This window comes from Vitis riparia, chromosome 7, assembly GCF_004353265.1.
Source record: "Vitis riparia cultivar Riparia Gloire de Montpellier isolate 1030 chromosome 7, EGFV_Vit.rip_1.0, whole genome shotgun sequence".
Taxonomy (NCBI): Eukaryota; Viridiplantae; Streptophyta; class Magnoliopsida; order Vitales; family Vitaceae; genus Vitis; species Vitis riparia.
The window spans coordinates 17,403,269-17,475,357 of NC_048437.1; the positions used below are offsets into that span (position 1 = coordinate 17,403,269).

General features: G+C 36.8%; 1 protein-coding gene across 1 annotated transcript; it reads left to right on the forward strand.

Moving 5' to 3' along the window:
* Positions 1–22,329: 22,329 nt before the first annotated feature.
* On the forward strand, positions 22,330–59,144 carry LOC117918104 (pentatricopeptide repeat-containing protein At5g48730, chloroplastic-like). The gene is made up of 6 exons (XM_034834629.1): positions 22,330–22,475; positions 24,380–24,510; positions 25,086–25,228; positions 49,461–50,018; positions 57,530–57,936; positions 58,300–59,144. Exons 1-6 carry the CDS (start codon positions 22,330–22,332, stop codon positions 59,015–59,017), a joined length of 2,103 nt encoding a protein of 700 aa, XP_034690520.1. The 3' UTR covers positions 59,018–59,144.
* Positions 59,145–72,089: the final 12,945 nt, after the last annotated feature.

Here is a 72,089-nt window from a genome sequence, read left to right on the forward strand (position 1 = left end):
AATTTGGATTAATAAGAGCTTTTCCTTAAAAGAAATATTTTATTCTTAGAGATCTCAAAAAAATTGAGAAGATTTTAAATAAAATTAAAATCTCTAAGAATTAATTTTTAAAAAGGTAAGAAAGCTCTTAATCCTTTTCCAACTTATCTTTTCTTTAAAATAAAATTTCCTAACCATGCACATTCTAATTTAGATAAGTTTTCCAATTTTGAAAAAACATGAAAATCTATTTCCAATAAAGAATACCAAAATATCTTGAGGGTACATATGCAATCAATCAAGAGCATATAATAAAAACAAGGGAATAAATAAATAGAAACTTTTTCCATGGCCTTTAGGGATCCTATTGTATATTTGGTAATTAAAATTTGGATAAAATCCAAATTACCAAAAATAGTCCTACAACAAAAAATAGGATTAGTGAAAATAGAAAACCGAAAAGGCACAATTTTCACCAAAATTCAGCCCAAACTACCAAAAGAATTGAGGCAATCCCGTAACAACATGCTTCTTGCACAACATTGTTTGAATTGGTCATATCTCACTCGTTTCAACTTCAAATTGTGATCCGTTTGAAGCATTAGATTCCTGACTTCCTAAGCTTCAACACCTAATGTTATTTGCCCCAAGAAGCTTACTGTAAGTGGCCGATATTTTGGCTCAAAGTTGACATCACTGTGTTGCCATGCACTTGGCGCAACCTTGATTCATTCGGCCATATCTCTCTCATTTCAACTCCGAATTGCAATCCTCTTAAACCATTGGATTCGTGACTTCTTAAGTTTCAAATCCATATGTGGCTTGACCCAAGAAACTAATATAAGGTAGTTCCAATTTTGAGTTCAAGTCAACATCACTATGCTGCCATGGATCTCAAACCAAGAACTTCTAAGAATGTTTTTTTCTTCTTTAACCACCATAAAATCTCAAAAAGAACTTTCAAGATTCCACCTTCTCTTGGGTCACCATAGATGGAAGCAAAAAACTGAAATTTTGTACAATAATAAAAGTTCCTATGCTCCTTTAATGGAGCTTACAACCCATCTATTGAAAAGAAAAGATTTTTACATTCAAATAAAAATCTTATACCCCTTATGGGGTGTACAACCCAATCTAGAGAACAAAAGGCATAAATCATATTCATTAATTAAATATATGAATAATTAATAAATAAATAAATAAAAGCATTCATCCCTTAGGGCCATGGAATGAAAAAGAATTATCCTGGAAAATAGAGTTAACAACCTAGAACATATTTAGCACACCATAAAACAGATCTAACATGCTAGAACCTACCCTAAGGCTCTAATACTAGTTGTTGGGAACCCCATATTACTTTGTTCCCATGCCCTAGATTGCATAGGGTGCATGCAAATCTATCCTAGGTTCTCTAAATCTATTACATCAAATAAACAAGTATTCAAAAACAATAAGAATACCATAGAAAGCATAGATCTAGAGAAAGCATAGATCTAGAGAAAGCATAGATCTAGAGAATAAAGCCACATACCTTTGATTTGAATGTTCTCGGATCGATTCCAATTAATGTAGATAACTCCAAAGTCGTAGTAGATCTCGTAAACACCATGACCTTCCACCCGACGAATCTTTCTTGTGTCTAAGCACTAAGATGGTGGAGATCTCAAGGGTGGAGGCTAAGAATCTCTCTCTAAACTGAAGGGGAGAATAGCAAGACTTAGAAACTTTAACCCATAAAGAGGTATTTAATGGCTTCTTATTGGGCTTAAGTGACTTAAGCCCCTCATGGGCTTGGGTCACTTAATCTAGCCCAAAAGGGTTGCTAATTGATTAATAAACCATACAAGGCCTAATTAATTAATTAGTCTAGTCTAGAGATACCACTCACTTATCCCTGTGCAATCTTACATAATTACCAAAATGCCCTTATGCACAAAAGTGAACTAAAAACCCATCTAACCCTCATAAGCCATGCCAACAAGGAATATGAGCTCAAAGCGGGGACCATTGGGACCCATAGGATTATTGGTTCCCTTAGAATCAAATTCTAAAATTAACTCAACTCCCACAACATAGAGTCAATTGCACTCCCTATGTAAATTACAATAAGACACCAAATGCTTAGGTCCGTGACCTACTATTCACTTAATGGAGACTCCCCATAATCTAGTGTTCGTACTCTAACAAGGTAGTACAATCACATATCAAGATTACCTCTTAAGTCCTTGAGTTACAAATCTCACTTATTATGTGATCAACTGACATACTCTAGCTCTAAGAAGCATATGTCAAATTCCACTAAAGGAATTATTATGGTCATAGATTTCATGATCACATGTCCTTTGGATCACTCAATGGGATAAACTGTCTTAATCTCATAAGATATCATGGTGCCTCTATTGAGAATACCCGTTACCACTAGTCTTCATCAATAGTGACCCAATCCATAGGGATATATGACCACCTTAGGGTCTCACCAATAGGTCAAAGTCTCCTGTTGATTTTGACACAGGCTCAATATCCTCTCAAGGTTGAGAGTCCATGCAGTATAATAGCTTGGTGAATCATGATAATTGATAGCCTTGCATTATGATTCACCGTAGGTCCTGTCCAGTGTGCATCACATATACTAGTGCACTCACCATAAGAAACTCATCCCAACGCCCATGACAAACCATCCCTCCAATTAGGAGGTGGTGCACTACAATCTCTACTGTATTGCTTAAATCCATAAACCAATTGTGGACAACTTATTTACTTGCAAGGAACCCTTGACTTGTATCTTCTATGCAACTTCTAATGCGCCCAAGTCATCTACAATATAAGAGACATGAGTTGAATGCTCAAATCAATGTCAATACACCAAAGGGACAACAATGGGATAGTTAAGTCTAACTTTGTTACATCATGTCTTGCTTTTAAGGGCTCAATCCCAACAAGTGGAACATGGAAGTAGATAGAAAGCTTGAGTTTTATGTGGTTAAGATGTGAAAAAACAAGTAAATGATAAGCTTGAGTTTCATGTCATGATTGGAACTCTCCTACGCTGAAAAGGATACTAAACTGTCAAGACTGATCGAGTAGGGTGCGGTCTATGTTGAAAACAACACACGACAGTGACATAGTTGATTGAATAGGTGTGGTTTACACCATAATTGAAACTAAATTATCGAGATCGATCAGGTAGGGTACGGTCTATGATGAAAACAACACATGACAATGATGTGACCGATCGAACAGGTGTGGTCAACACCAAAAACAATACTGAATTGTCATGAATGATCAGACCGAGTGCAATCTGGGATGAAAACGACATAGGACAATGACTTGATTGATCGTATAAGTGCAACCTACGTTGAAAACAAAATTGAACTATCAAGACCGATCAAACAGGGTGCGGTCTATAACAAAAACAACACAGGAGAAGGATGTGATCGATCATACAAATGCGATTTACGCCAAAAAAGGAAATTGAACTATAAAGACTAATCGGGCAGGGTGTGCAGTCTATAACAAAAACAAACAGGACAAGGACATGACTGATCATACAAGCACGATTTACGCCAAAAAATGAAACTGAACTATCAAGACCGATCGAGAAGGGTGCAGTCAATGATGAAAACAACATAAGATAATGACATGATCGATCGAACAAGTGCAGTCTACGTTGAAAATGATAGTAAACTATTGAGATCAATTAGTCAAGATGCGGTCAATGATGAAAACAACATAGGACAATGACATAATCGATCAAACAGGTGCGGTCTATGCCAAAAATGATATTGAACTATCGTGAACGATTGGGCAGGGTGGGGTTTATGACAAAAAAGACATAGGACAATGACGTCACCAATCATACAGGTATGCTGAAAACAATACTGAATTGTCGAGACCAATCAAGTAGGGTATGGTCTACACTGAAAATGAAACTTAACTTTTGTGAATGATCGAGCAACGCGCGATTTATGACGAAAATGATAGAGAGCAATGACATGAGAGATCGTACAAGTGCAATTTACATTGAAATTTGAGAAAATAAAGGTTATGCTTAATTAAGAAAAAAACACCCAAAAGGGGGGTGAATTGGGTTTTTTAAAATCTTTTTAAACACAAGTTCAAGCACAATATAAACAAAAATAAAGAGATAGAGTTAGAGAATTCAAACTCGGGTTTTATAGTGGTTCGTCACTTCCTTGCCTACATCGACTCTCCTCAATCTCCTAACCAAGTGAGGGTTCCACTAACTTGAAGCTTCAACCAAGCTTCCAATCTTCTTACACTTGGATTCCGGCTCCAATGGGCTCTTACACAATCTCTTCAAGATTCAAACCACTTGAAGGCTTTAACACTCAGCTTTTACAAGAATGAATCTCTCAACCTAGCTTAAGGATAGCTCAAAATACAAGACAAAGCTAGGATGACACACAAGAGTGCACTAAAGGATATGCAAGTGATGATTTAATACACTAAGAAAGAAATGAGAGCTTTTTGGTCATGAACAGGTAGGTAGACAATTAATTACAAGTGTTCTTTTTTCAATAAATGAAGTGGAGCTCTCAATTTATAGGTTTCTAAACTCAGGAGCCAAAAATAGCAAAAGGTAACCTCGATTAGTCGAGCTAGGGGTAGATCGATTCACTAGCCGTTGGAGCATTTAATGTTTGATAGGTTACCGTTGCCTCGACCGGACCTCGACCAGGAAGAGATAAACCTCGACCGAGAAAAGAAGGCTACTGGGAGAGAGAGAAGATTTTGGGCATCCCTCAACCGGACCTCGATCAGACAAGGGCAACCGGTCGACCGGTTCCCCAACCGGTTGAGCCGATTGGCCATAACCTCGACCGGTTTAGCCTTTTGGCCCTGAAAACCTATCTTTTTCAATTCCTTTCTTTTCTAACACTTAGGCAAGGTCTTTAGGTGAATTATTATGCCAATTTTAAAACATTTTGCCTAAGGTACATTTGTTAAAACTCGGGTTTTAATGAAATAGAAGTTTGAAAGGATAAACCGAGTTTTCTAAGTTGCATGAAATGGTATGAAAATCCTAAGTGCACTCATGCATTTATCTTACATTCGTTTCCTATGATCACAAGTCTTCCAAAAGTCTCAATCTTGTATCCATTTGGTCCTTTGATGAATTTTTGAGTTTATGCCTGAGATTTTTAACCATTAAACCAATTAGTCACTTAACCATGGTTTGTTATCATCAAAACCCGATTAGGAGAACCCTTGGGCTAACAATCTCCCCATTTTTTATGATGACAAACCTTGGTTATCTAGGAGAGAAAAAAAATCTCCCCCTCAAACCAATCATGGATCAATCAATCAATTTTCAATAGGAAACAAAATTTGAATAGGAAACAATGGATCATGAAAATAACATATCATATATATATGGTAACCTCACATGTACACGAAAACATAACATATATGCTAATCAAGATAGATATGACAATGATATGCATGAGGGTCTCCTAGATCCTAGACATTTCTCCCCCTTTGGCAACATCAAAAATAGACTGAGGGGGAACTCTAGATAAACTCAAGGCTGAGGAGGTGGAGGTGGAAACACGGAGCAAAGGTAAGCCATCATCTCATCATGCTGACTCTCCTAGCGACTCTCAATGCGCTCAATACTTTGTTGGAGATGCTCGAATGTAGCCTGTTACTGATCCATATGCTCCTCTATACACTCAAATCTCTACTAGAAGTGCTCAAAACAATAAGTGAAGCCAGTCTGATACTAATCTATGCGATCCTCCAAAGAGTAGAATCGAGTATCACTTACTAAAGCAAGCTCTTCTATACGAGTCCCAAGTGAGCTGATCTGAGCTAATACATCCATCCAAGGCACATGATCAGAAGCGTGAGGTGCTTGAGATGGTATCTCTGTGTGATAAAGCTCTGTGAATGATGGCTGAAAGGATGGTCCCGTTGTGTAAGATGGCTCAGTCATCATAGGCTCTGAGAAAGTGGCCTCAAAATGAATACCCTCTGACTGAAGTGGAGGAGGAATGTCAAGCTCGAGCCCTCTCTACTCAAAATCCCTCTGAGGGTCTAACCCACCCTCCATCTCTCTAATCTCAGCCTCCTCCTCTACTCCAAGATGCATCTGTCCCTGTCCCCGGGCCTATGTTGGAGGTCGCTCAGCTCTCCTAATCCAGGAGCCATCGGGGGCCTTCTCGAACTTCATCCATCCCAGGGACTACTTATCGTAAGTGTCATAACTAGTAGGGGCCTCAAAGTCCGTCTCTCTGCTCAAATCGACCCCGACATCCTTGAATACTCGAGTAAGGAAAGGGTCGTAGGGGAGTACTTGGTTCGTGCTCTCATAGTAGGATATCATATGCATCATCATTAGATACCCCACGTGAATCCGTCTCCCCATCAGAAGCGAGTCCACAATGAATGCCTCAAGGTAGGAGACCTCGTCTTGATGTCCGTCTCATGGAAATAAGATGGAGCAGATCATGTGATGAAGGACTCGACTAGTTACGGTCAGGCTGTGTGTCGATGGTTTGCTCATCCCCTGGGCGTCTGCAAGTCCGTACAACCTCTTAATAGTCTCTCTAGGCTCGAAACCCAGCACAGTAGGCCAAACCTTGGACTCATACACCTGGAGTCCAACTAAAGGGATGTCGAAAATGTGGCAAATGCTCTCCGGGCTCAGTCTTATCTCAACACCTCTAACAATGGACATGACCGGTCCTCTAAGTCCATAGGCCACCCATGATAAAATGAACGCACCAGAGTTAGGAAGATCGACTTGAAAATCATCACAATTGGTAGCCATCCCATCCGACTGAAGAGTCCCTCAAACCCGAAGTACTGAAGTTGGGAGAAATTGATACTTCTCCCTAGAATGACTTTTCTCTAGGCGAATTTTTGCTTGTATCTCTGATATTCTTTGACAGAACTGAAGCGGGTCGTGTCATACCTCACCTTTCTGCGAGCCTCCATCTACTCAAGCTGAGATGGCTCAGGAGGGCGCTTGCCCTGAGCCCTAGAGGTAGTCCTCTCTCTCCTAGGCGCCATCTGAAAAGCGAAAAATGAAGAAATGAAGTCTGAAGATAGAACAAACCCAAACAAGAGAGAATGAAAACCAACCAGAAGCCCTAAGCACATGGAGAAGGATTTGTTTTACTACACTTAAGTGAGATTCTTTAGGATAAGATTGAAATCTAGCACATAAGCATACACTATACATGATGTCGGGTCTACTAGCGGTCAAATATAGCAAAGAACTTATCATGCCTATATACATAGTTGAGTCAATGGATTTACCTTTCTCATCCTTATCAAGCTTGATAGATGAGCTCATTGAAGACTTCATTGTTTTGGCTTCTTCCATGTTGAACCTTTTGAGAATATCTTTTATATATTTTGCTTGATTGATGAAGGTTCCTTCCTTTAGTTGCTTGATTTGAAGTCCAACAAAGAAGTTGAGTTCTCTCATCATGCTCATTTCGAACTCACTATGCATGCATTTAGAAAATTCTTCACAAAGAGAGACATTAGTAGCTCCAAAAATGATATCATCAACCTATATTTGCACCAAGAGCATGTCATTTTCTTTGGTTTTTATGAAAAGAGTTGTGTCAATTTTTCCCATTTTAAAACCCTTTTTCAAAAGAAATTTACTCAATCTTTCATACCATGCTCTAGGTGCTTGTTTCAAACCATAAAGTGCCTTTTTAAGTTTGAAAACATGATTAGGAAAGTTAAAACTTTTAAAACGGGTGGTTGTTCAACATATACTTCTTCATTTATAAAGCCATTTAAGAAATCACTTTTCACATCCATTTGATATAAAACAAAGTCTTTAAAACATGCAAAGGCAAGTAGCATCCTAATGGCTTCCAATCTAGCTATAGGAGCAAAGGTTTCTTCATAATCTATCCCTTTTTCTTTATTAAAACCTTGGGCTACCAATATTGCTTTATTCCTAACAATTATGCCATTTTCATCCATTTTATTTCTAAAAACCCATCTAGTTCCAATAACACTTTGATTTTGAGGTCTTGGTACTAATTCCCATACTTCACTTCTTTCAAATTGGTCTAACTCTTCTTGCATAGAAATTATCCAATGTTCATCAACTAGAGCATCATTTATATGTTTAGGTTCAATTTGAGAGATAAAAGCAAGATTATTGCAAATATTTATAAGAGATGATCTAGTTCTTACCCCACTAAATGGATTACCTATAATTTGATCTTGTGGGTGGTTGATGACAAACTTCCAATCTTTAGGAAGATCTTGGCTTGATTCACCTTGCATTTGTTGAGAAGGAGGTGGTGCCAAAGGTGATTCTTCTTTCTTGGGATCCTCTCCAATTTCTTCTTGTTGCCCTCTATCTTCAATTTGTAATTTTTCCATGGAGGTCTCCAACCTAAATCATCATCAAAACTCTCTCTCTCTTGGAGAGAATTGTTAGATTCATCAAAAATAACATGGATGGACTCCTCTATAGCCATGGTTCTTTTGTTAAAAACTCTAAAGGCTTTACTTGAAGTTGAGTAACCAAGAAAAATTCCAACATCCGATTTTGCATCAAATTTTCCAATATTGTCTTTGGTGTTTAATATAAAGCATTTGCACCCAAAGACTTTGAAATAGCTAATGTTGGGTTTCTTGTTTTTCCAAAGCTCATAGAGAGTTTTCTTAAGAATAGGCCTCAATAAAATTCTATTTAAAACATAACAAGAAGCGTTAACCACTTCGGCTCAAAAATATTTTGGTAAATTGTTTTCATTTAGCATGGTTCTAGCCTTTTCTTGAAGAGTTCTATTTTTCCTTTCAACTACCCCATTTTGTTGAGGAGTTCCAAGAGCCAAAAAATTGTGGTTAATACCATGCTCATTGCAATAGTCTTCAAAATCAATATTTTCAAACTCTCCCATATCACTTCTTATACAAGTAATTGTAAACCTTTTTCATTTTGAACCTTGTTGCAAAACTTTGAAAACTCATAAAAGGCTTCATTCTTTTGACTTAAAAAAAAGATCCAAGTGTACCTAGAGAAGTCATCCACAATAACAAATGCATAAGATTTTCCTCCAAGGCTTAGTGTCCTAGAGGGACCAAATAAATCCATATGCAACAATTCAGAGGCCTAGTTGTTGAAATGAAATTTTTGTTTTTAAAAGAGTTTTTTATTTGCTTTCCTATTTGAAAAGCTTCACAAACCTTGTCTTTTTGAAAATTTATTTAGGGAAGGCCTCTAACAAGTTCATCTTTGTTGAGTTGGGAAATGAGGTCCATGTTAGCATGTCCCAACCTCCTATGCCACAACCAACTTTGATCATGCATGCTTGAAAAGCATCTATCATGGCCATCATATTTTGAAATATTTATAACATAAACATTATCATATCTATGGCCCATGAAGATGGTTTTATCATTTTGAATATCTTTGATGATGCAATGAGATGCATCAAAAATCACTTTAAAACCTTTGTCACAAAGTTGACTTATGCTCAAAAGATTATGTTTTAAACCATCCACTAATAAAACACTTTCAATAAGAGAGGATATGTCATTACCAATGTTGCCTTGACCAATGATCCTCCCTTTTGCATTGTCTCCAAAGGTAACGTATCCTCCATTTCTCTTTGTAAGGAAAGCAAACTTGGATTCATCCCCGGTCATGTGTCTTGAGCATCCACTCCAAGAACCACTTATCCTTCTTTGAACCCTACAAAATAAAATTTATGTTGATTTAGGTACCCATATCTTTTTGGGTCCTTGAGGATTAGTGACCTTGGATTTCTCAACCCAAACCTTTTTAGCTTTAGCATTTGAATTCTTTTGAGAACCATTTCTTAAGGGACATGTACTACTAATGTGCCCTCCTCTTCCACAAAAGTTGCAAGTGGTAGAAGGACTTGCACTTGCGAATTCTCTTACAAAGTAGTTTTTAAAATACTTTTGATTTTTTGAAGATTTGAATCCTAGCCCTTGTTTGTCAAAAACACATTTTTGGCTAGCTAAGATCATTTCAAAAGATTTTTGTCCACAAGAGAAAATTGAAAGAAAAAAAGTCAACCATTCATTTTTCTTTTTCAAAATCTCATTTTCACTTCTCAAAATCTCATTTTCTTTTTCAAGATGAGTTTTAGATATTTCAACAATTGAAAATTCTTCTTTCACTTCTTCAAGTTCTTGAATTTTCTTTTTATGAGAATTATTTTTCAAACTAAGTTTTTCAAAATCCTCATATAATTCTTCAAAAACATCATCCATATCTTCATCACTAAAGTTAGAGTTTACCTCATCAAGATCATCTATTGCCATGAAGCACATGTTTGCCACTTCTTTCTCATTTTCTTCTTCGAAGGATTCTTCACTTCACTCCAAGTGGCCATCATTGTCTTTTTCATTCTTCTCTTGGCTTCACTTTTGTAGAGAGGACAATCATATTTGATGTGTCCTAGATTTTTGCATTTGAAACACACCAAATCTCTTTTCTCTTCCCATTTCTCCTTGTCACCATGAGATGAGGATTCCTTTTTAGAAGGGTCTCTTCTAAAGATGAATTTTCTTCCTCTAAACCTTTCACTCCTCATGTATTTGTTAAGCTTTCTCATGATGAGGGCTAAATTATCATCTTCCTCACTTGGTTTTTCTTCTTCAACATCTTCTTCTTCCTTGGTTGTAGCTTTGAGAGCTATGCTCTTCTTCTTTTTATCTTCACCCTCTTGTAGCTTCTTTGTCAAGTTAATCTCATATGTCATCAATGACCCTATGAGCTCTTCCATAGGTAGCTTAGTCAAGTCTTTTGCTTCTTCAATTGCGATGAACTTAGTATGCCACTTTGATGGGAGAGACCTTAATATCTTCATCACCTTCTCGGATTTCTTGTAGGTTTTTCCCAAAGCTTCAAAACCATTGACAATGTCGGTGAACCTAGTAATCATCTCAACAATAGTCTCATTTTCTTTCATTGAAAACAATTCATAGTTATGAACAAGTAAATTAATTTTTGACTCTTTCACTTGATTCGTTCCTTCATGAGTTATTTCAAGCAACCTCCAAATTTCTTTAGCAGATCTGCATTGACATATTCTATCATATTCATTTCTATCCATATCACATTGCAAAGTAAAAATAGCTTTAGCATTTAATTGAAAGTTTCTTCTAACAAGCTCATTCCATTCTTGCTTGGGTTTTGGAACCAAAACTCCATCAACTAGTTTAGTGGGAAAAGTTGGGTCATCTTCAATGATGTCCCATACATCTAAATTAGTTGATTGTAAGTACCAAGTCATTCTAGTTTTCCAATAGGGATAGTTAGTTCTCGTAAAGAATAGAGCTCTATGTTTTGAAAAAAATTTCAGTTTCAGATGAGCTTGATGGAATAGCAATTTCCTCTTAGATGATTAAGTCTTTAAAACAAGAGGTCTAGCTCTGATACCGATTGAGAAAATAAAGGTTATGCTTAATTTTAAAAAATAACACCCAAAAGGGGGGGGGTGAATTGGGTTTTTTTAAATCTTTTTAAACACAACAAGTTCAAGCATAATATAAACAAAAATAAAGAGATAGAGTTAGAGAATTCAAACTTGGGTTTTATAGTGGTTCGACACTTCCTTGCCTACGTCCACTCTCCTCAATCTCCTAACCAAGTGAGGGTTCCACTAACTTGAAGCTTCAACCAATCTTCCAATCTTCTTACACTTGGATTCCGACTCCAATGGGCTCTTACACAATCTCTTCAAGATTCAAACCTCTTAAAGGCTTTAACACTCAGCTTTTATAAGAATGAATCTCTCAACCTAGCTTAAGGATAGCTTAAAATACAAGACAAATCTAGGATGACACACAAGAGTACACTAAAGGATATGCAAGTAATGATTTAATGCACTAAGAAAGAAATGAGAGCTTTTTGGTCAAGAACAGGTAGGTAGACAATTGATTACAAGTTTTCTCTCTTCAATAAATGAAGTGAAGCTCTCAATTTATAGGTTTCTAAGCTCGGGAGCCAAAAACAGCAAAAGGTAACCTCGACCGGTCGAGCTAGGGGTCGACCGGTTCACTAGCCGTTGGAGCATTTAATGCTTGACAGGTTACCGTTGCCTCGACCAAGAAGAGATGAACCTCGACCGGGAAAAGAAGGCTACTGGGAAAGAGAGAAGATTTTGGGCATCTCTTGACCGGACCTTAACCGGACAAGGGCAACCAGTCGACCGATTCCCCAACCAGTCGACCGATTCCCTAACCGGTTGAGCCGGTTGGCCATAGCCTGAATCGGTTGAACCTTTTAGCCCTGAAAACCTATCTTTTTCAATTCCTTTCTTTTCTAACACTTAGGAAAGGTCTTTAGGTGAATTATTATGCCAATTTTAAAACATTTTACCTAAGGTACATTTGTTAAAACCCAGGTTTTAATGAAATCGAATTTTTAAAGGATAAACCGAGTTTTCTAAGTTGCATGAAACGGTATGAAAATCCTAAGTGCACTCATGCATTCATCTTACATTCGTTTCCTATGATCACAAGTCTTCCAAAAGTCTTGATCTTGTATCCATTTGGTCTTTTGATGAATTTTCGAGTTTATGCCTAAGATTCTTAACTATTAAACCAATTAGTCACTTAACCATGTTTTGTTATCATCAAAACCCGATTAGGAGAACCCTTGGGATAACAAAAATGATACTGAACTATCGTGAATGATCCAACTAGGTGCAATAAAATCAAATTGAACACCAAAATGACTAATCATACAGGTACGATCTACATCATAAGAAAAACTAAAATGTCGAGACCGATCAGGCAAAGTGCAGTGTACGATGAAAATGACATAAGACAATGACGTGACTATCATACATGTGCGATCTACGTCAAATATGATACTAGACTATTGTGAACAGTCAAGTAAGATGCGATTTATGATGAAAAAGACACAAGACAATGACGTGACCGATTGTATAGGTGCAATATGTGCTAAAAACAAAACTGAACTATCGTGAATGATAGAACCATGTGCGGTTTGTTATGAAAACCAAACAATGCAATGATGTGACCTATCATAGAGGTATGGTCTGTGTCGAAAATGAAACTAAATTATCGAGACCAATTGGGCAGGGTGTAGTCTATGATGAAAACAACAAAGGACAATGACATGATCGATCATATAGGTGCAATCTACATCAAAAACAAAACCGAACCGTCGAGACTGATTGGGTAAGGTGTGGTCTATGACGAAAACAACACATGACAATGCTATGATTGATTGAACAGGTGTGGTCTACGCCGAAAATGATACTAAACTGTCATGAATAATATGATTAAGTGCAGTCTTTGATGAAAACTAAACCAAACAACAACGTGATTGATCGCATAGATGCGGTTTACACCGAAAATGATACTTAAAAGTCGTAAATGATCTGGCTGAGTGTAATCTATGACAAAAACCAGATAGGACAATGACCTGATTGCTTGTATAGGTGCGGTTTATGCCGAAAACAAAATTGAACTATCGAGACCAATCGAGCAAGGTGTGGTTTAGATGAAAACAATAAAGGATAATGACATGACTAATCGTACATATGTGGTTTATGTCGAAAACAATATTGTTCTATCATAAACGATCGGGCATGGTACAATTTATGAAGAAAAAGACAAGGGACATTGATGTGTTCGATTGTATAGGTACGGTCTACATCGAAAATGAAACAAAACTTTCGTGATCGATCGAGTAGTGTGTCATATATGACAAAAATGATAGAGGACAATTACATGAGCGATCATACAGGTGTGGTCTACATTGAAAATGATACTAAACTATCGTGAACAATCAAGCAGGGTGCAATTTATAACAAAAAAAATATAGGACAATAACTTGACCAATTGTTGTTCTATGCCGAAAATGATACTGAATTGTTGTGACTGATCAAAAAGGGTGTGGTTTATGACGAATACCAGAAAAGAAAACGACGTGACATCTCGTACAAGTGCAACCCACGCCGAAAACGATACTATACTATCATGAACAATTAGACAAGGTGTGATTTATGACGAAAAATGTTATGATAGAGCCCTTAAAAGCATGACCTTATGTAATAAATTTGGAATTCATTATTTATTTAATGATGTTACAATTTCACTTTTATCTATCCTTATTCCATGTATTATACTTTATAAGTATTTTTGCCTGCATTTTTTGCATTATACGTGACTTAGGTGCATTAGGAGTTGCATAGAAGATCTAAGTCATGGGTTCCTTGAAAATAGATGATTTGTTCACAGTCAGTTCATGGGCTTAGGCAACCCATTAGAGGTTGAAGTGCACCACCTCCTAATTGGAGGGATGGTTAGTCTTAGCTATTGGGAGGGGTTTCCCATGGTGAGTACACTAGTGTGTATGGTTGCACATTGGACAGGACCTATGGTGAGTTATGACTTAAGACTATCAAGTAGTCACGACTCCACTAAGTTGCTTCATTGTATTGTCTCTCAACCTTGAGAGAATATTAAGCTTGTGTTGAAGTAAGCAATGACTTTGACCTACAAGTGAGATCATAAGTTGATCACATACTCCCTAAGGATTGGGTCACTGTTGATGGAAACTGGTAGCAATAGGTATTCTCAATAAAGGCACTATGATATCTCTTGGGATTGAGATAGTGTGTCCCCTTGGGTGATCCTAAGGAGGTGTGTTCATGGAAACTATGGTCATAGTAGTTCCTTAAGTGTAACTTGACATAAGCTATTTGAGAGCTAAGATATGTCAATTAAACACACAATAGGAGGATCTATAACTTAAGGATGGTAGGGGTAGTCTTGAAAGACTGATAGCTTTCACCTTGTTAGACTACGGATACCAGTTCATGGGAGACTGAACACAATGGATAGCAAGTTATGAACCTGAGCACTTGGTGTCTCATTGTTATTTATATAGGATACTGGAGTTCAGCTAATTCTCTATAGTGGGATATTGAATCAACTTTAGAATTGGATTATGAGGAATCTAATATTCCTATAGGTCTTAATGGCCCTCGCTCTGAGCTCATATACCTTGTTGGCATGGGTTATGAGGGTTGGATTGGTTCTAGGTTTACTTTTGTGCATAAAGGCATTTTGGTAATTACACAAAGTTGCATAGGGGTATGTGAACAAAGTCTCTAGATTGGGCTAATTGATTAATTAGTAGGCCCTATTAGGTTAATTAATTAATTAGAACCTATTTTAGGCTAGATTAATTGACCCAAGCCCATGTGGGCTCAAGTCACTTAAGCCCACTTAGGAACCCAACAAATACCCCTTAAAGGTTAGGGTTTCCATAGCTTTTGTCTTCCACCATCCATACAGATAGAGTGTCATAGCCTCCACTCTTTTTTCCTTCCCATCGGAAGTGTGCCAAGATCAAGGTTCGAGTCATCGAGTGGAAGGCTTTGGGTTTACGAGACTTTTATGATTTCAATCTTCATCTTCACCATGTGGATTTGATTCGAGAACATCCAAATCTAAGGTATGGTTTTCGTTTTCACTTTCTGAATCATTTTAAAGTATAAATTTTTTTTTTCCATTGTGCATAGAATTTAGAAAAAGCCTAGGATAGTTATGCATGTTCTTAACCTGATCCAGACTTGGAAAACGAAGACATCCAAGTTTTTTCCTTCAACTGGTATCAAAGCCATAGGTTAGTAATCGTGCTAAAACCATTCTAGGGTGTGCTTACTTGTTTTTGCAAGGTTTTTGTTTATCCCATGGCCCTAGGGATAATTAATGTGCGTTATTTATTATGATCTTGTTATAATATGATAGTTATAATTGTGATTGCTTTTTATTGGGGATGTAATAATTACTTAGATTGGTTTTTACTTTTCTTAGATAGGTTGTAAGCCTCATAAGAGGCATAGGATTTTTGTTCTTTTGTAAAAATCTTATTTTTATCTTAGAATGATATGTAAACTCCAGATCTTTGGAGTATAGGATTTTGTTATAAAAAAAAAATCATTTTTTTATCATTCTTTGTAACCTATAGAGAGTATGGAAGCAATCTGAAGCATCACCAAGTGTTTGTACACATTTCCTTGCTGGAAAAGAGAAAATAAGGCTTCTTGAAGTTTCTTTCATAAGTTCCCATGTTGATTTAAGGGAAAAGAAAGATTCTTAGAAAATCTTGATTTGAGATCCTTGGCAGCACAATTTCATCATCTTTAAGTTAAAATCAGGATAACTTACCATGATATTTTTGGGAAAAACCATATGGTTTTGAAGCTTAAGAAGTCAAGAATCCAAGGTTCAAACATATCACAATTCAGAGTTGAAACGAGGAAGTTATAGTCGATTGAAGCAAGGTTACTCAAAGAGCATAGTAGCACAGTGATGCTGACTTCAACTCAAAATCGGGGCTATCCACCATGAGCTTTTTGTGGTAAACCACATATGGTTTTGAAGCTTAGAAAGTCAAGAATTCAAGGCTTTAAACAGGTTGCAATTTGGAATTGAAGCGAGAAATATATGACTGATTGAAGTAAGGCTACGCAAAGAGCATGTAATTAGAGGATGGAGTTCCAACCAAATTGTTTTTGGTTGTTTGGGCTCATATTTTAGCCTCTTTTTGGGCTAATTATTTTTTTATTTTTTATTTTTTGCCCATTGGGTTTTTCTTTTTTCACTAACCCTATCTTTGGTTGCAGGGCTATTTTGGTAATTTGGATTTTATCCAAATTTTAGTTACCAAATTTGCAATAAGATCCCTAAGGCCATGAGAATTATTTATTTAATTTCATTTTATGTCTTTTATGTTTTTTTTATTTTTGACATAGAATATATTTTGATGTTCTTAAGTTAATGAATTTTCATTTTTTTCCTTTTTTAGATAATTTATTAAATTGGATAAAAAAATATGCTCGGAAATTAGGAAATTTTTATTTTAGGTAAAGACAAGTTGGAAAGAAATAAAAAAACTTACTTCCTTTTTAAAATTAAACTCTTAGAGAATTTTTTTTTTTTTTCAAAATTAATCTTTTTAGATTTTAGATTTATAAGAATCTTTTTATTTTAAGGAAGAAGTTTTATTTTTTCAAGTTTTTATGAAATAAAATCTTTCCTATTTAGCACAAGATTCTAATTTAAAGAAATAAATTATTTTTGGAAAAATATATGATAGATAATTCATGATTAAAATAGCTTAGCAAGATATTGTTTCAAATAAAATAAATTAAAATTGTAATTTTAGAATTTCTTAAAAAAAAATTCATAAGTTTTATTTCCACTATTATTTATTTAAGGAATTAGTTGTTGTCATTTAGAATTTCAAATTCCTTTTGGGACTTTCCTTTATTTGAGTTAGGTGGTTCTCTAGGCTCTCCTCCCAGAGAGAAGGAGAATGACATCTAAATTGGTCCTCCAAACTCTCCCCCATTGAGAGAAAAAGGAAACCGTTTAATTTGAAAAGGAAAGTTCAAGGATAAGGAATATGGAAGATATCTCTATTTGGCATAGGAGTCCCAATTCAAATAATAAATAAAAGTTTTGAAAATTATCTTGATATATAATTTATTTTAAGATAGTTACCAAAATTATCTTAAAGTCTCTCTTCCAAAATAAGTGGGAGCAGGCCATAGGTAAGCCCATAGCCTCCAAGATTGAGCCCATCTTGATTTTGGGCCCATCACCATCCTAAAGATGGGGTGGCCAAAGGAATCAAGGGATATGGACTATCCTTTATGGACAAGTGTGGACCCATATTTTTCACGTGCGTCCCTAGTCAATTGATGAGACTCATTTTTATTAGGTGAAAAAATAGTTTTGAAAAAGTTGGAGTCGCCACTTATTTTATTTTTATTATAAAGGGAAAATAAAACAAAAAAAAAAACCCCTAAATAAGTGACTCCCTAATTTTGGAAAAGCAAGTCTTGAAAAACCTGAGTCTAGGTCCGGGGATCAGGTTACCTATTGGGAAGGTACCTCTAAGCCCTAAAGAGGTCTCTAATGACTAAGTTGAGGGGAATGTGATAATTAATTAATTGGTTGAAAATACCTAGGTAGACTAAGTGATTTCTGAATTAATAAGCCAAGCCAGAAAGTCAAATCATGATCATAAAGGAAAGTCAAAGTGTGTACCTGGACTGTTTCTCAAGTGCTATCATAAAACATCAATTGTTAGTTTAGTACACAATATGCTCTTCTCTCAAAAATAACCAAACGATCAAACGTATATTTAAGCAATCAAGCATGACATCAAACAAGAGCACAATACACAAAGACATGGATATTTGTGGAATTTTGAAAATGAGGTGATAGAGAGCATACCTGTAGACCCTCAATTTTGTCCCTTTAACACATGTCTTTAAGTTCGTTTTTAGTGCTTCACAGTAGTTCCTTGGTGGCCCAGTACTACTCATACTACTTACCTTTTTTGAGTCACATCGGAGATTTTGGTTGAGGGATTATTTGATCCCTCATTGTGACCTTTGGCAGCTCTAACTTAGACTTAGGCTTTTCTTGTTTTTTTTAGGATAGCTTTTAGATACACTTGGCCCATTAAGCACCACCCTAGGCCCACTTAGTCTCATCATTGGCCTATTCGGACATTTTTAGCGTGACTTGTATGACTTGTGTGGTTGCATAGCTTGTGGGGCCCATTTTTGTATTTATTTGTTTTTATTTGTTTTTATATTTTTATTTTATTTTATTTTATTTTTTAGTTTTAGTTTTATGATTATCATTAACTTTTTATTGGTTATCTTCCTCTTTATATTATTTTCCTTAACTTATTTATTTATTTATTATTTATTTATTTTTACCGTTTCCTAATTTATTTACTTACTTATCTGTTCATTCAATTATTTAACTTCAAAATTTTCATGTTTTTGCAAGGAAAATTACCATTGGAGTTTAAGGAAGGTGGGACTCTCCTTGGAAGGTTTTGGAGGGGAATTTGAATTGGAAGATTTAAAAAAGGAAAAGGAGAAAAAGAAGAGGGGAAATAAGAGAATTTGCCTTTTTTAAAGAGATGGAGGTTTTAGGTGTCAAAAGACAGCTTTGCTGTCCACACTTCTTTCCTTATTTTAGCCCACAATTCTTTCCTCATTTTAGCCCACAATTGTTTCCTTATTTCTCCATATATTATTCTGTACAGTTAGCATATATTATTTGACAAATTATAGTTTACATGTATAGGGATAGAATCATGCGGGGATTTATTTACTTTTATTTGCTTTCCATGTATAGCATCTTTGTAAAGTCTATATATAATATACAAAACTCAAGGCTAAGGAATTCGGTCATTCACACAATATTTTGACATTAGGGGGTAATATATGTATATGTGAGAAAAGAAAAGGAGGAGGAGCACGTATTGGAGTTTTGATAGGGAGAAGAGGGAAGATAGCAGGAAAGGGGGATGTTATTTAAAGAAACTTTCAGCACGCATTGGAGAAGGGAGAAGGAGAAAGGGGTATTCTTTCGGGGGATTCCGGGATTGTCTTGAGGAGAAGTACAGAGGGAGGGACTGGCAGCACGCATCGGAAGATTTCAGAGGGAAGAAGGAAGAAGGGGTGACCGGGCAAAAGAGGATTCTGATCTGGGAATTGTCTTCAGAAGGAAGAGGAAAGATAGCCAGAAACCGAGCCATTGCAGCCAAGACAGCCCAGGTGCGTTTTCAACTATTTCCTATGCTTCATCTTATTCTATTCTTGATGATTCTTTGATGGTTTTGAGTATTTATTTTGTTGATTGGGTGTGAACATTGGATATACGGACATCTTGTTGCTTGTTGCTTTCTAAGTTGTGGATAGACTAGATCTTACCCTGTTCATATACCGCATCTTTGGTCTTCCTTGAGATTCATCTTCAATATGATTTCATCTTCATTACGTAATATATGAGAATCATGTTTTTGCCCCCTGCCTCTTTCACCTGCTTTTGGCCCTTTGATTAAAACATGAAAAGGGACCTCATTTAGTAGTTTGTTTGCCTGCTTGGCTCCTCTTGGGTCATATCTGTCCTCTGTTCATGGAAGCCATGGGGTCAGAATTTAAAATCCATTGGGTTTGGGGGAAATTCTTGGTTTGTCTGGAGGAGAGGCACAGAAGAAGGAACAGGGCATGGGAGTGTCCCAGGCTCACAGGAAGAGGTCTAACCAAAGACGAAGATGATGACCAATCGTTTGCAGAAGAGGAATTCTTATTTCTCCTGTGAGCAGTACTTTCAAGCAAAACATGTTGCATCGGATTCAGCTTCAGATGATCCTATAGGGCTGTCAGTGACTGAAATGTATGGGAGGACTGAAGAGAATGATTCAATAGCTCGATATGATGGACAACTAATGGATGAAGAGGAACTGAATTTGAGGCGTGCAGAATTTGTATGGCAGGGATTTGTCACTCAAACAAACGAACTTATCATGTTAAAAGATGGGAAAGTTATGAATGATTGTGAGAGGCCAAGGCTTGATGATAATTGTATGGACGAAGATCAGTGGTTCTGTTAGATCGATTGGCATAGGGATCAACAGTGATGCTGCTGACATTGGCAGTGAAGTACGAGGAAATTTGGCAAGGCGATACAGGGAGTATTTGGAGAATTTACTGATGCTCAAGTGCTGGAATTCATCTCTGATTTTGAAAAAAACCTACTGCACTTCTTCCTGCTGCTATTGTTGCCTGTGTTCCAACAGGAGCGCGTGTTGAAGAAGTCGAATTCAAGATTTCTCCAGGTGATATCACAGTCGTTATAAAGCAGGTTTAGAGGAACTCATTGAAACTGAAAGATGAAGAATCTGCAGGTTTCAGTGAGTCATTAATTTCAGCATTTTAATAATTCAAGATATGAATAGATAGTTCAGATTGAGAGCTAAAGCATAGCCTTGCATTCGATAACGAACTTGATCCTCAGCCAGTTATTGATGTTAGACCATTAACACATTGTGCTGAATCTCGTGATGGAAATGCACATTACTACAGGATTACATTGTTCATTGCTACCATTAGATTCTATTATGGTGAACCTTGCTTGCTTCATGGTGTGGAATAAATGCCATCTAAGGGGGTAGTGTAACTAAAGAACAAATGCTGAAGTGCACAGGAGTAGTGTAACAGAGGCAGTTGCAATTAATAAGACCTGGGCTGCTGCCAATTAGGATGTTGCTATGGCATTGCTATTTGGAGTGGGGTATGCAAGAATAGTTATTGAAGAGTCTTTAGCCTTTAATAAAAGCAGAGTGGGATTATTGATGACTACAAGCTTGTGGGTCACAAGAAACATCGGGGCACCTTGCATTTGCTGAGGTTAGCGAAATAGTGTTTTTTTCTTGCTTGAGGTAATGACCATTGCTGAGACTGTTGATGCTCAAGCAGGGGTTTAAGCTGGATACTGACAGTATAATTGCTCTCAAGCTATGAAACTCTACTTTAAGTGATTGGTTTTACGACTTTTCAGTTCGTTCTTGTTGACCACCTATCTCCTAAGAAGCCTTCTGCCTTTCAAAATTCCATCATTCTGGTGGCTAATGCCAGTGCCATCATGGCTGTGGGAGAAAGATACACGGGCACTTGGGAGGAAAAGAGATTCCCAAAAGGATATGATTGAGAGAACTGTTCAGAAGAAGAACATCCCAGTTGCAGTTGATAACCCATATGCAATAGCTTTAATGATGGAAAGGATCCTCTGATCATGGGGTCCTTTCAGAAGGTGCTGGGGCAGGATAGAAATTGGGAGTGATGGACGTCTTAGCAGAGGCATCAGGCATAATCCGGCAGTATGGATCAGTGTACTTACGTGCTGGTGATCTTTCAACAGCATTAGAATATTACGTATAAGCAGCTGCAGCAAAGGGAGGTGGACAGTTGTAATGAAATGGAAGAGACAATATAGATCAGCAATGGCAGAAAAATCTGGTGCTGAAGCAACTCCTCACTGAATTGTTATCAAGGGATGGTGGGATTTATCTTTTACTTGGTCCGAGAGGTGCTGGAGGAGAAGGTGAACGGGTTCGTCTTTTGACCGACGTAAAAGCAAGACAACAACTTCTACTTGAAACTTTTCGCCAATGTCAGGATGCTGGGCTGTATGATCGATTTATAGAAATTCAGAAAAGAATTGCGGCATTTTCAATGGCATTGGAAACAATTAATAAGTACCTCTCCGAAGCAGTTTGCGCTTTGGCTCGTGATAAATTGGATGGTGGGAGCCGAACTGCTGGGCTAATTCAGTCTGGCAACGAGATCCTGGAGATATATAAATATTATCCCGAAGTCAGTCTTCAAGAGTAGAAGTATCTTTTGACGCCTGGTTCCTTTAAAAAGAGTATTGAACAATTTCGGTAAGCTTTGGAGATCTCATCTAAAAATGTATCCGCATACTATAGTCTTGCTTCTGGGCTGCTTGTGTATGGAGATGAAAATTGAGTGTACAGTTGAATCAGTCCCTGCAGCTCCTTCAACTGCTAGTTTGGGTCGTGGTATCCGAAGCTTACGCCAAGCGTCACAGGCAGTGGTGCAAACTGACAGCAATAAGATACAGCAATCTATAGAATCCCTGATGTACATTGAGTGCTTCCACATCAAAGAGCTGTGGCCACCTCAAAGAGGGTCTTCATCAAGTTATCAAACAAATTCTACTGAAGATTCTGCTTCTTCAGATCCATGAGGGATATTTTGGCATTGCTTGAAGGAGTATTGTTGGAAAAGCAAGTGGTAGTAACGTGTTCAAATCTGGGTGTTCTATTGGCCACAGTGTTATCTCTTATTCCCATGATTTGTTCATTTGAATGGCGGAGCTTATTGCTTCCTGTTTTACCAAGGAAGATGTTCGATTTTCTTGGTGCCCCTGTTCCTTTCATTGTAGGCATGCAAAAAATAAAATATATGATTTGAGGATGAAGAGCTCATGATCAGATAAGCAATAAGTTTGAAAGACATCAGGATCTTCACCCCATTCTGTAATTGGTGCACGCATGGGCAGTAGGCTTGAGGTCATCACTGGTCTTTAATAAAAAAAAGAAAAAGGATGTTAGATGGGCAGCAGCTCAAGAAAAAAAAAATGAGTTCCTATAAGCTCCAGAAAATTAGAAACTGATTTTCATGATGGTACAACGACAAAAAAAAAAAAGAACATGAAACTTATAATGGATATGACAGCAGAAGTCAGGGCACAAATCAAATGAGAGTGGGAAACGAAAGAGCTAGGATCGGGAATTTACCTGGTTTTCAAAATTGCAATTCTGAAATGAGAAGGACCAATGCTTCTAGAAGTATTAGGCTTGATATTGAAGAGCACCATCACAACTTGAAATCAAAAAATGTACTTGGAGAAAGCTCTATGAAAAACCTGATATTCAGAGTCGCGATTGGTCAGTTACTGCTACCTGTTACAGAGACGCAACAATAATTTGGCCAGATAGTGGAAATCCCCAAAATTAGTTGGCTGTATTGGCGACATATGATGAGTTCCTCGCTCTGCACCACTGTGTAAGAAGTTTAGTTGTTAAAGAATCTTTCCCTGACGCTTGGGAGGACCTCTATTTATTGCTTGAAAAGAACAGGTTATTCAATCCACAGGCAGAGTTTGAAGATACTGAAGACATTATGCATATTGATGGACAGTTCCATCATTGGAATTGGTGATGAGTCCACATAAGGTTCAGACAGTATTGCTGAAGTCGTAGTTACCGTCTTTCAAAGAAATACGAGGAGAACAGCTCTTCAAGAACAGTTTTTGTACAGCTTATAATGATCAACATGGTACTGAAGGCAACAACAGTTTGATCTGGTATGGATATTTGATAGATGTCTGAGGGTTTATTGAAGATACAAAGAAAAATCTACATCAGATTTCAGCTTTTGAATTCGCTCCAGAAACTCGCAAAGGCTTCAAGAGTACAGAGATGAAGTTATTTTGACATCCAAGCTCCAACACCTTGTTTTTTTTTCGAGCTTTCGGGATTGTCATATTGAAGAAGAAAGAATGCTGATCTATGAATACGTGCCCAATGAATACCTGGACTATTTTTGTTTTATTTTTTACCAGAAAAGAAGTGCTACATTGGCTTGGCAAATGATGCTTTAAGATTGTCATGGGAGTTGTAAGAGGATTTCTTCTCCAGCAATACGTTACTTGACAGTGAGCTGTACCCCAACATTTCAAATTTTTGACATGACAAGAGCTTTCGAGAAAGATCAAACTGAAGCAAAAACAAAACAATATTTATATAAGCTCCAGAGTATATAGTTGATGGAAACCTTTCAGTAAGATATGATGTTCTTAATTTTAGTAAGCTTTTGTTAGAGACTCTAAGTGGCGAAAAGAATGCAGGGTTGTCATCCAGGCCATTACAACAATCTTACGGGGCTTGTAGCTTCAGGCATGGCTGCGTCGGAATGAAAACAAGGCCTTTTGCTGATGGATGTATCTAAAGGATTCATGTGTGGTCTCAATCACTATTCAGGTGGCCTTATTATATGTCCAAAGCAGACTGGCTAAGAATGCTTCCTGCAGTTCACGTGTCGGGTAACGAGGAAGCGGTGTTGCTGCAATCTAAACAGCCATATTTCTTTATAGAAAGTCGTTCCACTAATGGTAATGAACCTGCTGTAGATGCGCACTCCAACACCGAACCCCCTTCATCATGACTTAAGGAAGATCCGGAGATAGAATATCCTATTGAAATTGATTTTAATCAACCTGCACAGAAGTGGAAATGTGTCAACAGCATTCAATAATAAGGAGACTCAAATGTGGGATTCTGGTTGGAATTGTGAACGTGTGAAAAGTCTGAGTTATGGGGTACTTGGTATTCAAAAATATGTGAGAGACTGAAGGCTTTCATAAAGGCACTTACAAGCAAGAAGATTCTGAAGCTGTATATTTGGAAGCTCCAATTTTTGAGGCTCTGCTTCATTTCATATGCTAGGATTCATTACCTAACATAGAAGAGTCCTTCTACTTTAAGGGGCTTAGTATCTGCTCAACAGATTGGTACAGTCTAGGTAGGTTCAGGCAGTGATACGAGCTTAATCTCTGCCAAGATACTGCCATAAATTCTGTAGCAACTACCTTAGCTTATGATCAGAATAGCACCATTGTTCCCAGCTAAAAGCTGGATGTCATAAATTTGTTGAACCCTTTGAAGAACTATGGCAAACGCTAAACAGAGCAACAGGCTGTATTTAGAGAGGATTGGTTCTGTAGAGACATTGAGGATCTTCAAAAGCGTTATCAAGCTGGTGAACGTCGACATGAGGGGTCAATCACTCAAGTTCCAGAATCTACTAGGTCGCTTTTATGGCAGATTGAGGTAAAAAGTTGAAAGGCTTAATTAATCGAAAGCTAGCAGAATGCAGGAAACCTCTCAATGCAGAAAATTGGAAATTCCGAACCTTCTATTTAGTATTTGACTTTTGTTGAGGAGAATCCAGTTGAGCTTACAAATCAAGATATCTTCTAAGTTGAAGCATTTTGACAGTTGTACACTTTTGCAGTGAATTGGTCCCTTCTATCCGGAATCTCTCGGCTTCACCTCATGGCAACCTTGCTATACACACCTTCTCCTCTATTCACTTCTTTGATTGGGAACTTACTGTTTTAAATTGAATTTTTGAACCATTGTTCGACTAAACATTCCCGGCTTTGAAAAATTCATCTTAGGTCCTTTCTAGGTATAAAATCCATATTCTAACACACTCTTACTGTCATTTTTCTTTTGGCATGCATTTTCATTATTTTATTTGATTTTCAATCGATTTTCTTCATTTTTCTCGGTTTTCTCAAGCATGAATAAAATTCATGATTCCAAACAATGGAATTCATAGAATCAACTCATGCGAAATTAATTAGGGCTTTGGTGGGGGCCCGACATTCATAACACTCACTTCAATACTGTTTGCTGGATATGATGATTTTTTATTCTTCTTGATGAAATACTTGAATTCATTTTATATCTATTGTTGAGATACCCTTGTTCCCATAGACGTGTGGATGCCTGCTAATCAGGTACGCTCTCTTTACCTCCCAAACTCTAGAATTCTATGAATATGTATGTTATCATGAACCATGACCATGTTTGATGCTATAATTGATTACCTTGATGCTTGTTTGATCATCTTTGATAAAATACATATAATGTGTCACATTTCCAAACTAATCTCTTATGTTTTATGATAGCGCTTGAGAAGCCGTTCAGGTACGCACTTTGACTCCCTCTTATGGTTGGTTTTCTTGTTAGGCATACAATATCCGAAATCACCTAGCTTACTTAGGTATCCATAATTAATTGATTAATGGCCACACTTCCCTTAACTTTGTTAGTAGAGACCTTTATAGGGCTTAGAGGGGTGCTACCTCCTAGAGGTACCTTCCCAATAAGTAACCTGATCCCCGAACCTAGACTCAGGTTTCCCAAAGACATGCTTTTTCCAAAACTATGGAGTCACTTTTTAGGGTTTTTCTTTCTTGTTTTATTTTCCCTTTAAAATAAAAATAAAATAGGTGGCGACTCCAACTTTTCTAAAATTAATTTTTCACAAATAAAAAGCGAGTCTCGCCGATCGAGTGGGGACGCACGTGAAAAATGCGGGTCCACAATACCTTAACAGTGAATTGAGCGCTAAAATGAGGAACATGGTTAGCTCAATAATAGGAGTAAAATCATTCCATGTATTCACGAGGAAACACAATCAATCAAATATCAAACAAGCAATATCGAAGAGAATATCATGAATGTCGGGCCCCCACCAATGCCCAAATTGCTTTTGCATGAATGGATTCAATTAGTCCCATTATTTGGAACCATGAAATTTGTTCATGCTTATTAAAAATCATGAAAACTATTAAAAACCAAAGAAAATAACAAAAAGGCATGTCTAAATCAAATATGGCAACAAGTTTATTAAAAAAAGGATTTTAGAGACCTGAAAAAAGTCTAAGGATGAATTTTTGGAAGTTGGGATTATTTGTACGACGAAAAGGTTTTTGAAAACCTAATTTAAAAAGTGTAAATTCACATAAAAATAAAATAGGAGCATAAGGAGGATGATGGTGACAAATTGTAGAGTGTTTCAATGAATACCAATTTAGCCAGGAGCTCACTTTCTAGAAACTGCACTATCTTCGCTTGTTTCCTCAACTCTTCTAGATATTCTTGTGTTTGAGCCCAAGTTGTTGTTATTAACTGTAACTCTGCTTCTTTTCATGTAGGATTGTAGAGTCTTATTTCTCTATTTCAATAGCAGCCAACTTTGAAAGAATAATAGCTTCATTGAGCTCTGAGACATGCTTTAGAAGCTCAGTTGTCTTGCTTCTTCCCATAGTCTTAATTGATGCAAGAGATATTAGGACAACGGCTAATGCATTGTTGGTGGTTGTGTGAAGAGACCTCTGTGTATTGCAGGCATGATTGGAAAAGAACTAATCGTATTCATTTCTGGGTCCATGTTCACTGGGTTTGTGTGTATAATTTTGATCAACTTGGGTTGCATCAAAACCATTCTTGACATCTCCAATTATGGCAAGAGTGGCACCTAACGAAAAAATCAGAGCCAAAAGGTCCTTGTGCAGCCCGGAAATTCAGCTTCTTTATTTGCTTCCAGACCACAGGAAAGTGACATTTGAATGTCTGTCACATCCCTAGATAGAGATGTTTGATAGAGTTAGGTTTGCCATGAGTAAAGAGGTCTCATTGCCATAAAATGATTGGGAACATCACCAAATTTAGGCTCTAATGTATCAATACTGAGAGAAAGTGCATTACTAGTCCTTTTTGCAAAAGTGGCTTCCTTATTTGCCGTAGAACTAGAGGAAGTACGGTCTGGATCAAATTTTGTCCTTCTGAATATGAGCCTAATCATCTGGGTCAACATTGCCTTTGATGCCGCTTGGTTTATAAGACTTTTGAGAATAGTGCTATCAGATGACGAGTTATCAACTCAACTGCATATCGTATTCAGAATGCCTATGAACAGTGGTGCATTCTTACAAGTAATCAGATGCTTCATTATTTAACTGATAAATATAGTTGGAAATAGGACAACTTCTTATCCTAAGTAACACTTCTAGAAAAAGTTCAGGCTCCTGTAATTATCTACTTCTTCACATCTTCAAACAACCACAAAGTTAATTCTTCTAATTTGCCTTCATTTAATATAAAAGCCACTATAACATGTTTAGAAGAAAAATCCACTACCACAAAGCTAACACTATCATCCTCATTATTGCTGCCAGTATACATGCAGTACCAAACTTGTGGAAAAAGAATAACAGTGAGGAATGTAAACATTATTCATAAGGGTCTATTATGAAACTAGGTAAATCTTCCCTGTGAGCCAAGAATCGGAACGGATCACCTTTGGTTGCAACTTGAGCCTAGTAAAATCTAGCCAAATCAGAAGTAATGAAAGGTTGAAAGAAGAAGTACAACCAAAAATTCAGCCATAAACTATTTTGTAAGTTCTAGTTTAAGCACGTGGTTCCAAAGTAATGAGTCACATTTACTTGGTATTTTGGAGGACTTGAGAGGTGAAACCAAGTTGGATGGCTTCCTGTACTAGTCTCTACACTAGGGTAAGGCGTCACTGCAAAGTGCTTTCTACAACAAATAAAACTCCAAATGATTAAAAGCACATTTCCTTTCCAAGTTAAAGTATCAATATCATAGAATTTGTTAAAGGCTTCATCAAAATAGTAGTGGCAGGCTAAAAGGTCCTTCAAATTCCATTTTCTTTTGCCTTTTGCACTTAGGATTTCCAGGATATTCTTTTTTTTTGGGTTTGGAAGCCTTTATTTGCACCATTTGAAACAAATCTATTGCAGTAGCTTTAGTATCTAGGGATAAAGTTTTTTGAAAAATGGGAATTTTTTTTATGGGAGAAGGATTTTGAAAACCTACTTAAGACATATAAGTTCACACAAAAATAAGAGAGGTGTAAATGGAGGAGGACACAGGTGGCAGAAAGTGAAGAGTGAATCAAGAACCGAATTGAGAGACCATTGTAGATACTGTTGAACCATGATGGCTGGCTATAATGCATGTTGTCAAAGAACTCTAGCCCCAGACAGCTTGATTTAACATTTTCTATTCCATGTGACTGTACCTTTCGAATTTAATGTGCAAACCTCTAGTTCTTCAACCAAAATCCTCACTTCCGACTTAATTTGATGGTCTGTGGTTGTACTTAAAGGGAAGATGGGCAGGGAGTGGCATGAAAGTGGAACTGAAAAGATGATTTGAATCATTCTAGAAAAGATGATGGTATCATCTGATTTATATACTTCTCAAGGAGAGGGTATATCAGATAAGGTTGCTTGTATGTATCCACTCGATCAAGAACATCGCCATGAAGAACTTGAGTAACAAGTTGCCATCTATTGGATTTTCGTTGCCATTATCTCAAAAGGCCTTGAGCATTTTTCATTTTATTAAAGGTTGTCCCCACTACATATTGGTCAAAAACAAATTTGTGACCATCAGGACCGTCAATTGAAGTCAAGTAGTTGAAGACAGTCCATGTGCTACTCTTTCAAATAACGAGGCTCTATGAGAGCTATAGTGTTAACTCCTTCATCCTTCTTTTCTTCCATGTCACGCCTGGCTATGTCAAGGTAAAAAAAGGTTGGTGACCTGATTCTATTGATGATGGCTTCTCAAGATTCAATGCTTCCTTGTCATGGGTCACAAGAACCGATCCATGAGGAACCCATGAAAATAATAGTAATGACATAACCCGACTGCCTCTCGACATGCTTCACATTTTCTACAATTAATAGGAAACCACCTTCTGGTCTTCAAACCAAGTAGTCTTCTTGTTTTTGCATGTGTTGGCCTATAAATTAAATTTTGTACCCACTGAGCATTATAGAACCTCAATTTTGTCCTTCGACACTTGCATTTATCTTAGGAGTGTCACATGCACCCAATTTTTTCCTTATGGCATTGCCATGGCCCCCTTTTGGGCTTGATCAGTTTTCAAGCCTTGTGTAAGTTCATCTGTGGTCCAATGTAGTGTGAGTGTGTAGATCATTTTGGAGTGCAGTCATGGCCAATTCCCTAGTTGTTCACATCATGCTAAAGGAAGGAAGTGAGGTCTCCCCAAAACTTTAGTTCAATTGGAGATCATAGGAGTAGGTTCGAATACGGGGCATTCCACCTTGTTTTTAGTCATATCTCCCTCATCCAAACTCATAATCACGTATCATTTTTTTTTTATGGACTCCTTGTTCTTCAAGGAGTATTCTGTCAAAATTTCAATTTTTTTCTCAACCGGCTCGACCTGTCCCCAAAGCTTCAGTTTAGTTGGAGCTCATAAGAGTAGGTTCGAATAAGGGGCACTTCGCCTTGTTTTTAGTCATATCTCCCTCATCTGAACTCGGAATCGCGTACCATTTTTTTTATGGACTCCTTATTCTTCAAGGAATATTTTGTAAAAATTTCAATTTTTTTCTCAACCGGCTCAACCGGCCCCCAAAGCTTCAGTTCAGTTGGAGTTCATAAGAGCGGGTTCGAATACGGAGCACTTGGGCTTGTTTCGATCATATCTCCCTCATCCGAACTCAGAATCACACACCATTTTTTTTATGGACTCCTTGTTCTTCAAGAAATATTCTATCATCAAATTGTTTCTCAACAGGCTCGACCAGTCCCCAAAGTTTCAATTCATCTAGAGTTCATTGGAGCATGTCTGAATTCGGAGCACTTGGGTTTGTTTCGATCATATCTCCCTCATCCGAACTCAAAATCGTGTACCATTTTTTTATGGACTCCTTATTCTTCAAGGAATATTCTGTCAAAATTTCAAATTTTTTCTCAACTGGCTTAACCGGTTCTTTGGGCCAACTTGTATAGAGCACTGATTTTGGTGATTTGGGAGCCCAAATCCTACATGGTTCGGACCCATAAGCTCCATATCGGTCTTGGGCAATATTTTAGGTCCATTTTAGGCCTTAGTTTGGGTTATTTGCAGCCCACCATGAATCCATATGGATTCTTGGTGGTGAAGCAAGGGAGTAAATGTGGAGAGAGTAGCTCACCTCATGGACTGTGAAGAGTGTTTATGGAGTTGGTTTCCGAGGTTGATGGGGGCACTTTCTAGAGTTGAAGGAGGGAAAAATGAAGGTGGAAGTGGGAAGAGCAAGAGTTCTAGTATAAAAAGCCAGAATGGAAAGAGAGAATGACCTTTCCTTTGCATTTTTTTCTGGGGGGAAAAAACTATGTCCAAGTTTAGTGAGGGAAAAGAACAGAGTGTGGAGAAGCTTTTGAGCATTTGAGAAAGTTCTGGGTGCACGTGAAGTGAGCAAAAAGAGAAGGGAGTAAGGAACTCTTGATTGGTTAGGACTTAAAGGAAAGGCGGCCTTGAAGCCAAGCAGATTTCTACTTGAGGGGAAAACAATCTAGTAATCTTTATGGATGCTCTTGATATGTAACTGTTGCATGGTTTCATTTTTTATGTTTGCTGTGGATGTCTCATTTTGGGTTGGTTCTGATCAAGAATGGGGGTGGGTGGAGGAGTGACCTACTTTTGATGTATGAGTAATAGGGCCACTGCCTTCATTAGTTTTGGTTTTGGTTGTAGGTCATTGTGACCTCCTGATTGTTAAGGGAAGGGTTCTTATGGCCTTGTAGCTTTGGATTGAGGAACTTCTTAGATGCTAGATTCAGGTGGCTATGTTTGTATGGGCATTTCTACCACTTGGTTTCTCTTGAAACCTCCCTTGCTTGGTATTGAGAAAGGGTCTCCATGACCTTCTTTGTTTTTTTAATTTGGGGATACCCATCAATAATTTCGACTTAAACCCTAGGTCTTATGGCTACATTTAGAGGTTCCATATGGATGAAACTTCGGTTTGCTTCTTGGTGATTACAGTAGCTACATTGGGGGGGCTTTAGGTGGCTGAATTTTAGTTGGATTCATAGGCTATAGGAGGCTGAAATTTCAGTTTGTTCCATGGGATTTAAGTAGTTGTAGGTGGGAGGCTTCAGGTGAATGAAATTTCAGTTTGGTTTTAGGGGATTTAGGTGGCCGCATGTGAATGTCCATGTGGCCAAATTTTCAGTTGGGTTTCTTGAGTTCAGGGGGGCTACATTGTTGGTTGATTAATGAGCTCTGTGGCCTTAGTTTTAATAAGGTTGGGTGGCTCAGGTTTGGCCTTCTACAAGGAACACGTTGCATTGTTTCAGTCGGTTCTCCCTCATCTGGGCTCAGAATTGAGCGTCATTTTTTTTTTTTTTTTTTGGATTTCTTATTATTTGAGGAATCTAATGGTAAAGTTTCAGAATTTTTCTCAATTGGTTGAATTGGTTGGGAACTAGTTCAACAGGTTCTGCTGGGCAGCCCCGTTTTATAAACACTGCATTTTTTCGGTTGGTTCTCCCTCATCCGGGCTCGGAATTGAGTGCCATTTTTTTTTTTTTTTGGATTCCTTATTCTTCGAGGAATCTTTTGGTAAAGTTTTCAGAATTTTTATCAATCTTTTGAACTGGTTGGGAACCGGTTCAACAGGTTCTACTAGGCAACCCCAATTTTAGCATGTTTTGACCCTCATTTTTGTTGTGGCTTGAGCCCTTAGGCTCCAAGGCACTTGTGGGCCACCTTTAGGGTTAGAGTTCGGTTTGGTTAGATTTCATGTGAGCCCACTTCATGGATGGGAAGAATGTGGGTTAAGCGAGCATGGTTTGATTTGATGGAATTTAGAGGAATGTGTGCAAAAGAAAGCAAGTCATTTATTTCATTTCGACCTGTTTCCCTCCCTTTTGGGTATGAGATTTGATGTTTGATTGAGACTGCATGTTTTATGCTTGTATTACTGATTCGCGCAAATTGATCCAGTCGGGTCATTTAATCAAAAACATTTATAAAACCTATGACCCCATACTAGTGTAGCAAAGCTACTATAGTGTAGTGGCTCTAGGGTCGAACTCTGGGATGGGTTTTCATTCTACCAGTGATATACTCATGATTAGAAATTAAATTTAATGATTTCCTTTATCAAAAACTTAAAGCTTAAAAAGAAAATAAAATTTGTTTTGAAAGTATTTGAAACTAAATTAACATAAACTAATTAAAAATGGAAGAAAGAAAGTTTCTCGGAGCTAAGGATTGCTAGGATCAAGTTTAGAATGCAAAGTGGAAAATTCCGGATTTTTCTCCTCGCATTGGGGATTTAACCTATAGTTATTTCCCGAACCGGTATAGGTTTAACAATGAAGATTTAATCCATAAAAATCAATAGAAATGGTAGTCAAGGTCCATTAATGGCTTTAGACACTATATAGGTCTTCACCTTGAACCACTTTCCAATGGCTCGTACATGATAACTAATGGACTAATATGGATCTAGCAATAAGCATCCATAAAGACCTGAAGCTTACCATGTATTGGCCATTCAAAGTGATTCTAAGGGATTTAAAGCAAAACTTTGGATTAAAAAGCCATTTATGAACTTCAACTACCTGAATTTAATGCACGAGCATTTTCCACCTTTTCATCTGGACTTTTCACCTAGCTTCCTTCACTCCAAGAAACCAAGATTTTAGCCTCTCATCCTCTGAGAAAAAATCCTCAGAGGTTGTTTGGCTTCCAAGAAAGAGAAAATAGTAACGAGAAAATAGAAAATAAGAGTGCTCTGTATATTGCTAAGTGTTAAGCTTAACACTCGGGTTACATGTCTTCAAGAGGTGATTTCCACCCCTTATATAGTTTTTACAAAAGCAAAGCTTTTCATTGGCTTGATACAAGGAGAAGAAAGGAAATTACATCAAAAGAAACTTAAGAAAATATCTAAAGTGGAGTCGGCAAAAACAGAGGAGATTTCGCACCACGCATGGGGTGTGCGAAATTTTCGCACACCTGGAGCAGTTTTCTTCCGAAGGTCATAACTTCCTCGTTTCAGCTCCAAATCATACACGGTTTGAAGCGTTGGATTCTTGACTTCTTGAGCTTTGAAACGGTATATAGTATGTAGAAAATGGACTTCGGGAAGTGCTCCAAAAGTGCCAAAGAACACTGAAGCTGCTGTCCTCAGATTTCCTCCTTGCTTCTCTTTGCTTTTCTTTGCTTTTCTTCTTTGGTTGGCTTGTCTTAATGATCCAAAAAGATGTCAAAACACTAAAACTAGCCACAAATATGATTAGAGGTCATTGATAGGTCCTTAACATGCCAATTGGAATAAAGGTGAAGAATTACTACACAAAAGTGCTTAAAACATAATGACTTAAAGGTGTAAAATGGCACTTTTGGGTAGTAATCACTCCCCCCAACTGACACATTGCTCGTCCCTGAGCAATGAAGGAGAGAAAAAGAAAGAAAAATAGATAATAATAATTCACAAAATCATGTTGATCACTCCAAAAAATAATCAAGTGGCATGATTGGATCAAACTCTCACATGGCAAGTCAAAGATATAAAACTCAATCATCAACAAGAGTTATCAAATAACTTACCAATCACAACTTGCAAAGAGTGGGCATTATGCAAATTTGAGTATCAAAATAATTTCCACTCCCAAAGGATCAATACTTAATCTTCCACAAAAAATCTAAGTGTTAAGGTGTTTAACTTCCAGTTATAGTATGTCAAACTATATTCTCCCCCCAACTAAGGTTTTTCTCTAACTTTAGCAACACTACTCATATATAAAAGGCTAAGAACGCACCCCTTTTCTTTTTCTTTTTCTTTTTTTTTTTATTTTTTTATTTTTTTATTTATATATATATATATATACTTCACCCATCCACCCATGTAACGAGCATTGAGGTCGGTGAACTCCCAACCAGTAAAGGCTTAGGGCACCAGGCTTTAAAGATTTTCACCATATACCCCTCGGACCTTGCTCGGGTTTCAAAGCAAGTGAAGCAAAAATTATTTTCATAAGACACATTGGCCTTTTATAAGGTGTCCCAACACTAATAGAATGAAGTCAATGGCACCAAGTCGAAAATTTCCTAAGTTTAGGGGGTGAGAAAGTTTTCCATCTTATAACTGGAGTCTAATGTGTTCAGTGTGTGAAAAGATTAGAGTAGAAGACTTAAGATTGAAAACAAAAGGAGCTTCAACAATTTATCAACTTTAATAAGCATAATACAAACTCTGAGACTATGGCAATAAGATAAGAATTTAATTTCTCCCATTTACTTTTGAGAATTTATCTTTGAGAAAACAAAGAGAGTTTGCAAAAAATTTTGTTAGCAAAATAATTTAACCAACAATTCAACAACTTACTTCCTCAATTCTCCCCCCAACTAGGACGAACATTGTCCCCAATGTTCCAAAAACAAACGATAATATAAGGGAGGAAGTGATACCTCCTGATAGTAAGGGACTCTGAATGAACAGGAGAAACCACATGTTGCATAAGAAAAGAAAAATCATAAGAGTGCTGAATAGAGGAAATAAAATGGAAGCTAAAATACACAAAAAGAGAAGATGTCTATATAAACTGAGAGAGTACAATATACAAAATAAACATGGAGTACATCCAATCCCAGTATAATAGTGGTCCAAAATATATAAGACATCTAAACACGTAGCATATAGATACAAAAAAGGAGAGGAGTGATCGTATGATCAAGTGGTAGGCTCCTCTGGTGGATAGGAGGGGTCCTCCGCTGCAACTGTGGAAGGAACCTCTATAGGTGGAACTGGTGGTGAAAGACCGAGATGCTGCTGAATCTCTCGGAGAATGAGAGTCTGCTGGTCCTGCTGAAGCTGGAAGTGGTCCATGCGCTCCATAATGGCTGTCTGAGTAGTGGTCAAAGTCTGGAAAGAAGCAAGCAAGGCACGATACTCGGCACCAAGGTTAGTAATGGACGACTCTGATGTAGGAGGAACAGCAGGTGGGGCATCAGATGATGCGGCCTCGGGTACTGGCTATGGAGGCTCTGAAGTGGACGGAGCAGGAGGGACTTCCCTTGGCTCGAGAAGTTCTGGGAACTGGCGATGGAGCCATATCTAAGTCCATTGGTCAAGAGAGAAGGTCTCTCGACAATGGCGGCGAGGCTCAGAATGAGGGTCTGCAGTAAAACCCATATGCGCCAAAACATGGCATAGCAGCCGAGGGAAAAGTAAAGGAATGGAGTCTGCCCGCGCAAGATGCCGCTTATGCACCTTCTCCTCAAAATGGAGGAGAGCGGCCATAATCAAATGATGAGGGCCAAAGTAGTAGCCCTCATAGATACGAAATAATGCCTCCAAAATGGCCCCTCGCCTCTGCACTTTATGCTGAAGAGGAAAAAGATTGGCGCGAAGCACCACATCGACTAAGAGCATCTCTGGTGGAAGATCTCTCCTCAAAATGGTCCTCTGGGAAGATGTCCCTCGAGATAGGCTACGAACCATGTCCCACTCAGAAAGTGGGGCCCATCGTCTAAATGCAGCGGGATCTGCCGGTGCATAAGGGATATGGAAAGCATCGGCAATCTGTCTAGCCCCCAAAATACCCTGGCGTCCATCAATGGTAAAAAGGAGCGAGGCTGGTATCGGGATGCCACGAGTAGTCATAGACTGGTAAAAGTCTAGAGCTACTCGAGGATAGAAGAACTGGGGCAAAGTCATAAAGGGTACAAGATGGTACCTCTCAAGTAGGCGGTATGAATCCCGCAACTCAGGCTGCTGTCGCATCAGAGAGTGATCAAAATATGTCTCGACATGAAAGTCTCTCGATCGGCAATCGGAGTTGCCCTCAATGGGCGAGCTGGGTCTAGGGCGCCTGGCAGAAGAAGGCTGAGGTGCTCTGGAGGACTCTCCTGGCTCTGTAGTCTTCGCTTTCTTTAAAGGAGGACTCCGAGGTGGAATTTGTGTAGGGGCCACAGACGTGGCGGATGCTCTCCTCGTATGGTATCTGCTCTGAGGTGCCGAATCAGGTAAAAATGAGGGCGCATCAAGTGGGGCCCGCACAGGGGCGGCTCTCTGACTGCTCTGGGAAGCTGAAGTAGATCCTCCTCGGGTCTTGGGCATGATGAAAGGAGGCTCAGAGGCTCAGAATTATAGAAGGTAGGGGTGGAGAGTCTAAGATTTTCGCACAGGGGGATTAGGTGTGCGAAATTTTCGCACAGGGGGGGGGGGGGTGTGCGAATTTCGCACACCTCAAAAGGGGTGTACGAATTTTGCTGAAACTTGATTTTTCTCCCCTGTTTTCCCCTGTTTCCACCAAGACTCCATTCTTCAAGCCTTCCTACCTACATGTTAACACAAAAAACACAATTCAAACCATATTAGAATGAATTTAACGTCAAAAATAGAAATCAAAACATGCATAAATACAAGAAAACACTAAGTTAAACTAAAATCAACTTAAAAGATAACAAAAGAGGATGAACTTTTTAGTCTTTGGAGAGACTAAGTTCACCCATGAACCAAGTGTTCTCATGCTAGAGGTGGATCAAGGAGGATGAATTCCTCCTTGTCTCGGGAAAAAGATTCGATATAAGGCTTGAGACGATGCCCATTCACTTTGAAAGTTCGAGTGCTATTGAAGTTGAGTAGTTCCACTACTCCATTTGGTTGCACTTCATGAATTATGAAAGGACCCGTCCATCTTGATTTCAATTTTCCCGGAAAAAGATGAAGCTTAGAGTCATAAAGCAAGACTCTTTGCCCCTTGGCAAAATTCTTTTGATTTACCAATTGATCATGCCATTTCTTCAACCTCTCTTTTGCAATTTTTGAATTGAGGTAAGCATCATTCCTCATTTCCTCCAATTCATTCAAATCCAAACATCTTTTCAACCCGGCTCTTGTCAAATCCATGTTGAGCTTCTTGATTGCCCACCATGCTTTATATTCAATCTCCACTGGAAGATGGCACGCTTTGCCAAAAACAAGGCGATAAGGAGACATTCCAAGGATGGTCTTGTAAGCGGTCCTATACACCCATAAGGAATCTAGGAGCTTAATAGACCAATCCTTCCTATTAACATTCACCACCTTCATCAATATATTCTTGATCTCCCGGTTGGCTAACTCAACTTGGCCACTCGTTTGAGGGTGATAGGGTGTAGCTACCTTGTGCTTAACCCCATATTTGGCTAGAAGAGCCTCAAAAGGTTTATTGCAAAAGTGGGTTCCTCCATCACTTATAATGGCCTTAGGCACTCCAAATCTTGCAAAGATGTTGTCCTTGAGGAATTTAAGAACCACCTTGTGATCATTGCTCCTACATGGGATTGCTTCCACCCACTTAGAGACATAATCCACTCCCACCAAAATGTAGGAATGTCCAAATGACATTGGAAATGGTCCCATGAAATCTATCCCCCAAACATCAAAGACATCCACTATCAAGATGGGATTCAAGGGCATCATATTTCGGCTTGTAAGCTTACCAAGCCTTTGACACCGATCACATCCCTTGCACATAGAGTGGGCATCCTTGAAAAGAGAGGGCCACCAAAACCCTGATTGGATCACTTTCATGGCTGTCTTTTGGGAGGCAAAGTGACCTCCACATGCACTATCATGGCAATGGGAAAGAATTCCCAATTGCTCTTGTTCAGGAACACATTTCCTTATGATTTGATCCGCACAATATTTGAAGAGAAAAGGCTCATCCCAATAGTAAGTATGGATCTTAGAAAAGAAATGCCTCTTATCTTGGGCACTCCATTCGCTTGGAACTTCCCCAGTAACCAAGTAATTCGCAATGTGAGAATACCATGGGGCTACATCTATTGACATGAGAGACTCCTCAGGGAAGTCATCATTGATAGGCAGACCATGTGAGTCATGTGCTATCACAAGTCTTGACAAGTGGTCAGCTACCACATTTTCTACTCCCTTTTTATCCCGGATTTGGAGATTGAATTCTTAGAGCAAAAGGATCCATCTTATCAATCTTGCCTTGGCATCTTGCTTGGTTAGCAAGTACTTCAAAGCGGAATGGTCAGTGAACACCACTATAGAGGACCCTACCAAATAGGCACGAAACTTATCCAAGGCAAAAACTACTGCCAACAACTCCTTCTCAGTAGTTGTGTAGTTCCTTTGAGCCTTGTTCAAAGTCTTGCTCGCGTAATAAATCACATAGGGCTTTCCATCCTCTCTTTGCCCTAAAACAGCCCCCATAGCAAGATCACTTGCATCACACATTACCTCAAAAGGTAATTTCCAATTTGGGGCTCTCACTATTGGTGCGGTTGTGAGGAATTGCTTAAGTTCCTCAAAACTCTTCTGACACTTCTCATCCCACACAAACTTGGCATCCTTTACCAAAAGTTCACAAAGAGGCTTTGAGATTTTTGAGAAATCCTTAATGAACCTCCTATAGAACCCGGCATGTCCTAGGAATTGCCTAATTCCTTTAACATTTGTGGGAGGTGGCAACTTAACAATTAGCTCCACCTTTGCCTTATCTACCTCAATGCCATTTTTGGAGATTACATGTCCTAAGACAATGCCTTGTTGTACCATAAAATGGCACTTCTCCTAATTTAGCACTAGGTCTTTCTCAATACATCTATGGAGAATTGCTTCTAAGTGTAACAAACACTCCTCAAAAGAACTTCCATAAACAGTGATGTCATCCATGAAGACTTCCATGATGCGTTCTACCATATCACTGAAGATGCTTAGCATACATCTTTGGAAAGTTGCAGGAGCATTACATAAACCAAAGGGCATTCTCCTATACACAAAAGTACCAAAGGGGCATGTGAAGGTTGTCTTTTCTTGATCTTCCAAATCAATCTCTATTTGGAAGTACCCCGAGTACCCATCTAGAAAACAATAGAAAGGATGTCCTGAGACTCTCTCAAGGACTTGGTCCATGAAAGGCAATGGGAAATGGTCCTTCTTAGTCACTGAATTTAACCTCCTGTAGTCTATACACACCCTCTATCCTGAGGTAAGACGTGTAGAGACTTCCTCCCCTTTCTCATTCTGGATCACAGTGATACCAGACTTCTTTGGTACTACTTGGGTGGGGCTCACCCACAAGCTATCAGAAATGGGATATATGATCCCTGCCTGTAGTAGCTTCAGAACTTCACCCCTCACCACCTCTTGCATGTGAGGATTCAACCTCCTCTGGGGCTGTCTCACTGGTTTTGCATCTTCCTCCATGTAAATATGGTGGGTGCACACCAGAGGACTAATCCCCTTCAGATCAGAAATTTGCCATCCAATGGCTTTCTTGCATTTTCTGAGGACTCCTAAAAGACTATCCTCTTGATCACTTGTGAGATTTGAAGAGACCACCACTGGACATTTCTCATCTTCCTCTAAATATGCATACTTCAAATTAACAGGAAGTGGCTTCAAAACAAGCTTTGGAGGATCCTCCATAGCTGCTCCTTGTGAGTCCTCCTTATTGAACAGTGGTAAGATCTCTTCCCGTCTCCTCCATGGAGACATGGTAGCTAGCACATCAGAGGGTTCAGGTAACCCTTCTTCAAGCACTTCAAGGATTTCATTCAAGCTCTCTTCTAAGCTCTTATCACAATGCTCTTCAACCAAGGTGTTGATCAGGCACACCTCTTCCAATCCTTCATCCTCTTCTGGGTGAAGATGCCTCTTGCAAAGATGGAATATGTTTAACTCCAAAGTCATGTTTCCAAATGTGAGCTGCATCACCCCATTTCTACAATTGATGACGGCATTGGAGGTAGCCAGAAAAGGTCTCCCAAGGATGATTGGCACGTAATTGGCTTCCATAACAGTGGGATCGGTATCAAGCACAACAAAATCCACGGGATAGTAGAATTTGTCCACTTGCACTAAAACATCCTCTATCACCCCCCTTGGGATTTTGACAGATCTATCAGCTAAGGAGAGAGTGATGGCTGTGGGCTTCAATCCTCCAAGTCCCAGTTGCTTGTACACAGAGTATGGGAGCAAATTCACACTTGCCCCCAAGTCTAGTAAAGCTTTCTCCACCAGTGTCCCTCCAATGTTGACTGCAATGGTGGGGCAACCCGGATCTTTATACTTGACTGGAGACTTACTCTGAATGATAGCACTTACTTGCTCAGTGAGAAATGCATTCTTTGTCACATGTAACCCTCTCTTGACCGTACACAAGTCCTTCAGAAACTTTGCATATGTGGGGACTTGCTTGATCATATCAAGTAAGGGTATATTCACCTTCACTTGTCTCAAAACTTCAAGAATTTCTGGTGAATTCTTGATTTCCTTCTTTCCATGTAAAGCTTGAGGAAAAAGGGGAGGCATATGTTTCTTCATCATATCCTCTTTAATCACTATCCTTGGCTCTTCTTCAAAGCTTGATTTGGATGCACTTTTCTTCCCACTCTTCTCTTCTTGGTTATTGCTCTCTTTAACCAAGGTCTTCTTTGACAAAGGTTCTTCATCTTGCCTCACCTTAGGCAAAGGTTGATCAACCTCCTTTCCACTCCTCAATGTGATCACGGCTTTGATCTCCCTCAACTTTGAAGAATCCCCCTCTTGGGTTTCAACTTCATGAACACCCTTTGGATTTTGGCTTGGTTGAGAGGGGAACTTTCCTTTCTCATTCACTGTGTTGAGGTTGGTAAGCCTAGAGATGGAGTATTGAATGTTATCTATCTTCTGATATAGATCATTTTGCATCCCATCCATTCTCTTATTTAGAGAACTCTCAACATTCTCAATCTTTTGATGCAATTGGGAGTTGATTGCCCTTTGTTCACCCACAAAGTCACTCATGACTTTGCTTAGGTTTGCCATGGCTTGCTCCACTAAAGAGGTTTGTTGAGGTGCTTGAGTTTGGGCTTGTGGTTGGTATGGAGGTGGTCTTGGTCTCCAAGAAAAATTTGGATGGTTTCTCCAGCTTGAATTATAGGTGTTTCCATAAGGTGCATTGTTGTTAGGCCTAAATTGCCCCACAACATTGGCTTGATCACCTAACATCTCCCTCACAGCTGGCATGGTTGGGCACTCATCTACCACATGGTCACATGATTGGCAAATGGTGCATGGCATGGCATGGGCTTGAGTCTCGGAAATGGCTTGAACTTCATGCATCTTTTTCAACTCAAGTTCTTCCAACCTCCTTGCTATTGTTGCCACCTTAGCTTTCATGTCCATGTCTTCACTTAACATGTACAATCCACCCTTTGGATTTACAGGAGCTTTCATCCTTCCCAATTCCTTTGAGTTGGGCTCATCCCATCCTCTTGTTACCTCAGATACATAACTTAAAAAATCCATGGCTTCTTCCGGATTCTTACTCATAAAATCTCCCCCACACATGGTTTCAAGAATTTGCTTCATGGAGGAAGACATTCCATCATAGAAATAGCTCACCAAGAGCCATGTATCAAAGCCATGATGAGGACAAGCATTAATGGCCTCCATATACCTTTCCCAACATTCATGGAATTTCTCATTTTCTTTTGCAGAAAAGTTTGAGATTTGCCTCTTCAACCCATTGGTTCTATGGGTGGGGAAAAATTTCTTCAAAAACTCGGCTTGAAGATCAACCCAATTCCTTATGCTCCTTGGCCTTAAATAATTAAGCCATATTTTTGCCTTGTCCTTCAAAGTGAAAGGGAATAGCTTGAGTCTCATCAAGTCTATTGAAGCTCCTCCCTCTCTAAAGGTATTGCACACCTCCTCAAACTCCTTGATGTGGGCATATGGATTCTCACTCTCCATTCCATGGAAATTTGGTAGAAGGGGCACAATATGGGGCCTTATAATCAGCTGCTCAAGAGGAGGTATTATGCATGAGGGTGCACTCATCCTTGGTGGGTGCATTCTATCCCTCATGGATAGATATGCATTTGGATTACCCCCCCCCCCCCCCCCCCCCTTGACCTTGTTGAGAATTCTGATCCTCTTGTGGAGGGTCCATGATGTTTACACAGATATTCAACTCTATGTCTTGAGGATTCTCAATCCTTACTAATCTTCCCTCTTGGTCCCGAATCCAATAGGGCATGCACAAATCTCTACTTACCTGAAAACAAAACAAAAACAACAAAAACAAAAGAAAACTAGAAGAAAGTTAAGGTTAGAAAGAAAACAAAAGAAATTCTAAAAGAAAGGAAATAAAGTTAGTGAAAAAGGAATTCACCAAACTTGTGATGAAAATCACAAGTAGCCTCTAAAAGGTTGTTTCACTGTATTGTGGCACCATCCCCGGCAACGACGCCATTTTGATTCACGTGAATTGATCCAGTCGGGTCATTTAATCAAAAACATTTATAAAACCTATGAACTCATACTAGTGTAGCAAAGCTACTATAGTGTAGTGGCTCTAGGGTCGAACTCTGGGATGGGTTTTCATTCTACCAGTGATATACTCATGATTAGAAATTAAATTTAATGATTTCCTTTATCAAAAACTTAAAGCTTAAAAAGAAAATAAAATTTGTTTTGAAAGTATTTGAAACTAAATTAACATAAACTAATTAAAAATGGAAGAAAGAAAGTTTCTCGGAGCTAAGGATTGCTAGGATCAAGTTTAGAATGCAAAGTGGAAAATTCCGGATTTTTCTCCTCGCATTGGGGATTTAACCTATAGTTATTTCCCGAACCGGTATAGGTTTAACAATGAAGATTTAATCCATAAATATCAATAGAAATGGTAGTCAAGGTCCATTAATGGCTTTAGACACTATATAGGTCTTCACCTTGAACCACTTTCCAATGGCTCGTACATGATAACTAATGGACTAATATGGATCTAGCAATAAGCATCCATAAAGACCTGAAGCTTACCATGTATTGGCCATTCAAAGTGATTCTAAGGGATTTAAAGCAAAAATTTGGATTAAAAAGCCATTTATGAACTTCAACTACCTGAATTTAATGCACGAGCATTTTCCACCTTTTCATCTGGACTTTTCACCTAGCTTCCTTCACTCCAAGAAACCAAGAGTTTAGCCTCTCATCCTCTGAGAAAACATCCTCAGAGGTTGTTTGGCTTCCAAGAAAGAGAAATAGTAACGAGAAAATAGAAAATAAGAGTGCTCTGTATATTGCTAAGTGTTAAGCTTAACACTCGGGTTACATGTCTTCAAGAGGTGATTTCCACCCCTTATATAGTTTTTACAAAAGCAAAGCTTTTCATTGGCTTGATACAAGGAGAATAAAGGAAATTACATCAAAAGAAACTTAAGAAAATATCTAAAGTGGAGTCGGCAAAAACAGAGGAGATTTCGCACCACGCATGGGGTGTGCGAAATTTTCGCACACCTGGAGCAGTTTTCTTCCGAAGGTCATAACTTCCTTGTTTCAGCTCCAAATCGTACACGGTTTGAAGCGTTGGATTCTTGACTTCTTGAGCTTTGAAACGGTATATAGCATGTAGAAAATGGACTTCGGGAAGTGCTCCAAAAGTGCCAAAGAACACTGCAGCTGCTGTCCTCAGATTTCCTCCTTGCTTCTCTTTGCTTTTCTTTGCTTTTCTTCTTTGGTTAGCTTGTCTTAATGATCCAAAAAGATGTCAAAACACTAAAACTAGCCACAAATATGATTAGAGGTCATTGCTAGGTCCTTAACATACCAATTAGAATAAAGGTGAAGAATTACTACACAAAAGTGCTTAAAACATAATGACTTAAAGGTGTAAAATGGCACTTTTGGGTAGTAATCAATTACTTGCCTCACCTTTTCCTTGCAGTGCATGGCTGGGGACCACAAGTATGCACTTCGGCTTTGGATAATGAAATTCACTTGAATGCTTGGTGTATGATTGCTATGTATATTTGCTGTGCATTTGAGCTTATTAACTGACCTCTTATACAGCACTTGGCTGGGGACCTCAGGTATAGGTTTATTTGATCTTTGATCCATATGCTCCCATATACCCAGTTCATTAGTAGAGACCGAGTTCTGGGCCTAGAGGGGTGCTACCTCGCATGAGGTACCTTCCCGATAGGTAACCTGATCCCCGGACCCAAAATATAGTTTTTGCAGACCACTTTTTCTTAACTGGAGCCATGTTGGGGTTTTTGTTCTTACTTAAATTTTCCCCATTTAAAAATAAAAATAAAAAGTAAGTGGTGACTCCAAACAAAACCATTCCTCACTGGGACAAATTTTTCAAAACTCGAAAACCATCTTTCCCTTTCACCTTTAAAATAGTGAGTCGCGCCGATCAGTGGATCGGGTGAGGGTCCACAGCATAACACAAGAACAAGTTTTGATATTCGATCCACTGGTGCATTATACTACTGTCATTGTTTCATGCATGAAGAACTGACTCCAAGTCTCCATCCACAACATACCATTTCATGGGCCCTTTAAAGCTTATACGAACGCTCCGAAACTAGTGCAAATCAACCAATCTAGTGAGTGCAGCACTTCGTCTTTCATGACCAAATCAATCCGATAATAAGTCTCAAATCTAGGTTGGTCATTTCACATAAAGGACCAGTTTAGAAATAGTAACAGAGGCTGTTAGCATTCTGTTCATTGGGCAAGGGGTCATGTTGTGAGCCAAGGTGATTCAGAAGACTATCATTGGAAAATAACCTTCATGAATTCTTGGATTAAATTGAGGCTACTTAATGAATTATTCTCTCACAGGTTTGTAGTGCTCAAGCATTCGATAGAACCGGTTAGACAGGGCATGAAACTAAATTCAATCTCCCTTATTCCTGTAACGATTTGTGAAGTTTTCTGAATCAATGTTGTCCCACCAAGCTTTAAGAACTCGAGATTTCTTTGAACTTCGTTCAATAGAACCTGAGGATTTGTTGATGAGAAATGCATCATAAAGCCATGTTACCAAAACTCACGAGACACCATTCTATTCAAAAAAAAGTACCAAATCTGGCAATCATGGGAAGTTCTTTAATTTCCATCCTGAAGTCTCACACTGATCTGAAATGCTTTCGGGAATTAGGAACGACGTTTCGAGAAAGCCACTCACGACTGCTTCGGTTTCAAAATCAATTTCTGGTTGTTATAAAGACATTTCTAAATTGATTTATGTTGGATGAAACATAGGGTCTTCCTCATCATCAAGTTTTCTTTGAAATCAACCATTGGGAGCAGATTTCTGAAAGGTATTCAATGGATTACTTCACTAGCATTGTGATTAGAGACTAGCTCTTGTTAGGGGAATATAGGTAGACTCCAACTGATTACTTAGACTGTGAACATGCAGAACATATAGACATCTCATGATCCTTCAAGCATACTACTTAGAACATATGCTTACATCCCACATCTTGATGACCCATTGGTTAGTTTGCATCATTAGGCTTTAAATAAAACTGCAAATACGTAGCAGCTCCCTTGCAGGATACAAATAATTCTCCTAGACTTACAAATCTTTAGCAATAAATTGAAACATGCGGCCTCTTTCCTTAGGCATACCAAAGCATAAACGAGACATTCAGAGAAAACCCCAAAGATGTAACCTAGAAACAAATAAAAGGGTTGAGATACCAAATACAGAGATGAGCGACCCCAAACAAAGTACGTTCAAGATGACAAACAAGCTAACAAAAGACTCAATATGTGGGAACTTGAGATACCAAATACAGAGATGAGTGACCCTAAACAAAGTACGTTCAAGATGACAAACAAGCAAACAAAAGACTCAATATGTGGGAACCCATTTCATGTTGAAATCAATGTGCTTCATGGTTGGTGGCATAACTCGAACCATAACCAGATTTATTTTTGAGTGAATGCGAAGAGAAGATGACAAAGAAAATAAAGCAATAATATACCCAAGTAACAAATGAAAGCCAGAAACCACCGGATAAATGCATGAAGAGTGATATAATAAGAAAGATGAATAGGAAATCCACAGTGCTCATACCTGGGAGTCTCTACCTTGTGCAAGATGTGCCCGTCTTCAAGTCTTAAATGTTGTGGAGGTGCTCCACCCTTAGTTTTTTCCTGTCATTTCCCTCTTGCCCCAAGCCTTCTTCTCACCCTATGAAGACAATCTCAGCCTCCTTCAAAATCACTAGCCTATGTTTTTTTATAACCATTGGCAACTATCCCAACTAAGGACTCCTCCTCTTTGCCAAATTCTATCTCATCCACCAGAAAAACTCTTTTTTAAAAATTTCAAAAGTGAATCCATGCATATCATGTAAAAAGTCCCATTTTTGAAGAGTTCCTTTCCTTTTCAAATTCTTACCAATTTCAAAATTCTTTTTCCTCCGATTGGGATATTTTCCCATAAAAACATCAAATTATCAAATAAAATAAATGAATAATAAAATAATAAAATAATAAAATAAAATAAATAGATAAATAAATTATAGAATGATAAAATAATAATAATAAATAAACGAATAAACAACAAGATAATAAATAAATGAATAAATAACAAATAACAAATAACTCAATAAATAAAAGTGATTGATAAAAATGAAAAATAAATAAACAAATAAAAATATAATAAATGATTAAATAAAAGTGATTGATAATAATAAAAATAAATAAATAAGTAAATGAGATAAATGATCCATGCAACCATACAAGTCACGCTAAAAATGTCTAGTGGGCCAAGTGTGCTTAAGTGGGCCTAAATGAACCTAGACGGGCCAAAGTATCTAAATGGGCCTGAGTGGGCCTAAGTGAACCTAGATGGGCCTAAGGTGTCTAAATGTGCCTAAGTGGAACTAGACAAGGCTAAGGTGTCTAAATGGACCTAAGGTGGTGCCTAATGGGTCAAGTATACCTATACAGGCTTAGGGTGAGACTAGGTGCACCTAACTAAGTCTAACTTAAAGTGCACCTAAGTGAAGCCTAATCTAAACTTGAAGGGCAACCAAGGTCATAATGTGGAACCGGATAAACCCCTCAACCAAAGTCTCTAAGGTGGCTCAGAAAAGGTAAGTTACACGAGTAGTAATGGGCCATCAAATAACTACTATGGAACACTGGAAGTGAACTTAAAGACATGTGTTAAAGGGACAAAATGGAGAGTCTACAACAAGACTATATATGTTTGTAGTGGGAGTGACCAATCCTAAATATGGGACTCTTCACTTGGTAACATTGATGTCAAGGATCTTGGTTACAAACTTAACTTAGAAATGAAGTGGTAGAATCACCTAAAGTGGTCCCACTTGCAGGGGCTAAGGGCTAAACATAAAGGTATGTTGATCAATGCCTTAGGATAACCTTTGGAGGTTTAAGGCAGGTTGATTAATTAGAGAGGGTCTCTACCTAGTAATAAGAGTCATGACCTACCTAAAGTAGGCTTAATTCTTGTGTACTAGGATACCTTGCATGGATATATGTAGTTTGACAACACTACATTTTTGCTAGATTAATAATTACCTACTTGCCTTGAATGCTCAGTTTCTTTTTATTAATGCATGGAATTATTATTTTTGTTACAGATATCATGTCTTTAACCTGTCACCAATTATCTTTTGTTTAAATTGGATCTAATTATATGCTGAAAATAATCTGGATATAGTATTAATTGCATAGAAGCTAATTTTGGTAGAGTTTGTTATTTCCTTTGAATAAACATATCATAAAGTAAGAGAAGCATATTAAAGGTGGCATAAGACGAATCAAAAGACTAAGTCTCTCATACTTGGGTCTTTAGATAATGTGTTGCAAAAGCAACACATGTCTTTTGCCATAGTCTATGATATTCTCTTTAAAGTTGCAGGGATTAATTGGTGATAAGGGCAAGTCAACTAGACAAGTTGCACTTAAGACTATTATGAACACCAGGATTCAAGTTATCTTAGAGATCTTACAAGATTCCTTTGGGATAGGTAAAAAGATTCTCAAATAGTAAAAGGGTGTTCATATGGAAGTCAAGGTTCTTCAAGCTCTTCTACCAAGAAGAAAAGAAACAACACCAAATAAAGAAAGTTCAAGAAAATGAATTAAAGAACAAACTCATGGGCATTGATTCCTTTGTGACCTTTTAGGACGTTAGAAAAGGAATGCTTAGAGTGCCTAAGGATAAGCAAGTACACATCATGTTCTTGTTGTTGAATACATGGTGGTGGATTTCACTAATTGTGGTGGATAGATTTCAGGCCCACTATTTGTAGTTTTTTTACAAGGTTTTCAACAAGTGAGAAGGTCACATGATGGGATTGTACTTACCTTAGCTTCAATTGCAAGATTAGTTGTGCAAGTTAGTGGGAGGTATTAGCTTTTTTGTGTGAGACTCCATTATCACTTTGTTAAGTAATGAAAATTGTTAGATCTCACTAAAAGAAATAATCTAGCACTAATCAAACATTTGACTTCTAATGCCTAGTTTATATTAATCTAAATAGGATCCAAAGACTAATTAAGTCTAAACCTTCTTATTCCAGAAGATCTTTCAATTTACAAATCCTATATAGATGGTAAAATGACCAAGAGGCCTCTTTATTTTTAAAGGATTTGGAACCAAGGAATGTTTGGAGTTAGTGCATACTCACATATATGAACCTTTTGTGTATATATATATGGAAAGTATGGGTATTTGATAATTTTATTGACAAATACTCTAGTTTTGGATATGTAGATAGGAAATTTGATGCCTTGGATACTCTAGTTGTTTTTCCAGTTGAATGAGTGTGGTTCTGAAGTCATTGAAGTTTAAGGGGGTTTTTAACTTTTTGCTCCAAGTTCCCATATGAAATGTTGTTTCCAATTCTTAATATGTCACGTAGGTGTGGAAAAGTAGTTGTATAACATGCAAAAAGGAAAAACAAAATACAATAATAAATAAAGCCCAGTCAGAAGATCCTTACAGCCCGTTTGGCCCAATCGTGCAATGGTCTGGTCCACCCAACTCTCAGCCCATACGAAAACAGATATCTTCTGCACTTCGAGTTGGCCCTTCGGCAAAATTCAGTATCCATGACCTCGCTCTCGAGCCCTTCACCTCCGTTGCCACCGGCATTCAACCGGCGACCGGCGTCAGCGCCCGAAACTGTCCGTTCAAAGCCTTCTTCTTCTCCTTCTCCTACGGAGACAACGTCTGCAGGGAGAAATCGGAGAACCGGCGTCGTAAAGGGAAGGAGAGAGAAGAACGAGAGAGGAGAGAAGAGGTGGCTCTGAAGATAGCGTCGAAGAAGGCGATATCAGTGATTCTACGGAGAGAGGCAACGAAGGCTGTGATTGAGAAGAAGAGAGGTCCCAATAATTCCAAGAAGCTGCTTCCGAGGACGGTCCTCGAAGCTCTTCATGAGCGCATCACGGCTTTGCGTTGGGAGTCTGCTCTCAAGGTCAGTTCCAATTTTTGCATTTGGTCGCTGCTGAAAGCGAAACATTTTCAAAAGAAAAAGGTGTCGCTTAATGTTACTAATTGGCTAAGTGGGGCACGATTTATCCTGTGTCTTTTTTCTTTTATTTTTTCAGCAACCAAACGGAAGGTTTATGTTTTGCGTTGATTACCTGAAATTTGTTTTTTTTCCTCCTCTGTAACCAGTGAAGCCATTGTGTTGAGAATAATACTTAAACTACTTGATGGCTTCTAGAGGCCACTGTCACCAATTTCAGAGTTGAAATTATGTTGGCCATTGGAGTAATTTGGATTCCAGAAGTCTGGAAAAATACTGGGAGCATTTAGTAAAAATCTTGGACGAACTAAAGGAAGAAGGGCAAGGTGTGCCAAGAAAAGAAGGGAAAATTTTCTTTTCTCTTCTCTCTTTTTTATTTTCTTTTTATTTTATTTTATTTTATTATTATTATTATTATTATTATTATTATTATTTTGAATGGTTAGGGAATTTCCTTGAATAATTTGGGATTTGTTTGAAAATAATTTGGAGCTTATTGGATTATAGAAGATAGACTTGGATTTCATTTTTTGTGTGTTTGAAATTGGATTGCTAGCAGCTTAATTTATTGTGTTTTTTCAAATTGAGTTAATGGGCTCAGATAAATCTTCTTGATGAATCAGAAGAGCAAAGGAGAATCACAATTTTCCTCTTCACTAGGCTATGAACATGTTCTTACTAGAGAGAGGAAAAATGTGCAATTAAAATAGGTTTTGTGTTCATTTTTTCTTATTGGTGGATGTCACAGTTAGTTCATCATCAAGATCATTATTTAATGTCTTATTTTGGAACTTACTTCCTTTTATAGGTGCTTTAAGGTTTCCAGTTGTGCATTAGTAGGTGTGGATAAGAGGCCTTGAATGATCTGGAACTTCCTAAAGGGATTGGTGACTAGTAGGCATTCAAACACCAGAATCTCCCCTTTTTTGTGCAAGGGGGAGGAGCTAAGTGACTCAAACCTGTGTCCTTCAATTAGGCGTGAGGTCATTAGGGGAATTGTGCAGCCATCACAAAATGAAATTCATCCAATTCAAAGCAAAATTTGGCTTTAAGCTCATTAAAGAGTTGGTTTATAGAATTCTGTTGAGACATGTTGGATCCCAAATTGGAAGATTCACTAAGGTCCATAAATAAGGAAAGTGTCATAAAAAAATTTAAATAATAATAATAATAATAAAGTTATAGGATTGGTGTATGAACCTTTTATTCTATTTTTTGAAATATACTAGTATACTTCTTAGATTACACTTAAGCAAATAAATGAAAGCTACCAACATGTGGTGGGAAATCAAAATTTAATAAAGACTCTTTATTTTTCAAGGTAAAGGAGGGAAGAAAAAAGACTATTAAAGGTTTCACATAGAAGAATGAAGAGTTTCAAAGTAGTTCACTAATCATGTCTTAAGAGGGGCTCACAAATTATTAACTTTTCCAAATACTAAAATATTAACTAAATTCAATAAAAAAGTCTACAGCTGATCCATTCTTTTTAGGTCTTGTAGTTGACGCTTGTAGGGAGTCAGATCAGCTGATTTTTACTTTTTGTGATGGTGGATTTTGAATTTTTTTTAAGGATCAACTTAGCTTTGATACCAAATTGATGTAGGACAATTAAAGCATTTCCTTATTAGAAAAAAAGAGAAATTAGATGGGAAGAGAAGAAGAAATTAGATGAGAAAATACGAGAAAGTAAGGAGAGAGAGTTCTTTCTCTTGCTTGCCTTTGGCCTTAATTGTATACTTTGTGTGTACTTTGTTGCACCATTTTGCAAGAACCTTTAATAAATTATCCTAATTTACCTATCAAAAAAAAAAGGTAGGGAGAAAGAGGGAGAAAGAGAAGGGTTGGATTTTTACCTTCTTTTTTTTTTTTTTCTTTCCAATCTATGATTGAGAATCCTCATAATAGGAGACATGATATCGAACAACTCTAAGGATAGACCGATAGAGAAGGGCTTGAGTCTTCATTTGGGGAGGAGGAGGTGATGGTTGAGGGAGCCATGCGCTTGAATTTGATGGTTTATCAATGGCTTTTTGGTAATTTTGTTGCCCTAGTGTGAGGTGAAGTGTTGGAGGTTTTCAAGGAATTCCACTTCAATGGATTTTTTAATTGTAGCCTGAAATTGATTCAAAGAAATTGAATCTGTATTTTCTTGCTTTGATAGGATTACAAGTTATAGTTTTATACAGGGACCTAGGTTGACTTATGCTTTTAGAAAAGGGAAAAATAATGCAATGATTTCTTGATTCGATACATAATAGGCAATAACCGTACACTCTTAAAAACGGTACAAATTTTATTCCAAAACTTTAGGAGATCTTAGAATTAATTAGTCTATTCCAGATCTTCTTTGATTTTTTTTCAAATTTGTTAACACACTCCCTTAAGTTGGTGCTAGCATATTCTGCATTCTAAGCTTGCCCGGGATTTGATGAAATGAAGAGCCTACTAGTTGTTTAGTTAGCACATCTACATACTGATTTGAAGAAGTGACATAAGGAGTTCGAATAATCCTAGAATCAAGCTTTTCCTTGATAAAATGCATATCAATCTCCATATGTTTGGTGTGGTCATGTTGGATAAGATTGTGAGCAATACTTATTGTTACTTTGTTGTCATAGTATAATTTCATAGGACTTTTGACATTAATCTTCAAGTTAGACATGGCAATTTTGATCCATCATAACTCACAAATTCCTAGCATCATAGCTTGAAATTATGCCTCTACACTTGATGTTTCTACAACCCATTGCTTTTTACTTCTCCATCTAACCAAGTTTCTACCACAACTATACAATATCCTGTGGTAGATCTCCTATCCACGATGGATCCAGCTTGATTTTCATATGTATAAGCTTCTAAAGAGATTTCCTTTACATTTTGGAACAAAATTCCCATACTAGATGTTCCCTTTAAGTAATGAATGAGGCAGTATACCGCTTCCAAGTGGAATTTGAAAGGATTGTACATGAACTGACTCACAACACTTACTGCATAGACAATGTCAGGTGTTGTGTGTGATAAGTAAATCAACTTCCCCACTTGTCATAGATAGGCACTTCAATCAACCATTAGTTCTTCTTTAGAGTCCCTAAGTTTGTGATTTTGCTCAATTGGTGTCTCAACAGGTTTGTATCCCAACAATCCGATTTCCTTTAAGAGATCCTTAATGTGCTTGTGTTGAGAAATAACAATCCCATCCTTTGCCTGAGCTACTTCAAAGCCTAGAAAACAATTTATCCTCCCTAGGTCTTTAATTTCAAACAGTTGAGTAAGTAAGACTTCAAATTAGCTATTTCTTGCAAATCACTACTAGTAAGGATAATGCCATCCTCATAAATGATTAAAGTAGTTGCCTTCCTATTTGTGGAATGCTTAATAAACATAGTGTGGTCTGGCTTTGGTGATGTCCCTTTTTTAACGTAGACTTGGTGAACCTCTCAAACCAACCCCTTGGAGATTGCTTTAATCCATAGAGAGCTTTCCTCAACTTTATTTTCAGAAATTATTGTTTCAAAACCGTGGTTTATCTGTGTACACCTTTTCCTCAAGACCATCATGATGAAATCATTCTTCACATCAAATTGTTGCAAGGGTCAATCTAAGTTAGTTGCTAAAGACAACAAGATCCAAATAGTATTCATTTTGGCCACAAGTGCGAAGGTTTCTTGAAAACCAATTCCAAATGTTTTTATATACTCTTTAGCCACGAGTCTTGCTTTGTATCTCTCTAGGCTATAGGTATAAACACACTTACAACCTACAATGGGTTTCCCTCTAGGAAGCTCTACCATCTCCCAAGTTCCATTCTTTCCTAAAGGATGCATTTCTTCATTCATGACATCCCTCCAGTTTTTATTCCCAAGAGGCTCTAGAACATTTTTTGGCTCTCAATAGTGGTAAGATTAAACAAAAAAAGCTGTGTAGGAGACAAACTGTGAAATGATACAAAATTAGAACTAGGGTGTTGGGTACACTTTCTCATGGCTTTCCTAAGAGCAATAGGAATATCAAGGTCTTTAAACAAAATAGGAACATTATCAGAAATAGGGGCTGTAACTGCATTTTCCACACCCACCATAGGTTTGGATGCTGTGAAGAACAATTGACTTTTTCTTCCTTGCATACATGCAGATATCAAGTTCCTCGATTATCTGCATATTTTCAGATTGCCGAAGAACAGTTCAAGTTCATTAAAAGACTTAAGAGTGTAACCTATTAGGAGACTGATTAAACATAGGTAGAGTTGAGGCTATAGGCAGGGGCTGAAGGAGACTCAAAATCAGGTAAGGATAAGGTGGGATTCAAATGTAACAATGACATCCCATCTTCAATAGAATTGTCCCCTTGAAGATGAGTATTAATATAATAACTTTGATGCTAAAAAAATGTGACATCCATTGAGGTGAGTAATTTTCTAGATGAAGGATGATAGAACTTATACCCTTTTTGAGTTGACGAATGTCCTACAGACAAACATTTAACTACTCTTGAATCAAGTTTACTTTGTGAGTGATTGTGGACATGAACAAAGGCCACACACACCCAAATTTTTTTGGGGAGCCATTTCTAACAATGCCTATTTTTTCTTTCAGCCACCTCATTCTGTTGATAGATGTCAGCACAAGAGCAATGATGGATGATTCCCTCATCCTTGAGATACTTAATGAGACTCTCATTGAAGTACTCTTAACCATTATATGATCTTAGGGTATGAATTTTTGTGTTAAACTAAGTGTCTATCATTTTATGAAATATGGGAAATATAGAATTGACCTTAGATTTTGTTTTTAGGAGATACAACCAAGTTGTTCATGTACAATCATCAATAAATGTAACGAACCAATGAGCACAAGAAATATTTGACACATTAGAGGCACCTCATACATCAGAATGGATTAAATTCAAAGGAGTACTTTTTTTGAATTGCTAATTGGAAAAAATATATGATGGTGCTTTGCAAGTTCACACGCCTCATAATGAAACTTATGAACATTTATTTTTCCAAAAAAAATGGAAAATCTAAATTTTTTCTTTATTACCAAGAGTACTAGAAGACACTAACACCTAGGAAACTGAGTTGCCATCCTTCACTGGTGGTTTTAGGTAGTAAAGTTCATTTTTTTTCCTCAGCATGTCCGATTATCCTCTCTGTTATGTAGTCCTGAAAAACACAGTCAGAAGGTGTGAAAAACACATTACAATTCAAATCCTTAGTAAGTTTTTTGATAGACAATACATGGTAGGATAATTTTGGCTCATGCACAATAGAGTTTAACCCCATGCTAGAAGATATAAAGATAGTTCCTTAACCAACTATTGAAGAAAATGAGCCAACAGTTCTAATTTTTTCTCTATTAGAATAGACAAAATAGGTAGAAAATAACTTTGAATTATTTGTCGTGTGGTCAAAGTTACCTGAATCTATGATCCAAGTGTTCGAGTATGGATTATTAGATGTACCAAGGGCTTGGATGTTGCCTGACTAGACAAAGGAACAAGAAGAATTATTTAGGTCTTGGGCAATAGCTTGTGGTTCAAGCTGCTTCAATAGATTCCTTAGTTTTTCCATTTCCTCATTGTTAAACCCATTCATAGGTGCAGCCTCTTAACTGAACATGTCCTGTGGGGTGTCTATGGCTGATGCTTGATGGGCCTATCTACCTTGGGTTGTTGGTTTTCCACCTTTTGACTTGTTTTAGGGCTCTCCATGAAGTTTCCAACATCTATCTCTAGTGTGCCTAGACTTGTGACAATAACACACCATAGGCTATCCTTGTCAAGTGGCTTTCTTCCTTCAATTTTTGGTACCCCAAGTATAGAATTGGAAGCTACCAATGTTGAACCGTTTGATGTAGTGATGATGGGATTCTCTATACCTGAATTTGGAAGCATCACAATCCTTTTGCTTTCTTCCTTTTTCACGTAGGCATGAACTTCTTTTAATGGTGGGAGAGGTTCTTTGCACAGCACTTAACCCATTACTTGATCCAACTCTGGATTAAGACTAACCAAGAACTCAAGCATCCTCTCAGATTCCAAAAAATTCTTCAATTTTACACTATTTGCGGCAAACTCCATTTCAATAGTCTGATACCAACCAAGTTCCAACCCCAAACTTCTCCTTGTTTTGTAATCTTGAATTATAGTCATTGTACCTTGTTTGGTCCAATGAATCTGAACTTTCAGTTAAAGGATCTGATCAGCAAGATCGATCTTTGAATAGCTTTGATTCATTGAATCCCATATTTCCTTGGTTGTAGGAATCCCTTACTAATCCCGAGTAGCATTGAGTTCAACAACCAAGACATCACAGTTGAATTTTTAGCATCCCACATAGCATATTTTGGATTTGTTTCTTCCGGTTCTGCAATAACTCCAGATATATAGCCCATCTTTCCTCTACTCCTAAGGAACCATTTGGCAGGCTAGGACCATTCCACAAAGTTAGTACCATCAAATTTTATTGTGGTGATTTAAAGAGTGGGGTTATCATTTTCAAAGGTGGTAACTGGTTGTGTTGGTTGTTGGGTATTTTGTAGCTTGGAAGATACTTGATTTTGAGAAATGATTGACATAATTTTTGTTTGAATGAAAGAAATTAATAGGAAATGAGAAAAGGTTGGCTGGATAACTAAAACAAGTTACAACAACTGCGGCTGCTTAGGAGAAGAAATGCTCTCCAGTAAGTGGAGCAAGGTGATGGCTGAAGGTGATAATCAAAACATTTCCACTATGCAAGTTCTCTGTTTACTAACTTGTAATTAACAGTTTGTTTTGGGTCATTTTCATCTTAAGCTATGTTTAACTTGCGACTTAACAGTTATGCCCTGGATCCTAGAGGTCTTGGATTTGGAGAGTGGCAGGTAGCTTTTAAGCTTTGAGAGGAAGAGAAGGCAAGAAGGGATGACTGTTGTTTGAATCAATCTTTTTCTAAACACATGTATAAATTCCATACTGCCCCAAGATTCATGGGGAAACTCATCCTTATGGTTTTCTCCATGAGTTTTCTTCCTTATATGCATGAGCACCCAATAGGCAATCTTGAACTGGATAGATTTGAAAATTTGTGCAGATGGAGTGGGGCTTTTTGTCATTCATCCGTTCCACATTTAGCATCATCTAGGTTAATAAAGACATAGGGATTCACATACACGGCGAGAGAATCAAGCATTGCTTAGTCTCCCTTGACCATACAATCCCCTCCCATGTCCTACACACAGATGATGCATCACTTTTAATACACTTTGATTGTGGTGTCTGATTATATTTATCATTTTCTATAATATCTGGAATCTGGACTCAGGCTCTTCCATCTATATCTTATATACATAGTTTTTATGCTTTTATAACTGATTAAGCTTCCCTGTATTGTTTTTATATTCCAATCTGAATCTTATAAAGTGATAGAATTAACTTAGTAGTATTCTCTCATGGTAATGACATCTTTCTTTCAGGTGTTTGAACTATTACGTGAGCAGCTCTGGTACAGGCCCAACTCTGGTATATACATCAAGCTAATTGTAATGCTAGGAAAATGTAAGCAACCTGAAAAGGCCCATGCCCTCTTTCTCGCTATGATTGATGAAGGCTGTGTGGTTAACCATGAAGCCTACACTGCTCTTTTATCTGCCTACAGTAGGAGTGGGCTGTTTGACAAAGCATTTTCTCTCCTCGAGAAGATGAAGAACACCCCGGATTGTCAGCCTGATGTCCACACTTACTCGGTCCTCATAAAATCATGCCTGCAGGTGGTTGCCTTTGACAAAGTGCCGGTTCTGCTTTCTGACATGGCTAACCAGGGAATCAAGCCCAACACTGTCACATACAACACCCTCATTGATGCCTATGGAAAAGCAAAAAGGTACCCTCTCAATGCCTTAGCCTTTTCTATAGTTTTGTATGATCCATTTGGTTGCTTAGAAAATGATGGAACAGAGTACCTTTTAGAGCTTTAATTTTCATTGTCTCATCATGAAGAAAAGCCAGTAAGAGGAGACGACAGTGAAAATATCATTAAGCTTCTCTTTTTCTACTTCTCTAAAATGAAAGCCGTCACCACTAAATCCACAATCACCATTCCTCCTCCCAACTCTTCAGGTGCCTCTGCTATCAGGGTTCATGCAAAAACAGTTTGGTTAATATTCCATTCTCTTTTCTCTCATATTCTTGGCAACTGGATGTCATAATCCAGAGAAAATGACCTCTCTTTTGTATTGATCAAAAGGTTTGCAGAGATGGAATCGACACTCTTGGAAATGCTTCGAGAAGGGAAATGTGAACCTGATGTGTGGACCATGAACTCCACGCTCAGGGCCTTTGGCAGCAGTGGGCAAATAGAAACAATGGAAAAGTGTTACGAGAAGTTTCAGAGTGCTGGAATAGAACCCAACATCAAGACCTTCAACATACTCCTGGATTCCTATGGAAAGGCTGAGAAATATGAGAAAATGAGTGCTGTGATGGAATACATGCAAAAATACCATTTCTCATGGACAATTGTGACCTACAATGTGGTAATAGATGCATTTGGGAGAGCTGGGGATTTGAAACAGATGGAATATTTGTTTAGGCTGATGCGATCAGAGAGGATAAAGCCAAGCTGTGTCACACTTTGCTCACTAGTCAGGGCTTATGGACGAGCTGGAAAAGCTGAAAAAATTGGGGGTGTTTTGCGTTTTATCGAAAATTCAGACGTGATGCTTGATATTGTGTTTTTCAATTGCCTGGTGGATGCTTATGGGAGGCTGGGTTGCTTTGCAGAGATGAAAGGGGTTCTTGAGATGATGAAGAAGAAGGGTTGTAAGCCTGATAAAATTACATATAGAACCATGATTAAAGCTTATAAAATTGGTGGGATGACAAGCTGTGCCAAGGAGCTTCAGGGTCTCATGAGAATGCCAGATGAGACTCGGTTAGAGATGGGGAAGCCTGACTTTCGATGAGAACTGCTACCGGTCATATAAAATCCTCAACTTTACTGTTAAGTAATTTTTGCTAGTGATTCTTGTGTCACCCATAAGAATGTAAAATGAAATGCAATAAGCAAGTAAAAATCCTGTTTTGTGATTCTTTGGTTGGCCAAGGTATGGTGCTTGATGTCTGGGTATCATATTCTCTCTTCTCCATTTTCTGCTGAAAATGTTGCTTTAACTATTTTTATAGAGAGAAAAGGTATAAGAAAAAAAAAATTAAAAAATTAACTTAAAGCCAATAAATTATTTTTATATATTCTTTCCAATTCATTTAATTTATTTACCTTAATTATATAAAAATTAAATAATTTTAAAATACATGTATTTTGATATTTGATTTTCTTTGAAATCAATTTTTTTTTCTATTCTTAATAACAAGGAATCAAATGGAACCTCTATCAACATTCTTCTCTATCTAAAGGTTTAGATTTTAAAGCTCCTGGCGAGAAGACTTGGGAGTTGGTCAAGTCCCATCTTGGCATCCCTAAAGCCTTGTCGAGACAACAGAGTATGGTTAATTGTTAGTTGTTCCAATCTGGGCGTTTGGAACTTCTATTCCACTCCACAGTTCTCTCATGGTGATGGGCAAACCCAGGCAACCAACAAAACCATCATTGGCTACTTGAACTGGAGACTTGTTAGATCTAAAAGGCAAGCGGATGGAGGAGTTGCTGGAACTGCAAGTCCTTAGGGTTTATTGGACCCAACATGGAAATCGATTGTTGAAACTCCTTCTGCCATGGCATATGAAATGAAGGTAGTCATTCCAAAATTGATTAGCATTCCATACCCCATTCTGACTTTGTAAATGAACCCTAGCGTGAAGAAGCTTTGGAAGTTTGGCAGACGAATGTTGAGGACGAGCACTATCCATCTAAGCTTCTTGTCAGCAGCAGGCCATTTCGTAATACAAGAAGCGCAAAAGAAAATGACGATTCAAAGTGGGTGATTAGTGACCCACCGTGACATTGGAATAGGTTTTTATTTTTTTATTTTTTAACTGAGCGGTAGATTTTCGTATTTAAAAACCCTGAGTTGGGTTTAGAGTGAGTTGTTATATATATATATATATATATATATATATATATATATATGGATACTAAATGCATGAGATAATAATATTTTTATAAATTTTTAGGAGCCTAAAAAATATAAATTAATAATTAATAAATTATATATACATAAATTATGCCAAAATTCAAAATAAAATAAGAGAAATTGAAAAATACACAGGATATTTAATAAAAAAATTTAAAGAGAAGGAACATAAAACTCAAAACGACCTGAATGTTTTGAGTTATGAATACTTTAAGAATCTTCTAAATTATCTTAGAAGGATTATTGTAACTCCAAAAAGGATCAAGAGTTATCTTGGAACTCATTTTAAGGACTTAATTATTTAATAGGCTTCATTCTTCTAATAAAGAAAATCGAACTCATATATATATATATATATATATATGACAAATAAAAATACATAATATAGTACATAAAACTTCATAAAGAGAAGAAATGTTCAATAAATTAAATAGAACATTAAATACGTTAGGAAAAAAAATTGAATAAAAAAGGAAGTGATTACATAAATTAAATAGAATAGAATATGTTCTACAAGAAGATGAAATACAATACATGAGATCAAAAATATATACACAAAAAAGAACAACTTCACGATTAAACAAATAAAATAAAATTAATTAATTCAAAGTCAAAGTCGCCGATGAGAGAGAAGAAGAAATTCACCAAGATGTGATCACATAACAAATTCATGGAAAAAAAAGATAATAAATTCACAACGAAAGAAATAAGACTTATAATATTCAATATATTAACTCAAAAGACATGGATAAAGGAAAATCATAAAAAGGAATAATGAGTCATTTGATTCTTCTCTAATCTTTCAATCTTTTTATTAAAGCTTTAGTTTTAAAGAGAAAAAAAATCAAATGGTCTTCGTTATTTATGGATGGAAGTTAAGTACTTACTTACTCTTAGAAACATGTACATGTATTTTTTTTGGAAAACATAGAAAAATTTGTTTTTTAAAAAAAACAACTATCTAAAGAAAATATAAGTATCATGGAGAAATTCAAATTGTTATTTGGTTGTCAAAAAAAAATATTATGGAAAAGGAAGAAATAAGGATAGGAAAATCTCAACTCAAATCCACATGGTATAATGAGTTTTGAGCAAAAATAGTCTATCATAGGGGAAAAAAATCGATTTTAACCTATTTTCCAAATTAATGTTCAAAATGGCCTTCTTGTTACTAGGAAGGAGTCATCTTTCTTTCTTTTTTATTTATTTTTTAAAAATTAGGTTGAAACTGTATTTGCCAAATGCGGTTTCATTTTTGAACTGAAATCACATTTTTATTTTGAAACCGTATTTGTCAAATGTGATTTCACTTTTGAACTAGAATTGCATTTATCAAATTCGATTTCACCTTTTTAGCTTCACTTTTTTTTTTTTTTTTACATTTTCTTTTGTGATTTTGTTTTTTCATTTTGTTTTATATATTCACATATAACTTTGTTATTTAAGATTAATAATTCATTGATATATTATGTTTAAAATAAGTCTATACAAATAGCATCATTAAATTTTAAAATTATAAAATAAATATATAAATGCTATATACTAAAATTTATTATTTACTAATTAGTATTCTTATTTACATGAAATTAAAAATGTATACTTTAATAATAAAAATTTATACATTTAAATTTTTACTTCAATAAAGATATGTTTTTAAAGTTAGTAATAACACACTATTTTATTTATTAGTAATAATCTTTAAATAATAAATTTATATGAATAAATAAGACAAAATTAAAAATAAAATAATAATATTCGAAATAGCCCTTTTATTCCCACACAACAGCCACCTTATTTTATTTATTTTTATTTTTTTATTTAGGTTGAGACGACGTGTGAATTTTTTGCATTTTTAATTCACGTTTTTAAATTTTGTTTAGGTGAAATTAAAAATAAATACTTTGGCAATAAAAAGTTTATACTATATCCCTAAGTTTAAATATATAAACTTTAAACCTTTCATTATTAAAGCATAAGTTTTTAATTTATTTTATAATATTTAAATTTAAAAAAAAACATAAAAAATATATATGAATTAAAAATGCAAAAAAAAAAAAATCAAAATAAAACATGGGTTCAACCTAAATAAATAAATAAAAATGAGGTGGCATGACAATAAAAGGCCTACTTTGAATATTATGGTTTTATTTTTAATTTTTTCATATTTATTCATATAACTTTTTTTTTTTAAGATTATTACTTTATTCATAAATAAATAGCATGTTATTACTATTTTTGAAAACATATATGTATTGAAGTAATACTACATCTTTAAGTTTAAATATATAAATTTTTTATTATTAAAGAATACATTTTTAATTTCATGTAAATAAGAATATTAATTAGTAAATAATAAATTTTAGTATATAACATTTATATATTTATTTTATAATTTTAAATTTTAGTGATGTTATTTGTACACACTTATTTAAAAATAATATATTAATAAATTAATAATCTTAAATAACAAAGTTATACAAATAAATAAGACAAAATAAAATATAAAATATGAAAAAGTGAAATTGTATTTAATAAATGTAATTTCAATTAAAAAAAACAAAACTACATTTAGCAAATGTGGTTTCAATAAAAAAAACTAATGCGGTTACAATACAAAGAAATAAACAGTGGATAAATATTTTTCCTCAGTTTTCTAGGGGAAAATGGCAATAAATGAGTCAAGCCTCCTAAATGAATGAGATCTACTAGGCTAGTCTATGAGTAGGATGACAAGCCTAATTGAGCATCTAAGAACCACACAGAGGAACCCTCATGTCATGGGTCATTCAATCCATAGACTTCTACCTGTCAGATAAAATATTATATATATCTTGGCACCAACTCTTTGGAGTTGCCATTCCTATTCAAACATCTTCAAGAGACCAAACTAAATATTTAAATAATTTTTTAAAATAACATAGAATAATGAAAAGCTACAAGCAATAAATCATTTCGAAAAAAATTATAAAACTCATCAAGAATTAAAACTAAAGCTTTACATAACATTTTTAATTAACGTGGAATAATCAAGAGTTATATAAGTAACAAATGATATCAAGAAAAATTATATATAACCATGAATTGTCAAGAATTAAAACTAAAGATTTATATAATATTTTTAAGTAACTTAGAAAAATCAAGAGTTATAAACAACAAATGATTTCAAAAAATATACGGTCATGCATCATCAATAGTCAAAACTAAATATTTCAATAAAAGTTTCAAATAACAAGGATTAATTAAGATTTATAAGTAACAAATGATCTCGAGAAAAATCATATACAAACATGGATAATCAAGAATCAAAACTAAATACTTTAATAAATTTTTTAAATAACATGGATTAATAAAGAGTTATAAGCAACAAATGATTTTGAGAAAAATTATATACAATTGTGCCTCGTCAAGAGTAAAAAATAAAGATATAAATAAATTTTTAAATAACATGGAATAATGAAAAGTTATAAGCAATAAATGATTTCGAAAAAAATTATATACAACGATGACTCATCAAGAATTAAAACTAAAGATTTACTTAACATTTTTAAGTGACATGGAATAATCAAGAGTTCTAAGCAAAAAATGATATTGAGAAAAATTATATACAACCATGAATCATCAAGAATTAAAACTAAAGATTTACATAATATTTTTAAATAAAATGGAAAAATCAAGAGTTATACGCAACAAATGATTTCGAAAAAATTATATATAGTCATGCATCATCAAGAGTCTAAACTCAAGATTTCAATAAAAGTTTTAAATAACAAGGATTAATAAAGTGTTATAAGTAACAAATGATTTTGAGAAAAATTATATACAAACATTAATCATAAAGAATTAAAACTAAATCCTTTAATAAATATTTTAAATAATATGATTAATATAGAGTTATAAGCAACAAATAATTTCGAGAAAAATTATATACAATCATGCATTATCAAGATTCAAAATTAAAGATTTAAATTTTTTTTAAATAACAAGAAATAATGAAAAGTATAAGCAACAAATGATTTAAAAAAATTATATATAGCGATGACTCATCAAGAATTAAAACTAAAGATTTACATAATGTTAGCTGTATATATTTGTACTTACCATAATTAAGTTGGTTCCTTTCTTGTAGGCTGATTCTTTGGGATAATATCTTCCTAATTTAAGATTCTCAATTGTATATATATGTGTATTATTCCTCTAATATATTGACAGTAATTTTCTCCAAATACCTTTGTTGAATTACATGGTATAAAAGCAAACATGATCTTCTGTTTCCCATTAACGTTCGCGTTGAGCACACAAAGTATGTGTTGAAATTCCTCGTTCGCTACCAAGGACGTGGTTAGGGTTTCAGTCTCCTTCGATTTCTCTACGCTGTGAAGCCGTCTGAGATGAACAACCGTTTGAACGTGTGAGTCTCACGCGCCCTGAGAGTGACCTGGTAGTGTCACTGCCTTCGGAAGGGGAAACGCGGTGTCAGGATCGGCCGGTATCCGAAGTCCGACAACCGAAAGCTGAACGCGTGAAGCTCAGGCGCCCTGAGAAGTAGGATGCGTCAACTCACGTGTCGATGCATGGCAGCTTCTTTTGACCTCCGACCAGTTCCATTGGCGTCGCAATCCCGTTTTTCTGCCAGTGTGTGGTGCGGTGATCTCGTTCTTGAGCTTCCAAGTCTTATTCTTATTGGAATCTCTGTCGCCCTAATCATCAAGGCGAGCTCTCATCCAACCCTCGAAAGCTTTTGAACAACCCAACCCTTTGCTGTTGATTTTGCATTCCAATCTTGCCTCAAGTACTGCTCTTCTACCTTTCCCATCATCACCTTCGTCGCTACCTCCCATCAGACTGTTGATTGGCTTCAAAGAAAGCCTATTTTCCCATAAACCACTGGAGCCTAAACCTTGCCTCTCTTCGCCCTCACAAGGTGTTTCTATTACTATTTCTGTTTGGTCTACAAGAGGTACTTGTCTCTTTCTTTCTTCTTGTTGTGGTGAATTGCAATTTCTGGTCTGGGCTGCTCTTATCTGCGTGCAATTACTTTAGAGATTGAGTTTTATTGCCATGGAAGAGAATAAGAATTTGTTGCTGATATAGTGCTTGTGTGTCAAAATACTTAACACAAATTAAATGGGTCTAATTATATTGAATGGAACAAGACGATCAAATTTTATTTGAGAAGTGTTGCTAAAGATGACCATTTGACTGAGGAACCTCCTAATGATAATACTAGAAAACTTTGGATGCAAGATGATGCACGATTATTTCTACAGATTAAAAACTCTATTAATAGTGATATTGTTGGTCTGTTGAGTCATTGTGAATTTGTTAAAGAGCTAATGGAATATCTAGATTTTCTTTACTCTAGGAAAGGAAATGTATCTCGGATGTATGATGTATGGAATGCCTTTCATTGTCCTGAGAAGGGGGCTAAATCCCTCACTGCATACTTTATGGACTTCAAGAAGATATATGAGGAATTGAATGCACTTATGCCTTTTAGTCCGGATGTTATAGTACAACAGGCTCAATGGGAACAGATGGTTGTTATGAGGTTCTTATTCGGTCTCCCATCTAAGTTTGAGACTACAAAATCTCATATTCTTTTTGGTTTTGACATTGGTTCCCTTTAGGAAATGTTCAGTAGAGTTCTACGAACTGAGAATGTCTCGTCTTCTCAGCACACCAATGTTCTTGCTGCAAAAGGAGGAAATGCAGAGAATGCAAGGAAGGTGAAGAACAGGGGCGGAAATAGGGCATTTGAAAATCATGGCAATGATTCAAGTACCATTGTGTGTTTTTACTGCCATGAGGTTGGGCATACCAAGAAGAACTGCAAGAAATTGCAAAATCGGAATAAGAGAAATCAAACTGCTAATGTTGCTACATCTGATACTGCTATATCTTTAGACTCCTCAGACAAGATCGTCATAATGACAACAGAAGAGTTTGCTTAATATTCATAGTATCAGGAAGCACTGAAAACATCTACTCTTGTTAGTGCTCTAACAGAGTTAGGTAAAACGTGTCTTGTCTCCTCCTCAAACAAATGGATAATTGATTCAGGTGCCACAGATCATATGATAGGTAATCATAAAACTTTCCCTACCTTCAGAACACATTTGGCTCCTCCTGTTACTATTGCTAATGGTTCCACCTATGAGATTAAACGGTCTGGGATTGTGAAACCAACATCTTCTATTACTTTATCTTTTGTGTTAAACTTACCAAATTTGGCCTTTAACTTAATCTCTATCAGTAAACTTACCAAAAATCTGAATTGTAGTGTCTCATTTTTCCCTGATCATTGTGTGTTTCAAGATCTTATGACGAAACAGACATTTGGTAAAGGACATGTATCTGATGGGCTCTATATTCTTGATGAGTGGGTACCTCGACCAATTGTGTGTGTCAGTACTGCCTCTCTTGTTGAAGCTCATTGTCGATTAGGACATCCTTCTCTACCGGTGTTGAAGAAATTATGTCCTCGGTTTGATAATTTACCTTCATTAGATTGCGAGTCGTGTCATTTTGCGAAGCATCATCGTAGTTCTTTAGGCCCAAGGATTAATAAACGGGATGAGTCTTTGTTTGAGTTAGTACATTCGATATTTTGTTACCTTTGTGGATGATTTTTCTCGAATGACTTGGATTTATTTTATGAAGAATTGTTCAAAAGTATTTTCACATTTTTGTGCATTCTCTACTGAGATTAAAACCCAATATGATGTGTCTATGAAAATATTAAGAAGTGATAATGGAAAAGAATATGTGTCTAACTCATTTCAGACTACATGAGTCACAATGGTATTCTTCATCAAACATCTTGTGTTGATACTCCTTCTCAAAATGGGGTTGCTGAAAGAAAAAACAGGCATTTATTTGAGACTCCATTTTTGAAACAGGAATTAAAGTAGTGGATCTTTTAGCTCCTTATCGCCGTGGAGGAAAAATTGGACTATTCGGGGGAGCTGGAGTGGGTAAAACAGTACTCATTATGGAATTGATCAACAACATTGCCAAAGCTCATGGGGGTGTATTTGTATTTGGCAGAGTAGGTGAACGTACTCGTGAAGGAAATGATCTTTACATGGAAATGAAAGAATCTGGAGTGATTAATGAAAAAAATATTTCAGAATCAAAAGTGGCTCTAGTCTACGGTCAGATGAATGAACCGCCGGGAGCTCGTATGAGAGTTGGTTTGACTGCCCTAACTATGGCGGAATATTTCCGAGATGTTAATGAACAAGACGTACTTCTATTTATCGACAATATCTTCCGTTTCGTCCAAGCAGGATCCGAAGTATCTGCCTTATTGGGCAGAATGCCTTCCTTTGTGGCTCGTGCACTCATGTTTCAAATGAAGGTTCCGAAACAATTTTGGGTTGATGGAGTTTCCACAACTTGTTTTCTGATCAACCGTATGCCCACTATAGTGCTTAAAGGTGATATTCCGTACAAAGTAATAGATCCACAGAAATCACTCTTTCCAATTGAACCAATAATTTTTGGATGTACATTCTATGTTAGAGATACAAGGCCTTCTGTTATTAAACTTGATCCTAAGGCGTTAAAGTGTGTTTTCTTAGGGTACTCAAGACTGCAAAAGGGCTATAGATGTTTCTCGACTAATCTCAATAAGTATCTAGTATCAATAGATGTTGTGTTTTCAGAAGACACATCCTTTTTCTCTTCACCCACAAGTTCTGCAAGTGAGGGGGAGGATGAAGAATGGCTTGTGTATCAAGTGGTTAATTCAAAACCAACTGTTGGGCAATCAAGTATGGTTGATTCTGATGTGTCTCTTGCTCATTTGGGTACTGTTGTTGATGTTCCTCCTGCTCTAGTCAAACCACCAATTGTACAGGTGTACTATCGGCGCCCAGTGATAATAGATACATGTCCTGCACCAGCTCCTTTGTCATCTGATCCTTCAGTGATCTCAACCTTCCCATTAGCCTTCAAAAAGGTAAACAACAATGCAAATCTACCTATTCCACTGCTAACTTTGTGTCTTATGATCACCTGTCATCTTCCTCGAGTGTTTTTTTAGCCTTTATAGGTTCTATTTCAGCACCTAAAACTATTACAAAGGCCCTGGATCATCCTGGTTGGAAGAATGCCATGCTTGAAGAAATCCGTGCATTGGAGGACAATCATACATGGAAACTTGTTAATTTGCCTCAAGGAAAGAAAGTTGTTGGCTGCAAGTGGGTCTTTGCGATAAAAGTTAATCCTGATGGCTCTGTGATAAGACTGAAAGCTAGGCTTGTAGCTAGAGGATATGCTCAAACATATGGAGTAGACTATTCTGATACTTTCTCTCCAGTTGCCAAACTGAATTTAGTTCGACTATTTATTTCTATTACTGCTTCCCAACAGTGGATGATACATCAGTTAGACATCAAGAATGCTTTTCTTCATGGTGATCTAGAAGAAGAAGTCTATATGGAGCAACCTCCTAGGTTTGCTGCTTAGGGGGAGTATGGGAAGGTTTGTTGTCTGAAAAAAGCTCTCTATGGATTGAAGCAGAGTCCCTGTGCTTGGTTTGGAAAATTTAGTAAGGAGATTCAAGCATTTGGCATGAACAAAAGCAAGAAAGATCATTACGTTTTCTACAAGAAATCAGCTGCTGGTATCATACTTCTTGTGGTTTATGTCGATGATATAGTTATTATAGGAAATGATCATATAGGAATCTCTGATCTTAAGGCATTCATGCATTCCAGGTTTCATACAAAGGACTTGGGTGAACTGAAGTATTTCCTAGGAATAAAAGTATTAAGGAGCAAGAAAAGAATGTTCTTATCATAGAGGAAGTATGTGCTTCATCTGCTTGAAGAGACTGGTAAGATAGAAGCAAAGCCATGTACTACCCCGATGGTTCCTAATGTATAGCTTATGCCAGATGATGGAGATCCCTTCTACCACCTTGAGAGGTATCGGAGGATGGTTGGGAAGCTGAATTATCTCACTGTGATGCGACCAGATATTGCATATGCAGTAAGTGTTGTTAGTCAGTTCACATCTACGCCTACAGTAAAGCATTGGGCAGCTTTAGAGCATATTTTGTGCTATCTGAAGAGGGCTTCTGGTCTAGGCATTTTATACAGTAGTCAGGGACACACTTGCATTGAGTGTTTTTCTGACGCGGATTGGGCAGGTACTAAGTTTGATAGAAGATCCACTACAGGTTAGTGTGTGTTCTTTGGTGGGAATCTAGTGGCTTGGAAAAGTAAGAAGCAAAGTGTTGTATCCCGTTCGAGTGCAGAATCTGAGTATAGGGCCATGGCACAGGCTACTTGTGAAATCATATGGATACATCAACTCTTATGTGAAGTGGGAATGAAGTGCACAATCCCAGTGAAGCTTTGGTCTGACAATCAAGCCGCTCTTCATATTGCTGCGAACCTAGTCTATCATGAAAGAACCAAACACATTGAGGTCGATTATCACTTCATTCGTGAAAAGATTGAGGAAAATCTAGTCTCTACTGGCTATGTGAAGACTGGAGAGAAACTTGAGGATATTTTTACAAGAGCTCTAAATGGAACTCGAGTTGAGTACTTTTGTAACAAGCTGGGCATGATCAACATCTATACTCCAGCTTGAGGAAGAGTGTTAGTTGTATATATCTGTACTTGCCATAATTAAGTTGTTTCCTTTCTTGTAGGCTGATTATTTGGGATAATACCTTCCTAATTTAAGACTCTCAATTGTATATATATGTGTATTATTCCTCTAATATATTGATATTAATTTTCTTCAAATACCTTTGTTGAATTACACATAACATTTTTAAGTAACATGGAATAATCAAGAGTTATAAGCAACAAATGATATCAAGAAAAATTATATACAACCACAGATCATCAAGAATCAAAACTAAAGATTTACATAAAAGTTTTAAATAATAGGGATTAATAAAGAGTTATAAGCAAAAAATGATTCCGAGAAAAATTATATACAATCATGGATCATCAAGAAGAAAACCAAATACTTCAATAAAATTTTCAAATAACATGGATTAATAAAGAAACGACAAATGATTTCAAGAAAAATTATTTACAATCATGAATCATCAAGAATCAAAACTAAAGACTTAAATAAAATTTTTAACTAACATGGATTAATCAAGAATTATAAACAACAAATGATTATTTCGAGAAGAAAAGCCCTCCACACGTAGGCATAATCATAAAATCTTGAAGAGGCTATTGAAGAAGCTACAACCCTAAAAACAACCATCCTCAAGAGTTTAGAATGAAAAGCATAATCATACAGATGATTCCACAAAAGAAGTCGTATAAAGCAAATGTTTACATCTAAACAGTGATAACTAAAAGTCTGAAAATGTTTACTAGTGATAGCTGCAAGCCTAGCATCCGTGATTTGGCGAGCATCCAGATTTAGCAATTTAAGGGATGTCAATCAACATAATTGTTTTAAACTACTATCAATTACTAATGTGAAGGTCAAATTTAAGCTCTCAAGTTTAGTCAATCATACAAGAAATGAAAACAACATAGCTAAGCCCATGCTTTGACATTAAAAGAAAAGAAGAAAACAAAGGGGATATCCACCCACCCAACAACACCCACATTGACACACCAAAACACACACACACACATATACATAGAATAAAATAAATTGGTGGATTAAATTTCCACTAAATTGACTTTTTGTTTCATGAAGACAAACTATATCAACCCTTTAAGAAGCCTTAATAAACTTCCTTCACGCCATCTAAATTTTTTAGCATTCCAATATTTTTGCTCTCTTTTGAACTTTGAAAAGCATATTTTCTTCTTTCTCTTTAAATTTCCTTGAGCCTTCGTCCCCTTTATAGCATCCATCTTTTTAAAAAAGGCCATGATCTCTAGCTCAAACCCCTTGGTCGGCATTACCAAGAAGTTGTCAAAGGCTTCCAGTTCACTAGTTGGCCATCTTTCAAAGAAGGAAACTCCCTTTGGATCATTCCACAGCTCCTCACCTTCTTCCTTTACAACCAAAACCATTGGGCCTTCTTCTTCATGTTCCATGATAGCTTAGCAAGGGTAGAGGGTATGGGATTGGTTTGCTTAGCAATGATATTACTTAGCATTTTCTACACTATCTATATGCTTGAGTTTGTACCCTCCCTTTTTTGTTAGGTGCTTATTTATACATGTTTGTTTGCCTATCAAATAAATAAATCATTGAGACAATTTTCCTTCAATTTTGACCAAGACAAGAACAAATGGTTTGAGTAGAGTGGCCTTAATCCAATCCTTGAGCATTAATTCTTCCATATGTGCTAATTGGCATACATGTAGGTATAATATCAAATTCGGTTAAAAGCATATAAATTACTCAATACTAATCAAGGCTTCAGGAAATGGTTTACATGATCCCAACCAGAGTATACTCCTATTATAAATAACCTTTTACTTTATTTTAAAGCCCTTTTCTTTTTTTTTTATAAGGAAAAAAAATGTGATTTCAATAAAAAATAATATTTTACTATTCTTTTTTTCTTATATCCCCCATTTATAGAGATAAAATTATTGTTAGATGGATAGACTAATATAATGTCTAATTCTTTTTTCCAATGAAAAATTTAAAGTTGAAATATCTATTAATACTACTACAAGTACTTGAAGAAACAAGTTATTACCCGTTAAAGGGAGAGATATATATGGAAGTACCTTTTTTTTATTATTATTATTGATATATGTTGTCATAGCTTATCACAAATAAAAATTCTCTCAATCTAATTCAGGACCTTTCAATAAATTTTGACTCTAACCTACAAATATATCAAAAGAAACAAATAAATAAACATAATATTGTCCTGGTCCCTACATTTATTTGGAGCCCTCAAAGAGTTGTATGAAGTGAAAATCTTAATGTCTGGTTTTATTTTTTCATTAATCCAATTTTTGTTCACATGTTATCGTTTTTTTTATTA

What these genes read in the sequence shown, in the direction of transcription:
- LOC117918104 (XM_034834629.1), top strand. Translation starts at nt 22,330, where the DNA reads ATGAAAATTGAGTGTACAGTTGAATCAGTCCCTGCAGCTCCTTCAACT. An exon ending in CAATCTATAGAATCCCTGAT is followed by an intron (nt 22,476 to 24,379) that starts GTACATTGAGTG and finishes ATCACTATTCAG; the next exon opens with GTGGCCTTATTATATGTCCA. An exon ending in AGAAAGTCGTTCCACTAATG is followed by an intron (nt 24,511 to 25,085) that starts GTAATGAACCTG and finishes AACGCTAAACAG; the next exon opens with AGCAACAGGCTGTATTTAGA.